This window comes from Pseudopodoces humilis, chromosome 1, assembly GCF_049639895.1.
Source record: "Pseudopodoces humilis isolate 2021_Gansu_Grassland_sample_001 chromosome 1, ASM4963989v1, whole genome shotgun sequence".
Classification (NCBI taxonomy): Eukaryota; Metazoa; Chordata; class Aves; order Passeriformes; family Paridae; genus Pseudopodoces; species Pseudopodoces humilis.
In genome coordinates, this window is record NC_142200.1 from 37,789,953 (window position 1) to 37,862,041 (window position 72,089).

Sequence of the window (72,089 nt, forward strand, 5' to 3'; positions counted from 1 at the left end):
AGATCCAGAGGCAGTTCTACTTATATAAAAGAAGGAATAATTCCATTTTCCACAATGGAATTAACCCTTCTCACAGTGCAAAAGAGGCCTCAGATTACCAAAAATGATGGGAAGAGAAGGGGCTGTGCTGAACTCAGTGGGAAGAGGAGGGAGCAGCCACTCTGCACAAGAGCGCACAATGTACCAGCCAGGGTTTGTGTGAGAAGTTAAACATTCTCTACCTTTCCAGTCAGTCTTGGGCCTGGAAGACAGTGCAGCAGCCTCTCATTTCATCTTTTAAAGTAAAATGTGAGAACTTGTGACTTCCTCTTCAGTATACCTAGAGAGAGAAAGCAAAGCTATGAAGAGCAAGTCCTGCATTTATGTGTTATCAGCACTACAGTCTGCAACAATTGCCTTCTAAAGGTTCATCTGCAAAAGGAGAGGCATCACTGTGGACAAGAGATAAATTCTTTGTGAAGTCCAACTTGGGGGGGCACCTGGAGGCTGAACTAGACCAGGACCCCAAATATTGCCTGGTCATTACTGATTTTAATCAGGTGTACAGAGGGTGTCATGTGATGAGGACTTTCAGACCAGGACATGCCCACACTCACAGCAGAAGTTAGCACCAGCTGGCATCAGTCTGACTGTGGAGCATGTGAACAAAGAAATTCATTCATGAGGAAACTCCAGGAAGGCACATGCCTGTGACAATGAGGCAAAGTGGGATGCAATGTCCTGAGGACTTGTCTCTGTTCTGTCTGAGCAGAAAGCAAAGGAGAGCTCACCACCATAGTGACAAAATGCTGGATCAGCAGATATTCACATCTTTTCCCATCTAGTATCTCCTTCTAAAGTGACCTGAGCAATGGATTGAGAGGAAGGGAAAAGATCCAGAGAGGCAGAGCAGCTGCTCCCAGTAAGGTAAGTGGGCTTGGAAAGGCAAATCCAACATTGGAAAGTAGTTCCAAGGCCTGATTGCCTCCCTTGTGTGAATTATAAAAGGAATAAAGAAGGGCTTGAAACAAATTGAAATACAGGTTACTATGCTTATGTATTTACTTAATCCATTCAAACATCCTGCATAAGATAGGTTATATCATTCTTCAGCAGAAAAAATGTGAACTATTGCATTTGGTCAACAGGAGAGAAAAAGGGATTTATATTGAGCTTTCCTGGGCCTCAAATTGCTGAGGTACTGAAAAATCTGAATACATCTCGAGAAAAGATGATAGCACATCTCTTGATCAATGAATAATTAATAAAATATTTCACTGAAGATTTAATACAGATCAAAAGTGTTTCATGCAGATCAAAAGGATTTAATATAGATCCTGGAGGTGTTTAAGGCCAGGGTGGATGTGGCCCTGAGCAACCTGATCTAGTGAGTGCCCATGGCAAGGAGGTTGAAACTGGGTGGTCTTTAAGGTCCCTTCCAACCCAAACAATTTTATGGCTCTGTGATTCTAAAAGTTTGCAATGTAGAAATTGGACAATTCAATGTAAGTATGCAATACAAACTGTATATGACCTTTCCAGAGTTATTAAAAAGAGAAACTGATAAACCTAACATGACAATGGCAATAGTTATATTGAATTTCAATAAATACCAGGTCACACAGTGTGTGTGGATGCTGAGTTTTACATGCCATTCATTCTGAAGATTTTCCCACATTGCACTATAGTGTACAATCAAGTGACAGATAATTCCATGTAACCACAAAGCCTCAGGGAACCACTGTTTTTGATTGCCAGTGTCCACATCCCCAGAACCAGGAGACTTTTCCATTACACAGCATCTGTGTTAAACATGAAGCTGTCTTCCCACTGCACTCAAAGGAGAATTTGCCCATAGTCTGTGGGGAGCTGGCTGACCTTTTTCTCCAGATGCCAAACTGCATTAATGGATTAAAAAACATACACAAGAGACATTCCTAAAAATACTTGTCAGTAAACAACAGCAGCCCAGCCACAGAGACGTTATGCAACTGAGAGTGCAAGCCCCGATACAGTTATTATCCTTATTAACAGGAGGCCAATAAGCTTAAGTGCCCCAAAAGCACCAAACAAAGTGGAAAGCTTTGTTAGCTAGCCTTGGTAATCCACACTTCCTGTGCATTCTTCCTTTTGTTCACACCTTAGTCAAACTGCCACGTTTCCTCTCTGCCCACACTAGTACAGACAAACCTTCTTTGTAGCACTCAAATATCTGAACTTTTCGGTAATTGCCAACCTGGACTCACAACCTCTGTTCTCACAGAGAGATCTCAGTTAATTCTTTTTAGGGACAATTTATGTCCAGACAAAGATTTATTTTTCACACTGGTTTTCCCTATTTTATTCAGCTTTCTCAGGGGAGTAGTCACAATATTTCCTACCCTCTGCAGAGCCAGTCCCTGTATTTATGAAACCCCTGGCAGAAGGTTTGCCATCAACATCATTTCATGCCTGATGTTTCCAGGTTAAACTGAATGAAGAACAAATATAGCTCAAATTCTCTTTCCCTACAGTTAGCCAGGATACATGACTTTTACTGGAGGATCATCCCACCTCCCTCCAAAACAGCGTGCTGCTTTAGACTCCATTAGGGTCCATCATCATTAATTGCTCTGCTCTCTCCTCTTCTGGGGGTGCAGGTCAAGAGTTTGACAAAGATTTGAGGCTCCATCAAAATTACTCCAAAGTCCTATTTGTGCATTCTCTTACAAAATGCTCCAATATCATCCCATGCATATTTAGCTACCAAAGCAGAAAAGACTGGAAATGACGCTAAAAGAAAGCGTCATTTCAGGGTTCTGAGTCACAGAAACCCTCTGGGAATAATTATACTATTTCTTGGCTGTGGCCAGTCCACCCAGGTCACTTATCCTAGCTGCAATGTCTAAACAGCAACTGTACCTGAAGAAACACATCATTTTAGCTCTAGAGAAATTTGTTCAAGTTCCTGCACAATCTCCCAGTGCAAAATCACCCACCATAAGCATGGAGACCAGCAAAGAGGAAAAGAGCAGGGAATGAATAAGAGCATTTAAGTAAAAAATCCTTCATGACAAGACAGTACAACTGGAGTAGATGGCCCAGAAAGGTTGTGGCAATTCAGTCCTGGAGAGTTTAAAAATTTGACTCAACCAGGTCATGGAGTACCTGAGCCTGCTTTCAGCAGGGGTCTGAACCAGACAGAATCCAGAGATCCCTTCCATCCCTCATTTTGCTGTGATTCTTTATTCTCATGTGCACTACTGTGCCTGGAATGGAGGCTACCTGCACAGAAGCAGATGTGCCACAGTAGGATCCAACAGGACTCTCACACTTGTCAGCCACTAAAAAACTGCTTCCAGTTATATACAAGCAGAGGATACCATGAGCAGCACGGGAAGACACTTGGATTCCTAAAAGGCTTCTGATTCCAGTCCCAAATAGAATGTAGCACTGAAGCTGTTGAATATAGAAACTTCCGCAATTTCTTGTAAACCTGAGGGAGGAGCTTTGAAATGAAATATTTCTAACTTCTCTCACAACAAAGAGGCAGTAAAGAGGCAGTTTTCTGTGATGTTCATGAGGGATACAGAGGGATGAATGGTTTTGTTACACTCAGGTGAGAGACATCTACTTCACATCCATGGGTTGTTTTTTTTTTTTTACATTCAATCACAGGACAGCTTTAAGTCTACAGCCATGACATGACAGCATGTCAGGTGTGATGCTCTCTTCTTGCCAGCACTGCCATCTTTTAACCAAACAAGTATTTTAATTACTTCTGGTGTTTCATTTCATTAGCAGCATATCTGTGTTCTCCTGGAGGCTTCCTCTCCTCCCTCTTTTATATAATCACTCCATAAACTATGACACAATGTTGAATAACACTATGCAATGCTGAATTCACACAAATCAGCAGAGGAATGTATAATTTATGGGGGTCATTATAATTTTGTAATTGTCAGGAGCCATCTTTTGTACTGAAAGTAAGCATTGCAACAACTTTCAGGATTAAAAATCTTTTAAGTGACTACACTGAAAACATTTCTAAAGACAATCAATTTGATAAAGAGCAGAACTAATGAAACAAATTTGTGGTTTCTCTTTCTGTGGATTCTGATGTCTGATAAAGGGTGAACCTCTCAGTACTTCTATCTACAAGGGGGCCTGTTCTCATAAGTCTAGTAGGAATTTAAGAGCTAAGCGGTTTCCAAGGTTTTGTTAAAGGGGTTGAAATTGAGCAAGTTCAAAACATGCACACATAATAAGACTACACAGATCTTATTTCCTTTAGAAATCTAGGTATAAAAAAAACAGGATATGAAAGTAAAACATACCTTTAGAAGAAAGGTGGAAAATTATGAGGAGAAACTCAACATCTTGATTCTGGGAAAAGAAAACATTATTTAAAAAGGGAAAAGTTTGTCCCCAGAGTAATTTCAACCACACCATGATAATGTGGTAGAAGAGAGGTATCTATCCATTGAAAGCTGGTATGTTTTAAGCTACACTTTCTCTAAGAGCCGGATAAGCAAACTGGGAAGAAGGGAATGGGGAATTGACATCACCCCCTGGAGTTTCCATTACCTGGAATGACTTTGTTGCATCCCACTTGTTTTTGCTTTGCTTTGAAACAATGAAAGCTCCTGAAGGCCTACTAAGAAATGCAGTCATCAGAGTATTTATTGTATGCCATTGAGTGTGCTTCAAAATAACAATAGCAAAAACTATCTCTCACCATGAAAGGCATTCATGAAATGCAAAAATAAATAAGACAGCACACTATCAGCAATTACAAATACACAAATGTGCCATGTCTCACTGATACAGTGAATCAATTGAAGTCATAGAAATTCTTGCTGATTTTGTCAATTTAGTGGTAGGTGGTAAAGCAAATGGAAAAAATAATTTGGGATGGGGTAATAGATACATTTATATAACTGTATATCTAGCATGTCATACGAAAATGTAACATTACACCTCTACTTTACTCTCCACAATAAATTAGAATTTCACTGTCTGAAGACAAGTTGTGATTTTTACAGAAATAAAAGTGTGAGTGGCACACAGAAAAAAAAGTTTATGTGAAGTAATATAGTTTTAAGGAACATGAATCAGGGCAATAGCTTATTTTTCTTGCCATTACTTTTACACATTAGTCACTGCCACAAGGTTTTCATCCCCACAAATTGCATCCCCCCAAATCAGTACACTGAATCACAGATCTTTCTGATTTTATTAACTGCCCCATAATCATTTGATTTTCTCCATTCAAGTAAAAAACTGTGATCCATCTGTTAAGTTATAGACCATAAGCTCCCATCTGTCATCCATGGACCAGTGGTAGTCCCCGGAGCACTCTGTCTGTCTGCAGAGAGTTGGCTGCTCTTCTGGTGCTGCCTTCTCCTCTTCTCCAGCTGTTAAATCACATTAAAAGATGGGTTAAAAAATGCAGACGTAAAACAAGTGAATAACATTTCTTTTCCCTGTAAACAATTGTTTTAGCTGCCAAAGGGATGTTATTTAATTGTGAATGCACAGGGAAGAACCTCAGAGACATCTGCCTTTCTCAGGGACAGCTTCATACACCCAGATCCCTGCCAGAATCTGCAGCAAGGGCTGTGAGGTGCTCCTCCTGAAACTCAGGGCCCACATTCAAGGGTCACACCACTAACTGGTTCACTGCTGATTGCTTCATATATCTACCACTTTAGGGAAGAAAGAGCTGGTTTCCCTTGAATAGGCTGGATCAGTTGCTTCCCCCTCAGCTGTTCATCTGGTCCTGCACCCGAAGCACCAGCCCAGACCACAGCTGAGCAGTCTTGTGACAGCTCTCCCATTTCCACAGTTTACAGCCTGGGGTACGAAACATCATTTTTTATTACTTCAATCTGTTAAACTGAGGTAATTCAGTAATTGCTACAGATTACATTTGTGGAGAAGAGGAACTAGAAGTGCATTTCAGTCATTCCAGTTCATTCTGACCCCAAGCATCAAGGTGATTTTGCCAAATACCTACTCCTCATTACGTCATTATGTAGCCATGGTATGGACACAGCAGCAGTGGTTTCTGTCCCCTCATCCCCTAACCCCACCTGCCCAAGGCTCCCAATCCCACCCACACCACAGCTGAACGTGGTCTCCATCCCCCTCACTCACAGCCCAGCATGTGAGTCACTGTGCCATCCGTTCTGGCTTGTTTTAAAATAGCTCAGGCCTTTGCATGCCCAGTCCCCAACAGATGATCTGACAGGGCAACTTCTTCAGCTATCACACCAAAATCTGACTGAGATCCTGAAAGAAATGATACAATCCCATTCTGTCTCACAGGTACTTGAACCCATCCTGTCCTTCAGCCAGCACCCTCCAGGCTCTGAACACAATATTGCCATTACAGATCAGGCTGGAAACCAAGGATGCAAGAACATCTTAACCAATCCATACTTAATTTCACCTAAGAGTAGCTGAGGGGAAGATGGGTGTGGCGGTGGGTCTGTTATCAGATTTTACTCATATTTAACTCTGACATTTCCCTTTTCAACGTGCACCAAAATACCTTAAAGAGTTCCTGTGCACTGTGCCAAAGAAATATAGGCAAGAGGCACTGGTAAAGGCAAGATTTAGGTGTTTGTGGAGTTGGTGCATGATATTTATTCTCCTCTGCACAAGAGACTGACACACACAGGTAACCACCTGCAGCTCGCTGCCTGCCTGAATCTATTTGGTACAGCAAATGTATTTCTGAATTTCTGTGGCCAACAGCGCACCACAGAGAAGTGTTGCTGACATCCAACATGACTTCAAACAGTCCAGCACCAATTTACTTCTGGGTGTGGTGGGAGCATCCTTACACAAACAGCTGGGATGGGGATTCAGTTCATACATGTGGATTGGCACAGAGCTCTGCTGACAGTCCTCACAGCAGCAACGTGTCTGAAAATGGGCTGATGTGGGAATACTCTGACACAAAGAAAATATCCCTTACTTAACTGATGCCAAAAGTGCTCTTTCAAACCTGACCATCTCATTCTTGGAACATATATGCGTCCACTTACTGCCTAGTAAAACCAGACCTACTGACTATATTTGAATTACAACGTTAGTGGAGATGAGCATGGTTGTAGGCATACACAGCAGTACCTTCTTGGGGTCCACTGTGCCAGGCTCAAGGTTCTTTGGTCACTTCAAATTCAGCATGTGTTCTAGCACTTTATCCAGCTTGATTCGGGATTTATAGGAGCCCAGAATATTTTGCACACTAAATATGTGCAATTGAGCAATTGACAGCCGCTGCCCCCAGTCTCTCTGAGTTATTCAGTTGGGAAAAAGAGCTGTGCTTTTCCTGGGCTTTATGCTTTGCTAGCATGGAATTAGCTTTTTGCCAGCCCCTAAAGCCCAAACCTGATCCCATCCAAACTTTGGGAAAGATGGATCTGGCTCCAAGCCCTGTATTTCAAGGCCATCTTTAATATAGAGGTAGCAAAGGGTTGGAGTTTTTTATGCCAATTCTCTGCTTTCTCATCAACTAATGGAACAAAAAGAAGGAAAAACTATCTGGATCCTAGGAATATCATCTTTGCTTTCTTTTGGAAATAGATGATGAACCAGTCAGGCTATGAATGATGAACAACTGTTTTAAATAGATAAGAAACAAATAGGCAAAGAGAAAATAAAGTTATTAAGAGGTAATACTGGGAAACTGAGTGACAGCTAATTATTTGAACTTCATTTAATTTAAAATTTAGCATTTCTTTTATGCTCACTCCTATAATTTTTTTCCCCTTTTGTTCACATTCACTTTCTGGGGAAAAAAAAAAAAAAAAAAAAAAAAATTAGAGTCAAAATACAGAATTTATCATCATCTAAAGCAAAAAATTCAATGACTCACAAAAAAAAAAATTAGTACCTTGCCACAGGTCTCAAGGATTACATGTAGGGGCTGTCATGGAGAAGCCAGCAGTGGCTGATACAGGAACAGTTCAGTGCAGTTGGTACATCCTGTCCTGTCTGCCTACTTTTGAGACTTGCTCTGGAGCATGGGCAGAGATAGCATCTGGCTTTCTACCCCATCAATACAGGCATCACTTCAGAAACTTTTGCTTGAAAATACAAATGTAAAGATAAAAAATCTCACTTTGATTTTTTTTTTTTGTTGTTAATTAATAAGAGGAAACATACCTGTGAGATATATCAGTTCATTTTGTTTTTCATTTCCCTGAGAATAAACAGGAAATTTGATTAACTGAGATTTTCTTAGCTTCATTGGCCTGGTTAGTGAGGTCCTCTTTTATTCATATTTATACATGGGAAGGGCTAAATGCTCCTCTGGATGGTCTTTCTGGACACAGGGGGAGAAGGAGGGGAGGACTGATTGTGCACCAAAATCCATGGAAGGAGCAGCAATGTACCTCTCATGTGGAAACTGCCTATTTGAAAACTGCTGACCTGCAGCTCCATGACTCTGTCATACACTGCTCCTAAAAGAGCTGACAACAAACCTTCACTCAGTTCTCTCTCCCCTACATTTGGAGACCCCAAAACCAACAGGTAGCTTCCATTCAAAAGTACAGAGCACCCTTTGCTCTAAATTTTATCACCTTGAGCAAAAAGAAATACTCATTCTCTCATCCTCCCCACTACCCTCACCTTACTCCAAAATGTTTGTCTGTTCAGGGATGAGTAGCTTACAACCTCCTACAATAAAGTATTCAGCAGTTTTCCTATGCATGGTTTCATTCTCTTGGCAGTTTTACAGCTGCTAATGCTACTGTGGATACCATCCTTTTAAATAATGCCTGAAACTATTGTCATTTTACCCTTAGAAAGTAGCAAGGTTATATAGTTCTACTGGCTCATACATGAACATGCCATTCTTTAACTGAAAAGGGTCATTATATTGTTTTAAATAGTTTTTCATCCCACCAACAAGTATAAAAAAAACCCTGCTTTTATACTAAATTAAGGCAAAAGGCTCCTGCAATAATATCTATGATTTTATGTGCAAAGGGCATATAAAGTGATAAAATAAGCATCACTTTAGTGCTGATACTTTTCATCAAAAGAATAATTCAATATGGAATGACATCAGCATTCTAACTACGATTTCTTCATTGGTTTCTGGCAAAACATCAAAGAAATGCTGTGAACGGATTTTTCATTCTATTTAGTTGAGGTACGCAAGAAACATCTTATAACCTTTCAGATAAGACATTAGTTAGTTGGAAATGTAGGACAGACATAGATAAACTTAACAATCATTGACCAGTGCCATGGAAAACAACTTTTCCTTTACAGAAATTCAGACTACTAATAATCTTTAAAAGGATTCAGCCAATCAGGTTGTAAGGTTTTATTGAAATTGACCCAAAAACTCAATACTTTTTAATTTATTTGAGGGGGATGCTGTTTTTTACTCATGCAGAGGAGATATTTTGCTAAATTTTATTTGATTTTTTTAACTGTGTAACTGTTCTCAAATTCAGCTAAATTCTACATGACTGTAGGCAAGTAGTCCCTGTTGTAATGCAGAAGAACACGGATAAAAGCAGGAGAGGAGGCCTTCAGGGAGCACTGTTGCAAATCAGGGCAAAAACATGTAGCTTGCCATGAGTTAAACTCTGTGAATTTATGTACTAAATTAATTCCAACACAGCCACAACTCTGCAGATAAGAATATAATATAGACCCTTTCTAGCTAAAAATTACTTCTTCCTAGCATCTCCTGAGAGTAACACTTACAAGAAAGTCCCCTTCATTGGAACAGCTTTACAGAGTTAGCTCGTGGAAAAACAAAGCAGGCTAAATATAACTTCATTTGCCTTATAGAAATTGTAGGAGTTGTGTCCTTTGGGGGACCTCTTACATTTACACCAAATTCTTTGGAAGTTAGAGCAAGAGAAAGAGAGATCCCATGTCCTCAGAGTGGAACTATAGAATAGAATTTAACCTGGATTTGAGCTTACATCTTTCTATAGTGAGAAAAATAAATGGACCACCACCATGTCCTTCAGAACACATCAAGTGGAATGGAGCACCAGTGTAAAGCATAACAGCTGCTGCTGACAAACAGCAGCAAAGAAATTCTGTTCAGAGGATAAAATAAATCTAAAAAAAAAAAAAAAAATGAGGGCAAGCAAGCTGATGTGAACAGACTGCTGTTCATTATTCTCTTGAGAAATATGTTCAGAGCATCATACCGCCAGAGATATTGAAGAATCAGTAATGCTTTGACATGTCTCTACATTATCCTGCTTACAAAACAAGCACTGTTCCTACTGCCAGTGAGGCTTGGAATTACATTTCCAATTATTCACTTTGCCTACCAGAGAACAATAAGGTAAAAGCTTATTTCTATAAAGCTTGTGCAGAACTAGTATCTAGTGTAAAACTAAGTCATGTAACTACGCAATTATTTGTGCTATGATGCTACATTGTCTATCAAGTACAGCTACAGTAATGCAAAGAAAACCAATGCATCTACTCTCTATAGTTACTTAATATAGCAAAAATCTAATCTGCACACTTTGGTATGCATTTTACTTTTACCCTAGAACGTCTTTGTAAAACAAGTGTACATCTGAGCTGATACGAAAAACAAGTTTGCATTAATTTGTGTTGGATAGATGTGTTCCAAAGAACCGAGCCAATGTATGGAGCAGGGGCACTGCTCATACACAGCGTGTCTGGAAGCAATGCAGGTGATGGTTAAAGTAGCATAGAGCAGAGGGAACGCTACTGAGCCTGAGTGATGCTTTCTTGTACACATAAAATGTGCTCAGCAGTCTTTAAAAATATCTCAGCCTAAAAGAAGATATGATGTCTTCAGCTTCTAAGCATATAAGTACTTCAAAAAGTGGATAAACAGTTGCACGAGGATATGCTGTTAGACACATGCACAGCTTTCCCCCTGGATGCCTAAAACAGCTATTGTATATCCTCCCAACGTTCACACACATGATTTCCTAAGGCAAATAGGAAAGCCAAAACTAATTAAAACATCCCTATTAATGTTACAGGAGGAAAGCTTTCCTATATGAATCCATGGTCCATCCACATCATGGACAAAACATAGTTCTGATCTCCTCATCTTTAAGAAACATAGAGAGCTGGAAAATTTTCAGAGCAGGGCAGGAAGGGGAATCAGGTTCAAGACCAGTTTCTCTGTGAGGAACTGCTTTGTAAACCAATGTGTTTCTATTTGGGAGAGGAAATATTGATGGAGACACAAAAGCAAGCTGCAAAATCATAGGTGATCTGGAAAGAGTGGATAGGATTCAACTGTTCACTGTCTCTTCTCATGTTAGAACTACAAATGAAGCTACTAGGAATCATTTTAATAAAGGATTTGGATTAGGGGAAGATGGTGGTCCATCACATATGGAGTAGCAGATCTGCAAAGCTCCCAGGAGATGAGCCTGTGGACACTGAAAACTGATGAAGTTGCCAGGGAAGCTGCTCACGTGAGAGGATTCTTTTGCTATGGGACACACAGCAACCAATCCAGCACTGGAGGTGCCCACACTGAAACAACTAAATGCTAAGAAAATATAAGAGGAAAGTATTACAAATTCTTGGCCTGCTCTTGCACTTTGCTAGACAGTGATGTAACTGAGTACTTATGGACACAGTGGGATACTGCATTCTGAACTAAATAGCTAGTTGGCCCAAGCCAGGATGGCTCATTTTATTAGGATGAGAGAATTAAAGTGGATTTTTCAACAGGAAAAAAATATTTTAAAAAAATTGATTTATGATCATGATTTCTTGTGCTTTGCTTTAATGAACAGAAAATACATCAGTATCTATTCAGACTCCTGCTCTTTGTTTAATTTTTTTCCATCAAAATGTCACCAGTACTCAGGTGGTTAAACACACTTCTAGTTCAGAAAACCAACATTTCACAACCACATCTTATCTACAGCTCCTATTGATTTCAAGAGCTCAGCAGTCCTGAAATTCTGACTATGGGATTGAGGAGGTAGGGAGGCAATCATGTTATTTTCTACAAATCTACTAGAAAAAGAACAATTATAAAGATTGTCACAAAACAAGAGTTATTTCATCATGAATCTCCACAAACTTCAAGTGCTTTCTGGCTACCCTCCTTCAAAGAGTATGTTGTGATCTTGCATTTTGAGAGCTGTTCTCAAAACCATTCTCCAGGATTGTTTCCTTTCTGTCAAAAGGGTGGCTAGGGAGCACACAGGACTCTGCCTGTCCCAGGCTATAAGACAGACACAGTGCTCAGATCATTGAAGTCCATTTCCTGAGAGGGTTTTGTGCAATATAAAGAAGCATTGATAAGCTTTCTGCATTTTTCAGCTCTCAATAAATGCTACAAAATTATTTTTTGTAGTATTTAAGTAGCAACTTCTTTCAATCTGACAATTGTGTAAAATGATTGTGTAGAATATTAACTACTTGGAATGAAATCGTTAATTGTCCTGTTAACGAGACAGCCATCAGCTACCTGGACATGGTGCCAGTGGATTGGCATAAAAAAGAGCTTTAAATGGGCTGGGGAGAAAGAAACAAGATAAATAGTCAGGCTCTGCTCTAATTGCTTCAGTGTTAAAATAACTGCAAAGGGAGATGAGCATGAGTCATTTTCTTTGGGGCCAAATTTTTCTAATTTTGAGTCACGTTGAGCAATACCATGCTGCATGTGTGGTTCTGCAGAAATCAATGTAATTCTCATCAAATATTATTCAGAGTTAATCAGAATACCTGCAACTGGCTTGTAGATTTTGAGAGTGAATTCTGAATCGAGCTTGGCATGAAGAAATAGATCCTGGCATGTCTTTTCTCTTTTTCGGTGGCATCTCCTGGCATCAGAGAGAGGTCATAGCTCATTCCCATATTTGTGCTTGCTTTCTAAACTTGCACACTATCTCCCAAATTTTCACACAATTTAGATCATCTTTCAGAAAGAGCAATCCCTCCTCCTGCCCTAAGAAAGAGGCTTTGACATGCTCGATTTTAAGATATTTTGGGAGAGGTGAAGTGTTGAAAGAGGAAGCTAACCACTTCTTAAGGGAAGCTTGGAATCTATAAACTGTCAAGCATGTGCAATTCCCAAGGATGTTAGAGGAGGAAAAAAATGAAACATTGGTTATTTGATTTATCATAAATATTTGTTGACATTCTTGTTCATGCTAGAGACAGGCAGACTATTTCTTCAGGTATGAGCTGAAATAATTGCAGATCCAATAGAAAACAAAGTATTTTTATTTACCAATAAAAAGTAGCTATCATTTGTCAATGTGACAAAATATTTATGTCAAAAAAGGTCCAGTTTCCTTCTTTAAGATAACAGCATTGATAAAGATCAGTGCTGGAATGATGTGTCCACCTCTGGGATCAATGTTCTTTAAAGTTATTAGGAAAACAGAGAGACTACAAGAGCTATTTGAGAATGGACAAAATCCTTTACTGTGACAGACCAGACAAGACAGACCTTAATAACTCATTTGAAAAAATACATTTAGAAAAGATCTGATTATACTGCACAAATACTGCCCTGGAAAGAAAACACCAGACAGGAAAGGCTATGTACTATGCAGAAGGAAGATTACAAGGCTCAGGAGCTGAATCCTAAGCAAAATTAATCTAAATTAAAAATTAGGCATCACTACTTAATTATATGGAAAGAGGTTAATTACTGGAAAAAAGCTTTGAAAATATCTGAAAATAATGGAATCCCCACTCACCTGCACAAGTACTGCTACTGAAATATCACAGTACTTAGGTGCAAAGTCATAGCCCAAAGGGCAAGCTCCCAGCTATTTTGCGGTGCTCACCTTTAGAATAAGAGAACAACAAAATAAAAAATTTAAAAACTTTTATCTTAATGTCCTTTCAATGAATTGATGCATCCCACTGATGGATCTTGATGGATGTACACAGGAATGGAAAGTACTTCAAATAGAATCTCAGTCTTTCTAAAACTCAGGGAACTGAAAGAGGAAATTTAAATAGACAGTTTTGATTCTGTGTGACAAGATGCAAAAGGAAATGGCATGGAAAGTCATTTCATAAATCCCAGATTTAACACTTGAGGTTTTTAATGAAGTTGTGTCCCATTTCATTTCAACAAGACAACTAATATGCACTATTTTCATGGAATTTATTGGAGGGAAGTGATTCAAGAAGATACTTATTAGATCTTATCATTGATTTATATGATGATTATTTGAAAATAATCATTTCTATGCTTGTGATCGTTTTAAATGTCATAAAAGGAACCTTTTCATTTAAAATTATTTTATTTAAAATTAATCCTTCATGATAGCTATGATAAGAGGATATTGGGTGTTTTTCTTTTATTGTTATCATACCTCATTTTAAAAAAATATCACTCTTCATCATCTGGCAACAAAAAATAGGATGTCTTTGCTTTTCAGGGCAGAAGAATGAGGGCTGGACTTAAAAGAGAAGCTAACATTTGTATTTGGTATTTCACAATGAAAAGGACTTATTGAGCACAGCTTTAGCCCCATTTATTTAGCAGCTGCAAAGGCTTTGTCTCTTTAAAAGTCAGCTAGTATGAACTCATTGGTACGTGGGATTCAAATAAAAACGTAAGAACTAAGTCCTTGGTTTAATAACTCTTTCATTAAAAAGTAATGTTAAATATCTTTATGTATATTGAATAACAATAATGATGGCAAAAAACATTAGCAGAACACAGGGACATGTGCACTGCTTCTTCAGGGAGAAGTATATGACAGACAGACACAGATTGCTCACACACAAGAGCACCACTTCACCCACAGACTGCATTTCGAGGGAGAAAGTAACTGCAATGTCTGCAACACTACACAGTGCAGAATTGGACTGGAATTTCTGGCATATTTGTCATAAACCACTAAAATCTATGAAAACTGAATAAAAGTTGGATGAAACCTAAATCCTTCATGAATTAGAGATGGTAAAGATGTTCCTCGGCCACAGAACTCCTCAAAAGCTTAATAATGACCATTCGAAATGCTTTAATCTCTGGGTGTTTCTGCACTTCCTTTGTGCCTGCAAGCTGCTGTGCGTAGATCAACATAGTTTGGCTACCATTTCCTTCAGAGCTTCCTACAAAGCTGTGGAGAGAATCCTCTGCCATTTCAGCACTCTGACTTACAGGAAGGTTCTCTGGTGATGGCTCAATAGTGGCTTTTTCCACTAAACAGCCTGAGCAAGTTGTGGCCTCCATAACTTTGTCAGTGGCCCATTTAGTCCAGCACTTTTCCATGCCAGCAGGACTGAAGAGCCGCTTTCTTTCCTACATCTTTCAATAAGACAGGCAATGCTATGTTGCAGACTTCCAGGACTGCACTTTATTTAAAGACTCACAAATGATGAACATAGATATTTATCCCTTTAAAGTCAACTTTAAAATAAGAATAATCAACATATTTCTGTGACTGAGATTTTTATTGTTAGGCAAGACTTAGCAAGATTATCTGCTGCCTAGATCTAGGATATTTCCCAAAGTTTGTTTCCACATTGACCAATTTACTATCCAAAATTTGCTTTTCAGTTTAAAGAGTACATACAATAGGCTGTGATGTGCAGTCTGAAATGGAGAAAAGCTATCCTTTGTGCAAGTAATCTTACCTTATCAAATGTGTCTTGCAATAAACCAAGATGCAGAGAGTGCTGAATGAGAAATAATTTAGCTCCGAGACAACCTTAGCCTGAGTGAGCCTTGCAAACTGCAGCTCCAAATTATTTATCAGATTTTAGAGTTTGTCTTGGATTTGACAAATGTAGACACATTAGGCAAAGGTCTAAATGCTATAACTGAAATCTGTAATCATATATATTTATTTTTTGCTTCATCTATTTTGCATCCTGCTGCCTCTCTGCTGCTTCTGCTCAAATGGAAAAGTTTAAAAATTGTGTTATGAAAACTTTATATTTTCTGTCTCCTGTCCCTAAGTAGTAAAGGACATCATTGTCTAATCAATGGAAATAAAATTTCATATCCATGATGCTACCAACATTTTCTTAAGCATATCTCTCTTTTATTCATAAACAATTCCAGTGACAGACAGTTAACATTTCCTGATCATAATCTGCCATTACCAACATTTTTCAAACTTGTTTACACAATTGCTTTTGAAACTTCAAGAAATTGAAATAAAATTTTTCCCTATCAACACAAAGCATGAGGAGTCATCTGTAAGAGAAGCAACAAAGCTGGAGCGTGACAGAGTAAAACTCAAGCAACTGAGGACTTTAAAATAAATGTTAATACCTATTTGAATATGAAGAATTGCTTTGCTTGTTTATATATATTTATATTAAATATGCAGCAGCAATTTAGCTGAATCAAAATTCAGCAGAATCAGTAAAATTCTTTTATTGTAGACAATAAAAGTCCTTGAAATCTGTGCACATCACCACTTAGAAATGTGGCCACACAAACTGTGTTCTGTCAGCAAAGGAAATCGGTGTCTATTCTATTATGTTGTCTGAGATGCAGCAATGTGAATGTTAAATGGGAAATGTCATTCAGGAGGACACAGAAATAGGAATCACAAAGTTCTGATCTTCTCACTACTCATGAAGGTACAAACCTGAGATAACAAAGAAATGTCAAATTTTTTGCAAATGTCACCCTTGAAAGGTTTAGTAATCTGTAGTCACTCTTCAGGTAAAGGTTTCAACTCCCCCATGTTTTTAAGGACATTAGAGAAAATTGACAAAGTAGCATCAGAAAAGTTCAAAGCATATAGGAACATGCAGGAAAAAATAATGCTATATGAAGAAAATTCTAAATAGTTCTAAAAAGTTGATTCAGAAGGAAACAATTCAGGTAACATAGCATCAATAGGAATTACATTCATCCCTAAACCACACAGACAGCAATGCCATTGCAAGAATGACATTGACTGCATTCAAAGGCTTTGAGATTCTTGGATGGGAGTAGTACAGACTTTAAAAAATTATCCAAATTATACTGAATTTTTAAATAAATATTTTTTTTTGTTCTGTTAAGTTTGCCTTTGCCAATAGTAACAGAGTTAACAAGTTTTTAAGACCTCTCTTCAATATATAGATATCTATGGGTTTATAGGTACATTCTTATTGAAATAAACTGTGCATCAAAGCATCAAATAAGAATTTAAGTGACCTTTCCTAAACATCCATACTGCACTGATATACTGTTCCCTGCTGAATAATTAAATCAACTGGCTGAAACTAAATCAAGTGATAGGGGTGCCACAACTTACCTTATATGCAGTTTAATTTGGGGGAAAAATCATTATCTTAAAAGGGTTTCCTGAAAAGTACATCAGATGTTAGATCAGTTTAATGTCAGCGCTCACCATCCTGCATCGCTCTCCTTCTTTTCTGGTGTTTTTTTCCTTATAATAAAGCAGTTATAAATCATTGTCTGCAATGGAATTAAATCAAATGATGCATAACAAGTAAAAAGATCAGTGCCATAAAAACTGGCAGACTGGAAAAATATTAACGTGAGTACATGACACATAGACAAGAAAAAGTAGTTTTGAACTTCATCAAGAATACAAAATGCAGCATCACTAGCTACATGAATTTGGACCAGCCAAGATATTGGCAGTAATTTCTAAAGGGTGACACTTTGTACTCCTCAGCCATGAAAGATTCCTCATGGGACTGGGACAACAGATCTTAATTGTTAGGCAGAGATTAAGTAAAGTTAGCCAATGAGATTGCTCTGAACAGGCAGGGACAGGTGGAGGAAAATCTCTTATTGTTTCATGGATTATTTTATTAAAGAGTGAGTTAAATGCTGATATTTGGGATCCACTCAAAATAGCCAGTAGATTACCTGTAACCCTTTCTTTACACTCAAGAAAAAAAAAAAAAAAGCAGAACAAAAAGGAGCAACCTGGAGAGTAAATATTAGCAGGAGTACTATTGCCATGAGTTTCTTTTCTGTACTGTAATTTCTATCTGTTTTAATATGTTGTTTGAGAAGCAATGATCCCTAAAAGTAGCAATTATTTAATACTTAGATCACTGCGCTTCAGATGCTATTCCCCCACAACTTCCGTATGTTCTGATTTGTAACTCAGGTAACTGCAAAAAAGACATTAATCACAACTCAAACAAAGTGAAGAGTTTCTTTTCATGAGATCAAAGAAGGAGTACATGATTAAAAACAAACCTCTGTTTTTAATCGGCGTCCTGGAACTGAATATCATACAGCCACATAAAAAATAGCCATAAACCTCTACAAAAGTTAAATGAAGAGTTTTACAGAATGACATTAATTCTGTCTTTGCAAAATGCATTAGAAGATACCAGATTCCGTTTGATTAAAATAAACCTTTTCAGATGAAAAGGTTTACAAGAATGTTCTCATCCTGTAAAAATACATGCATTGCTCACTTCTGTGTGTGCATAGTAGGCATTACTAGATTCTGCACACTCACAGTGATAACCTTGTGAGGAAACTCCAAGTTACAGCTTAATTAAACTCCTTACTGAAAACAGTACTGAAAGGTAAAGTCACCCACCTTTCTTTGAACTTCATATCACTCCATATTACTTATATTTAATTTAGCATTTTATTGCCATAAAGAAAAACTAATTAATCCATATCTGATTAATTTAAAATGTATTTATCCTTCAAAGAATTAAAACTTGCATCTCTCTTCATTATTCTCAGCCTGTTTTGTAGAGTATTTGGAATGACTCAGATTACAGTTTCCTTCTTTGAAGATATGCAGTTACTGTATTGTACTATGAAATATTCCCATAAATCATACCTAACACATAGATGTCAAATAAATTAACACCAAATCACCTTGCCTTTTGCTTTCATTTTTTCCTTATTAGCTTACCAACCATAGTAACCTATAAAGGGTCCCTAAATCATAAGTTTTCAATTAGAGTTCTGTTGCCTAACTTTTTGATGAAAAACTTTGCAGGTGTAAAATAGAAAGTGCACACTCCTGTGAATCCTAGCTGAGCAGGCAGGCAGCCTGTGGGAGAAAGGAAGGTGTGATCTGAACCCAAAACACTGAGACTCCGAAACAAGTGCAGTTCGTCCCAGTCAAACAGTCAAACCAGGCTCAAAGCACCAGCCTTGGATTTCAAACTTTGGTTTTCTCCACAAAGAGCACATTTTTATTAAAAGGGATTGGTAATTATTTTCTTGGACTCAAGTGCACATTTAGAATATGGAATCACTTCTCTCCTTAAAAGTACCTTTCAACAGCCCATGAAAAGGCTAACACAAATATGGATATCAGACTAAACCTCATAATGGAAGATTTTTTGCCATAAGATTAAGTAATTGGCAAGATTCAAAAGCATGATTGAGTCTTATATTTTCTCTTGTCTCTGTTTTCTATTGCTACAGCTATTTTATTTAATGAGAAGTATTCAAAAGAGATTTTCATCTGGTCACGACACACCATACCACACTCCCTGGAGACAGGAAGATCCACCTGGGACACCAGGCCATCAAACATCCAGAAAAGTTAAAGGACACTGCAGACAAGATAAAACAGAAATCACTGGAAGTGTATGTGTCTAACAGACATCCACAAAACTACATTTTGAGAGACTTGGAAATTACATAAATGAGGCATTTTCCCTGACATTTTTCTCCGTGAGATCTAACTTTGTTATATTGCACTGATTCATAGTTATGGTTTGCTGATTTATAGTTAGTTTGCTTCACAAGTCCTTTCACCAGGTTTACATGCATGCAAGTCATGTTGGGCATCCCACCTGCAACTCTTCTGAGTTCATTTATGATCTTAATGGAAGAACCACAAGCTCATCTGCTGAGTGCTGTCAGAGACTCCATGATTCTCCTAGCAAAAGCAGAAATGTACCATGAAGAAAAAAATTTGACATCTCACACATATTTAGAAGGCAACTGGCCTACATATTATGTCAGTGATAAAATCTGTTCCCTTGTCAGGAACCCCTCCATTTTCAGGTAATTCTATATGTTTCTGCACTGCCTAAACAAGTAAAATCATTGAGCTAGGGCTCAAAACAACAGTCAGCTCTTCCATCTATAACATACATCCAGTCTCCAAAGGGGAGCAAAGCACCTGTGAGACAATACACAGCTCTATCTCCAAGGGCTGAAGCCAGGAGCTGCACAGCCAGATTGGTGACAGTGGTCAACCTTGCCTAGAAGCTCCCTGACCTCTTTGTAAGCTTCCCACCTTGATCAGCTGACCAGCAGTACACTGCTGCATTTTTAGAGAGTAGTCCTCATTTCAGTAAATGCTTTATGTCTAGTTACAGTGTGCTATGACAAAACTCCACCTCATCCTGACGATGATACGGGTGAGGCAGAAAGGCAGTTACCAGGATGCTCTCAGAACCAGGAACAGTCTGCCTCAGGCACTGATCAGCACTGCTGCCTGCAGAGAAGTGGCAAATGCACAGCAGGAGAAAGATAATCAGCTTGAGGAATGCGTAGTGACATAAACTAGTCTAATCCCATAAAAACTTCACAACTGCGGTTTGCAGGAGTCATTGTCTATACTTAAAGGTGCTGATGCACTTGAGCAAGCTGAAGTACAACTTATTACTTCTTAAAATACATTAGTATTTCAACACTGTGAGAGTCACATTATTTTATATTCTACGTCTATTTTTTTCTGAGATCTTAGCACACACAAGTCTCTTTACCTTACATGAACACGTCAGCTGATTAAATCCTAAGGTACCACTGTAGACAAGGAATACTCCAAAGGAAGTTCAAATCCCTAAGCTAAAAGTCTGAAATACCTCATTTTTTAGTCCTGTCTTAGAGGTATAAATATTATACCTCATATTTGAATTAACACAATCAAATGTTATGAAATGGCATCAATTGCTTTTTCTAGCAAAATGCTTCAAAGCTAGTCATTATCAGGTCCTAACTGGTATCACTTACTTTACATTAGAGGGAAGAGGTGAATTTACCATTTTGAGGTGGCACAGAAAGCTTTTGTCAAGATAGACAGTGCTGATTAGCTGTGTGGAAATGTTATTGCTAGCATTTTTTTATTAAAAATATCCTTGTATTGAACCTCCACTTTAGCAGTGGTTGCCACTCTAATTTTTCAAGCTTTCACTCTGACAAAGAAAATCTAAATATCATAATAACAAGGACATATAACAATAAAAATGCAAGATACCACTTTGCAAGCTGGGAAAGGAGCTGACCACAAGGCAATCTTCTCTGATACATTTATGTAATCTCAAAATTACCAAAACAAGCACATCTGTTGTTTTCCTTTCTTGTGCACTGTCACTGCACCTACATTTTCACTCAACATGGTAACTCTTCTGCTTCCAGTGCCATTTGAGATCTTCCCAACTTCTCCTTAAATTCAAGCTTCAATCTTCAGATTAAACCTAGACCCCAGTCAAACTCAATGCTTCAAACTTTATGAAATACTTTCATGTGTTTGCTACAGCAAAAGCAATGAGGACACAGCTGGCTGAGGTTGATTTTTAGTTTTTGAAGTGTTCAATTATGCAGCAGGAGAAATGAAATTACTTTCAAGTATAAAGTAAGCATCTTGGAAGGAAAGGAAAATAATCTGAGAAGGGAAAGGTCAGAGTTCAGTTTCCAGGTTTCTTTATAGAAATTCAAAGCACAAAGAGGTACGAACAATGGCCAACAGAACAGGTCAAATATGTGTAAAATGAGGGAATGTGATGATAATGTTTCTTATTTCATTTTTAACTGCTCTTAGGATTCTTTTTATGTCAGCATCTTCTTCCCCTTCCTATCTAGATAACTCGAGAAATTGAACCTTTCCTTTCCTATGGAAGTTTCTGGAGCATAACTGGGGCCCCAGTTTGAGTAAAACAGCTGAAAATCATTTATCTTTGATATGGACCTTTGATACGGTGCTTCTGAGAACCCTGTATTTTTGTACCTTTCCCACTCCATTTTTTGCATGAACATCATCTGCTTATTATTTGCATATAATAAGCATATAATCCACGGGAATTGCAACTGTGACAGTAGCTTATCTAGAGTGGACTCTACCTTCAATGAGCAAAAAGTTGCTTTTGCAGCTGAGGAATTTAGCCCACTGTTAGACCAAGGTATGCTGGAAGAGCACAAGAGGCTCGATGCTGCTTGGACAGCCACGGCAGGCTGTGAGGCAGACAGACCCCCAGCACAAACAAGGGGGTTTCCAGCAGAGGTGTAACAAAATGATGTCCCTTATTGCTATCCCAATCACCTATGGAGGATCCCTCCAGCAGAAGAGGAGGACTACACACAGCCCTCTGCTGCTCCCTTTGTGGCCCGGAGACGGCAGGAGAGAGTTGGTGCTCAGGCCCTGGTGGGGGTGGAAAGGAGAGAGCTCAGTGATCATCTGAAAAACACTCCGTGTCGTGCTGCTGGAAACCACAGCAACCGCCAACACTGTTTTAAGCACCCAAAATATGGGAGTTCCAAGTCACCTCTGCATGCCCTGCAGCACCAAGCTGTGCCCCACGAGAAGGAAGGCAGCCAGCCTTTACCCTGCCTGCAGGTAACGCACCAGGCTCTCCTCACAGCTCCCGTCTGCAAAAACAACTCCTTTTGGATATTGTGCTAAAGTGTGAGCACAGCACTCCCCAACTGGGCAATAAAATACTAGCAATGAAAATATGAGGCTGGAACTGGAGTAAAAGCACCAAAATTCTGCTGCCTCTGTGTGAATAATGAGAAAATAATTGAAACTTGCATTCCAAATACATTGTTTAGTTTCTGGTTTTTTGCTTTTCTTAATATGACTGAAGTAATCAAAATCTCTCATTTACAATTTTCAGCTAATCCTTCCACATATGCACTAGACACTGCAATCCTTTTCATAGATAGAGTCTAATACTTCCTTTGTAATTCATGGACAAGTTTTCTTAATTGAAAAAATTAGGATAAATCACTCCACTTACATGGAGTAGTTATTATTTTAAATAATAATCACTGTATCTGGATTCCATCACAATTTATTCTGCTACCGAGAACCCTGTTTTCTTCTTATTTGATTGGGAATACCTCTCCAATGGCCTCTGTGGAAATGAGAGAAACAATGCTTTTATAACAAATACATTTAGGGTTTGTGTTTTTTATTACAGTTTTTTCTATTCACTCTGCAGCACATTCTATTTACTGTAGTTCAGGCCTGATCTCAGAAATCTTGGAGTGCACAAATTCATCTGTCTCTGAGAAACAGAGAAGCATGTAATAAAGTGAATCTCCATGTATTTCCATAGAACAGTATAAAATTCTTTGTTTCATGGTTAACTTGTCTGATACAATTCCAGCTAAATAAATGCACTAATAATTGCATTTGCTGCATTCTTATACTGAATGCGTGTCACACTCTTTATTTCCTCCAGATAAAGAAGAATGAAGCCTCCTCCCCCCTTACAAAGCTACATGGCATCAACCACTAGACAGGGACAGTAGCTGTCAGTGCTCTTTCTGTGAAAATATCACCAGATCTGTTCATGGTTTTGCCTTCTAAAAGAGGTGTAAATTGTTCAGAGGTAAAAAATATTATTAATAAGAGCCATCTTCATCTGAAACAGCAAGTTTAGCATTCCAGTTCTTCATATAAGATTGCCTTCAGCAGCTCTGAGCAGGAATGTATGCATCATTGAGATCTTCCTTAATTTTTTCATATCTTAAAATGATACACCTAGACATTTATTAAGGAATGTGCAGATATCTGGGAAGCACTGAAACATCTCTGTCCTGTAAAGGTACATTTTAGGTAATGCATATCAACTGTAATTGACTACCTCTCTCTATTACAGCTCTTCTCTGCTTACACTGGACATAATTTAATAAAGATATTTAAAAAGTAACAATGCATGTCTTGTATACACAGATCAATAACTCATGTCTTTTAATGGCTTTGATTATATTTGGTATAAGAGAGTTGACCTGCAATGCCTTTCTTCGCTCTGATACCAGTTATGTATTTTCCCATTAAAAATTTAGCCTGTTTAGGCTGAGCTAAATGGAACCCGACTGTTTGATCTTAAGAAATACTGTGACCTTTTACACTGAGCTGAAGAAAATAATCAACATGCTGCTCTACATCTCCTGTTCTTCATTCTATCATAAAGGCTTTGTGTTGTGAGGAGGATTGCTTGAGGTGCTAAAAGCATGTTTATTTCATATTTATATTAATTCATTTTCATTTAATGACTTCGTAGCAGCTTGATTAGCATGATGAGTATAATTTATAATGGAAAGCTGGTCCTGCAGAAAAGATATCAATGTGAATTCTAAGAGAGCTTTCATTTCTAACTCCGCTGCTCATTTTATGCTACACTTCAGAAGTTCATTTAGACTGTGTTCTTGATCAGTAAAATGAAGATGATTTCATCTTGGCTTCACCTCATTCTACCTTAAGTTTGGGAGCTAGATAAACGGAGTCCCTGGTGCTGTAAGCACTACTATTGTAAAGACTCTTTTCTTTTGGCTGGTATATTTTGATGGCAGATTAAAAAGCATTTGATGTCCGTGGTAATTCTGGTTTATACAAATGCTAAAGTTTTATGTCAATACCAGGACATTTTTATTGTAACATTAGTAGTAAACAACAAGCTATTGTCTTTACTGCTGTGAAAAGTGTTCTCTTTTTCTCTTTCTGCCTCCCTATTTCTTTGCTTCTCAGTTCACCATTGCAGAGCAAATATTACCCTCCATGCCTACAGTGAGTAATTTTCCTTATGTAGTTTTTGCTCTGTAGTATTTAGGCAAAATTTGCTAAATTCTCGCCTTGTTTCATCTTCTCTATGCAAAGAATACTTTCCCTACACAAAACTGAACTCAGACATGGAATTACAGAGCTTTCATCTGCTGACACTGGGAAAAGTGAGCTCTTCAAGAAATATCTTCTACATCACTCCTTTCTTGCATCACATCCTCTGTGAATATTAGCATCTTTCAGGAGGAAGGAAAGGATTCTATGTAGCAGGCAAGGGTAAAACAAGAGTCCAGCTGGAACCTTCTTCCCACTCTCCATCCTGCCAGACCCTGGGGACCCCTTACAACCTCCATAAGGATGTAGGATGAGGACTAATGATAGAGAGGAACCCACTAAAGATGCAAAGGACAGAGAGGGAGAAGCAGATGAACCAAAGAGTCAGGGATATCTTAGTACAGCAACAGCCACAGCTGGACTTCTGCCCAGTGCTGGCTGTACACAGATACCTCTGCTCTCTCTCTCACTTGCTGAAAATGCCCTTGCAGATGTGCATTTTGCACTAGGTCTCTTCCCATCTTATCCCTTTTTCCCACCATCAGCCAAAAGGTTTATGCACAGTAAAATAACCTTCTTCACTAGTTCACTTCTACACAGAATTTACAAGCCTTTTATTTGGTCCTTTTATATGCTTTAGTCTTGCTTCACCCTTTATATTTTCCTGGTATAATCTGTATTTTACCCAGAAGGATTATCCGCACCTCTGTACACAGTGAGACTCTGACACTGGCTGGTTTTCATCATGAACAGATTAAGCACAATGAGTGACATTAAACAGAGTACTGAAGGCTATGGCAGGCTGAGGAGCTGAGTGAGCTGGCTGAGCACAGATGCTTGTGTGCAGAATGATGAAAGCAGCACCCTCTCAGCCCAGGGACATGGGATGTATGCTGCTGGAGGAACACTATTGGGCTATCTGTCCTGTCACACCATGCTAACTGTTAGAGTGCAAGCCAATAAATGATGGCAGAGCTGAGAGTCAGTAAGTGACCCAGAGGACTACTCTGATGATGTACATCACAAAAAGCTCTGCTTGTACTGAGAAACTTTACAGCAACAGAGACATCAAATGTGTCACTTCTGGAGTTAGTCAGTGCTTCCCTAACCAACTCAGGAACAAACTTGAAAGCAATCCTGCTGATTCAGTGGCACAGCAATTTGCTCATTGTTCCAAATGCAGATCCCTCACATGCTAACATAAATATACCCACTGGGATGATTTTTAAAATGTCTACCTCTTCTCTTGAGGGTTCACTTACAAAGTTGACTGATACTACTGCATAAACAAAGAGCCTGATTCTCTTCTCACATGCACTGATTATAGGTAAGAGCAGCACCTTTGGATTGAATGGATGTATCTCTGAAAATCCACACATTCATTTGAGACTCCTTAACCTCAGTCTGATAGCTGATGTAAGGACAAGGTGGCAAAAAAAAATCAAGGTTTCCATACAGTAATAGTACTGGATTTCCTCTTGCTTCCAAAGGATAAAGATCTGGTTGTATCTCAGTGGCTGTGTGACATCAATGTACTGCAGCATCAGGAAAGGCAAATGAGACCTGGGGAGGTATAAATTGAGGTGTCTTCTTCCTCCAGGGAACATAATTACGCATTATTGTTCTAATGAAATTTCAGCTGACATACTGTGTTCTGTTCCCATCACTCATGCACAGAAATTATGAACTCCAACCATAGCAAATGCAGAGCAGAACATTCACATGACATCTTAGGACAGACTGATGAAGAGCACAGCTTGTTCACTTCAGCAAAATGAGGACTAAAGAGAATAACCCCATCCCAGAAACACACCAGGAGGAGGGAAAATGCTCTTTCAACTGAAGAACAATGCTGGAAGAAAATCAAGATAATATAGACCAGCTAGAAATAATTTGGGGCTGGAAGTAGAAGAAATGACAGTTGAAGAAATGCAGCTGAGCATGGCTGGGGCCCTCTACAAACAAGAGGTATTGGAGATCAGTGTCATTGCTTTATGCCTGTTCACCAAGACGTCAGTCAGAGCACAACAGTGAGCAGCCCTGACTGCTGTGCTTGAGAAGCTTATAGAAGTGCTCAGAGGTTTGCTTCTCTCTGGTTCTTTCCTATTTGTGTTCTCCTGGGCACCAAAATTGTGGCAACAATGCAAATCTGCTCATAGTTGTGAATTCTGATAGTTTCAAATTAAAACCCTTGTCTTCTTCCTTGGTCAAATAAAATCTGCTTCCCCCACGGTGTTTTACACCTGAGGCTCAGGAAGGGAGGCAGAAGATGTGCAGCAAGAGCTCTCAGCATCAGCAGTTTGGAGGGGGTTGGCAAAGCGGCAGAGAGGGAGGAAACAAAGAAGGAAAAAAGAATTGAAAACGAACAAAAAACCCAACCAAACAAAAAACCAACAAAAAAAAAAAGCCCATACCAAAAATTCCCAAACCCAGTCGCACTCTCCGGGTTGTGCGAGGCTCTTGCGGGAACCTGCGTCCGCTGCCCCGGGGAGTGGGGTTACCTCCGAGGGGACCCCTCCAGCCTCGGGGCGCCTTTCCCCGTCCCTCACGCCCACCCCCGCATGACTCAAGCGCTGTCTCATTCCCCGCCCGCCCCCGGTGAAAACTTCCCCCGGTAACTTTCCCGGGGCCGGTTCCCCGCTCCCCCCTCCCCGATGGCAGGGGCACACACACACACACACCCCCTCATCCCAAGCCCCGCTGGAGTCACGGACGGCGGGGCGGTGGTGCCGGGGGGGATGTCGTAGTCGCCGCGTCAGCGGGAGCCCGACGGCGATTGGGGGAGGCCGCCTTCTCCCCGCGGTCCCCAATTATAAAGTGCCGCCGCCGCCGCCCGCACACGCTCCGCAGCGGCGCGCCCGGCCCCGGCAGCGGGCTCGGCTCGGCGCCCCCCGAGCCGCCCTCGCCGGAGCTGCCAGCAGGCCCCGGCTGTGCCTGCCTCCCCCGGGGCTCCTCCGGAGGCTGCTCGGTCTCGCTATAAGTAATAGTGGCTCCCACGCCGAGGCTTCAACAGGGCGCAGCTTCTTCCTCGGCAACTCCCGGGAGCCCCGAGGGCAGCGTGTGTGTGTGAGTGAGTGAGGGAGCTGCTCTGCCCGCGATCGGGACAGAGGGAGGGCCGGGGCGGCTCTGCCGGGGCTGGTGCTCGGCGTCGGGGAGGTAGCTCGGGGCGTCCCGGTGGGAAACCCTTTCCCGGGAGGGCCCGGGATCCCGTCCGTGCCGCTCCGCGGTGCGTCTCTTCTCCCGCTGTGGTGCCGGCTTTTGCAGGCAGAGAGGGATAAAGTGTTTGGGGACGAACACTTTCACCAAACGGGATCTTCTGGGTGCTTCATCCTCCGGGTCCGCTCCTGTTCCGAAGGTCAGTTGCCTTGCCAAACGCCTGCTTAGTTCAAGCTCCCGCTTACCTGGCGAGCGCCATCACCCCGGCTCTGAAAAGCGTGAGCTTAGCGGAGTTGGTTTGAACCTTTTGGCGGCTGGGGGGAGCCCGTGGCGGGGGTGGGAGCGGGAGGAGGCGGCTGCCGGCTGACCTGTCCTTCTTGCAGCCCCATGGCGTTGCTCCTGAGACTCGGCTGCTCGCTGCTGGCCCTCAGCACCTGCCTGCTCCCGAGGGCGCGGGCCGACTGCGGCCGCGACTGCGCCGCCTGCGCCTACCGCCTGGGACCCCGCGCCGGCATCCACCCCCTGGTAAGCGGCACCGGGGCCGCCTCAGCCCCCGCAGACCCCGCACCGCCTCCCCCTAGCTCTGAAGGGAGGAAAGGGGGAACGGGGAAAAGCAGCGGAATAAGAAAAATAAATGGTGGGGGAAGTGGCGGGGGGTGGCTCGGAAGACACTTTTTGTGAAGGGGGGAGAGAGGGAGAAGCTGGTTTGGGCAGAGGGGGCGAGGAGCGGGCGGAGAGCGCTGATACAAACCCAGAGCGCCCCGAGGAGCCACCCAAGCCCGCCCGTGCCTCCCGCTGCCCGACGGCGAGCGGCGACCCCCGGGGATGGGGACAAAGGAACAGCCCCGCGGGGAACAAGGAAAAGGCAGAGTGAAAACGTAAGGAGGAAGAGAAATCCGACCGGAGAGGGCATCTCTGGGGAAGGAGGGGTCGCTGCCGGGTATTCCAGCGCCGACAGGACGGGGGGAAGCCGAGCAGAACGGGAGGGAGGGTCCCGACCGGGAGGGTCCCGACCCTTGTCCATGGTAAGATGAGCTCTCTCCGGGCAGGATGGCTGTCGAGCTGAAAAGATCTGCCTGAAATCTCTCTAAAAAAAAAGTGGGTTTAAAGCCTCTTTGAGTAACAGTACCTTCGCTGCTTCTCCTCTCTGCACGGTGATGCACAGCGTTAGGAATATGCCTGTGAAAGACTAAGGCTTCTAAGACAAATCGTGCTAAATCCGGAATGAAGAGCACTGGGGGGTGGGGATTATCTGTAAACTTCATGATGTAGAAACTATTTAAAAGAATAGTCACAGAGGCAACTCAGCTTGAAATTTAAAGATCGGGATGAGTGAAAGCCTGGGGTCCCTCAGCCCTTCCTGAAGAAGGTGAGAACTCTGGCTGCCAAGCACTTTGCCAGTGGCATCGGTTGTTCCTGACTTCAAATACACCCACATTGAGGCATCATGCTCTCGGCACATCTAAAATGATCTTAAAAGTTTTGTTGCTATCATGTCACTGGTTACTTGGGAGCATGCAAAAGGAAGAAACTGGGCTCTTTAGCCTTACACAGAGTTAGTAACTACTAGGTACTTCTACTTAATCCAAAAGCTCAAGACCTCTTAGCCATTGCAGGCTCAGAAAGGCAATATTCTTTAGACAGCTGGCAAAATAGTTCCCTCTACTTTGTTTTGTTTTGGTTTTGGTTTTTCCCTTTGCTAACACTAGCTTTCAACCATACCTTAGCTTTAATGTCAACTAGGGTAAAAAAAGTGGTATTTTGTCCTTACAGAGAGAGGCATTTGTGCTTTTTGGAGTATATGTTCTGCATGTCTGTATTGCCAGTCTCTCTTGCACACCTTCAGTAATCATTAAAGACTCAAAGTCTCATCCTGTAACAATGTTTGCTAGCTAACTAGGTGAAAAAGCAATGTAGCATACCTTGTATTTGTTAAACATGTATGAACAATTCTTGGAAACTATTGTTTCTAGGTATTAGTATCTAGTAATATAATAACTGAATTTATCACATTGTATTTGTAAGAGAGGAGTTGTACCTGGTCACTCACACTTAGGGATTGTGTTCTTCTGACAAGAGGAGGTTATTAAAACTAGCTGAGAAAGGGAGAGACCTATTCATGCTTTGATTTAGAGCAATTCCAAAGCCAGACTGAAGCTGAAATCTTAATCTCTTTACAGCATGACTGTAATATATAGTAATAAGCACATAGTGCCAGTTAAATTATTGTGTTGCAAAATATATAAATCCCTTTAATTTTCTTTTCTTTTCTGATCATACCAAAAATATCATATTTAAATTTCTCAGACTAAAGTGAGGCTCAAGAGACAGGCTGTGCAGTGGACAATGAGCTAGCTATCTGAGAGAGCTGTACTGGAGTTTAATTTCACACTTTAAAGTATGTTAGGATCCTTAGAGCATGTCATCTATAGTCAGAACGAGTGTTTCTCTTATTGAAAATATTGATGATTTTTCTTTACCTATTGTGGTATGAAAACCACGGGCAAGAAGAAAAAACACTGGAATCACTTTATTTTATAACTGAAGGGTATGTCTGCACAAGATGTAAATTCCCCTGACACAAGAGAGATAATCATAGCTAATATCTGTGTTTCTATCATCACAACGCAGGTTTTGAGATATGCATAAGGTACTGAAAGCTTTTTTGTTGTGGCCTGACAATTTTTCAACGCAGTCAGAAACATGGCTTAGGATTTTTTTCCTCTCTCTTTGATGGTCACTGCTTTCCAGCTAGCAAAAATGTAACTTTGAACCTGCCTAAGTGAGCCTGTATTTCTACATTTCTATTGGTACATGTTAGAATGATCTGTTCCACGAAGAGAAACTCATGGCAACACACAGCCTTTAAAGCTATACAGTGTATTGAAGATACTGAACAGTACAGTACAGCTGGCTTCTTTGCAATACCATGCTGTGCAACTCATTTTCTAAAATTTCTGAATGATACTTTTAATTATGAAGATTGAATATGCTTCTACACTTGAATTATGAAGTAAACCACAATTGTTTTTTAGCTTCCTGGTAGGAAATTAAAAAAAAAATAAACCATAACTCACACAAGTGTAAGGGAGACACAAGAACTGTACTTGTGGCTTCTTTGAAACAGAAACATAGGGGCAACCTTGACATAGAAGACCCAAAATTCATTTTATCTGGTAGTCTGCCTCTTAGAGTGGAGACTACCTTGTCCTTCAGAGAGGGATATGAAGAACTTCAAAACAGACAGGTACCAAATCAGCTGTTCCCAAAGAGCATTTCTTCCAAGCCAGTCACAAAGAGAGGCTCACTCATGCTCTTTTATAAAGAAGTAAATCTAAGATAAAGTCATCATGAGGTGATAGTTACTATCAAATCATTCTCAGTAAACCACATCCATTTTTCAGGCATGTACACTAGAATGTGAAGGAAAACTGCCCTCTGCCAAAGCCTGGGAGACCTGCAAGGAGTTCTTGCAACTGGCAAAGCTGGATGTCTCTGAGGATGGCAACATTGCTCCAGATGACAAGAAAGAGCTGGATGAGAACCATTTGCTTGCGAAGAAGTACGGAGGCTTCATGAAGAGATATGGGGGGTTCATGAAGAAAATGGATGAGCTCTATCGAGCGGAACCAGAGGATGAAGCTAACGGAGGAGAAACCCTGGCTAAGAGGTATGGAGGCTTTATGAAGAAAGACTCAGATGACGATGCCCTTGCCAACTCCTCTGATCTGCTGAAGGAGCTTCTAGGAACAGGGGATAACCCTGAAGCGGCGCACTATCGAGAGGTAAATGAAAACGACGGCGATGTCAGCAAAAGGTACGGAGGCTTCATGAGAAGCATAAAGCGCAGCCCTGAATTGGAAGATGAGGCCAAAGAGCTGCAAAAGAGATACGGTGGCTTCATGAGAAGAGTGGGCAGGCCAGAGTGGTGGCTGGATTACCAGAAACGATATGGTGGGTTTCTTAAGCGCTTTGCCGACTCCATTCTCCCTTCAGAAGAAGATGGGGAAACTTACTCCAAAGAAGTCCCAGAGATGGAAAAGAGATATGGTGGTTTTATGAGATTTTAATACCTTTTCCTTTATCCCTTTTGTCCTAAATGAGAAAGACTGCCTTATTTGTCATAACTTATTGTAACGTGTTGCTTGTACAGTTTTTTACTGTCCTTGGTTAATGATGCAAACTGCGATTTGTTGTTTCAGGTTCCGTGTTCTTTCAAGTCAATTAACTAATTTCTGGTTTAGTCAAGTTTCAGTCTGTATTGTAATTCCCATGCTAGAACTATTTTGATTACTGTATTCATTTTCTTTAAAGAGGAACTACATCTACAGTAGAGTTGCTTAACTGTACATACAATAAATTCTTCATCCTAACTGCAAAAATTCTGAAGTGCTATTTTTTCTCTCTGTTGTTTAATGAAATATCATCTCAATTTTTCTTTAAGCCATCATCAGAGTGATGCCAACTTTTTATTTCCATAATTACAGAATTTGTAGTGCACACACAACATTTGAAACATATTTTTGTCTTTAGTTTTCTGTTTCTTAGAACACCAGGATAATAAATAATTTAAATCAGTTAACAGAATAAATATTTAAAGCCTAAATTTATAATACATAGTGTTCAACAATTGATATTAAAAAAGAAAAATCACAAGTGTGTTTGACTTTAGGCACTAAAATAATTTCTTCAGTGTACAACACAGTGATATGTTTGATTAGTTACATCTTTGATATACATCCAATATAGGATTGTACACTTGGCCTTAAAACAGTAAACACTAATTTAAAAAGTGGTAAGATTCGTGCAAAATAAACATGACCCAAAACTGCATAAAAATACCTGATCTTGCAGGGCACCTGACAAATGTTTTTCCATGGAATAGTTTTGTGTTAGATTCCTCAGCTGCTACAAATCACCTTGGCATAACTGAAATATAGGAAACTGCTGGTCAGACTTCTCTGCTTCAAACAAAAGCAGTAAAAGTAAATCTGAGAGCAAGCAGAAAAGCCAACACTAACACTGTAAATCCTTAGCAATTTAACCAGGTGGCACTTACAGCAAAGGCCAGATCCCATCCCAGAGTAAAACTCCTACCATAATTCTGACTGTCCCCCTTTATTCCTAGTCTGTGGGTAGTTTTCCCTCACCTAGTAGTACTTACTCACTACTAGCAGTGTTTCCCTCACCTACCAGTAGTTACTGGTCACTTCCCACCTAAATTAACATGATGAAAATTGCCAAGACCACGGCACTGCCTAAAACACTCCATGACTCTGCATTCAGCATCCATATTTCAGTTTTGCACAGTACTACCTATTTACAAAAAGGGCAAATTAAAGGTCTGATTTTAATTTCAAGGCAATGTGATTGTCTAGGTACTTAGGACTTGTAAAAATTAAGACGTGTTTCAAAACAAACTTGAAGGCCTCATCACATACAATTAGTTATGATTTTAGGCTTGGCTCTTAGAGGATGGTATAGGTGGTCTGAAGTGGTCCAAATCCTGCTGAAGACTTGCTAAAATGTAAGGCATTCCTTTTCCTTCAATAAAAAACAGGGCACCTATTTTCCTCCTCCTCCTGTACAGAACTGATAATATAAAATCTTTTAATCCAGAAAATCCAGGTGCCTGGAGAAGCTCCATGGCCTCTTCAGTGTTCAGTTGTGTTCCCTATCACCTTTCTATAGGTTCCACCAGCCACAGGAAAAGTCTTCCCATTCTTTCCTCCATTGCACTTGCCCATAGTGGCTGGAGAGCAACACTTCACCTGAGTGGTTTCATCCACAAGAACCTTGGGTTGTGCACACTAGGGCTGCTCTGGAGCACAAACTCACATGTGGGATGCAGCTATCAGCAACAGGTTTGCTTTAAACATACACTCCAGGAAGAACTAAAATGACATCCTTAGTATTCCACTTCAACATTTAGTCACTTCTTTTCCCTAAAAAGTTACTCACCTGTAATTTAGCCAAGGAGGGACCCTTGCAGGCCTTCAAACTAAAACAAGCATTGGTGTACCTGATGATGTAAACAGTTTACCAGTTGTTTTTACCCATCCTTCACAGATAACAAAACCTTGGTAATTTAACAAGGAATAAAACTCCCAGATCTCAAGAGATCTAGTATGTATATTGAAGAATGAAGTATTTTGATCAACTAAACCTTTAAACTTATATCAATGTGACACCTTTTCTACCATCTTTGTTGCATTTTGAGCCCTAAAATCAAGAGCCAAACAAAGTTAGGTGATAAAATGTGGTTATGATTTTAATGAAGGTCCCTCCAGCTGCACAACATGCAGAAATTCTCACTGAAAATGTTCCAAAGATGCACACATGATATAGGACATGTAGGCTTTAATAAGTTTAGCAAATTAGCATAATTGACAAGAGTCCCCAGTTAGAAATACAGGTGATGAAGTAATTCCCCCTCTCGGATCAAGGCCCACCTTCGTTGCTAATTGTTTATGGGAAAGTGTCTTGGGGAGGTGCCTTGACCTTCAGTTCCTTAGAAAGCAAGATTAGAAGGTCCTCAGGATTTGTCTAGTAGGAAAAATACTGAAGTTAGGTAACTGTATTACTATATAATAACAGTCTACAGAGCTATGAATATATATGAACAATATATAAAAGGAAAAATCATTTGGAATCATCTTCCATGGCATACTCCTGGAAAAGCTGGCAAGCCACATCTTGGTGCACTCTTCACTGGGTTAAGAACTCTCTGGTTGGCCAGACCCAGAGAGTGGTGGTGGTGGTGCATCCAGTTGGCATCCAATCATTAGTGGTGTTCCCCAGGGATCAGTATTCTTTAGTATCTTCAGTGATGATCTGGAGGAGGGGATTGAATCTGCCATCAGCAAATTCACAGACAACACCAAGTTGGTCATTAGTGTCAATCTGCTGGAGGGTAGGAGGGCTCTGCAGAGAGACCTGGACAGGCTGGACAGATGGGCAGAATTGAATAGTATGAAGTCCAATAGTATAAGTCCAAGTGCCAAGTCCTGCATTTTGGCCACAACAACCCCCTGCACTGCCACAGGCTGGGGACGGTGTGGCTGGACAGTGCCCAGGCAGAAAGGGATCTGAGGGTACTGGACATGAGCCAGCAGTGTGCCCTGGTGGTCAAGGAGGCCAATGGCCCCTGGTCTGTGTAAGGAGTAGTGTAGCCAGCAGGAGAAGGGCAGTGATTGTCCCTCTGTACTCGGCACTGGTGAGACCACCCCTTGAGTCCTGTGCCCAGTTCTGGGCCTCTCAGCTCAGGAAGGACTTGGAGGTGCTGGGGTGTGTCCAGAGAAGTGCAACCAAGGGTTGGTAAAGGGTCTGGAGTACAAGTCTGATGAGCATCTGAGGGAGCTGGGGTTGTTTAACCTGAAGAAAAGGAGTCTCAGGGTAAGCTTTATTGCTCTCTACAGCTCCCTAAAAGGAGGTTGTAGCCAAGTGGGGTTCAGCCGCTTCTCCAAGGCAGCCAGGAACAGGAGACAAGAATATAGTCTTAAGGAACTAAGGGGAGGTTTAGGTTGGATGTTAGGAAGAATGTCTTCACAGAAAGGGCAATTAGACATTAGAATGGGCTGCCCAGGAATATGGGGGTGCCACCCTCCCTGGAGGTGTTTAAGGGAAGACTGCATGTGTCACTCTGTGCTGTGGTCTAGTTGAACATGGTGGTGTTGGGTCACAGGTTGGACTCCATGATCTCAGAAGTCTCTTCCACCCTAATTGATTCAGTGATTCTGTGAATTTACATAGCAAAACAAAAGCACTTGGTAAAAACATCTGACTGGGATACATGCATGCAACCCAAAACTGGAGTAAGGCCATACAAAGTGGCGTAAGTTTCTTCCAGGGCTGAGCAGGTAGGAGGCAATGTACATGGAAGGGAGATATGACTTTGATTCTCCAAATGAAATAGTAAAACTGAATAGCCCCCATTCCTTCCATTATAATTGAAAATATCTCCAGTCACACACTTTCTTGCTCTAACACTTACAATTTAAAAGGTGTGAAATTAGAATAAGATCTAATTTCTTCTGTAAATATGGAACTTCTTATTTTATGACTTTCAGTTATGCCATCATTCAGGTGCTCTTTAAAGTGTTCTAACATTTCCAGAAATTAACATTTCAAATTAAATCAGCTCAAAATGTGCCGGTGAATCAATCAAGGTTTCCTGAATCACAAATCAAAAATAAGGTTGAAGATAGGATCTACTGAGCTGGGAGATGAAAAAAGGCCTCTCCCTCTCAGCCCAAGTTCTGAAAGACCCCACTAATTTTCCTCTTACAATACATTCCTAGAACTATCACTTCATCAGAAGATTATTGAAATAGCTCTATTGCTTTATAAATAAAAGAAGAAAGGAGGAAAGCCTGATGTCTAGAAATAAAATTAATTGCAAAAGTATTCTGAAGAAAGAAATGTCATTCTGAGACCAAAACCAGGATTCTACATTTCCTTTTACTGGCTTTTATCATTGTTCCAGAATAGAATCATTGGTCTGAATACTAAGTATAAGAAAAATAAATTAATATTAACAATGTATGCTGGAGGGGACCAGACCAGTCTAAGAGAGAAATGCCTCTGCATTAGGAACAAAAGGGAAAAAAGATAGTCTAATTGAGGTTAGACAAGGATGAGTTGGGCTTTTAAATAGAAACTCATTACAGGAAGGAAAAACAAAATAAAAAAGTATTTCCTGAAGTAAATGGAGTTCACATACAGGAGACAGAAGTTGATGAATACAGTGATTTCTGAATACCAAACTGCTTGCAGCTGACACTCTACCTGAAAACCTAATCTTAAATCTTGGGATAATGAGCAAAGGCCATAGATCTATTTCCACATTTCAGCTGAACTTGGCATATTCTTTGAGCTGAAATATGCAGAGCATAACTTTGAATTTCCTGTTTGTTTATTTCTGGTAAATTAAAATATCATATAATATATAATAAATATAAATAACTACAAGGTTATTATTACAATCATTACTTTGTAATTATTTCCAAATAGTTATAATAATTTACTTTATAATTGTTTATAACTATATCATAAATACAATATAATACATAATTATAACATCTAATGTTGTTAGCTGATTCAGATAATGTTTCCCAAGATAGAATCTTTAGAACAGAAACATGCTCTAATTTAATATACTGAAATAAGTATTATTATACTGTGTTCAACAGAGACTCTAAATATGCACTGGCTCATCTTAATTCTGAAGGGAACTCAATTAAGAAGAACCTAAATTTTCATTTTATGGTGGATAAGGGTCTCTGTCATTAAGAGTGGTTTTGGAGGCCAACATGTAAAGCAAAATAACAAATTCATAGCAGAGCCCTGTAATTTATGTATACATCTCAGTGCCTCAGAAAGTTTTCCTTATAGTTTTCTTCTTCAAGCACTACAGCGATCAGCTGGACACAAAAAAAAAAAATTCCTTTTTATATCAACAAGACCATGATAAAATTTTCAACTTAAAAAGGCAAATGAATTGTAAAATTTTCTCACTCTAGGTTGTTGTGAGAATGAAGAAATTCCTGGAACAGGTTAGCTGGCCCTGAAACCTGTGACACTCCAAGGAGCACACTGTATTTCTGGTCTTTTAAAGCAGTAAAGAGGGATCTTAAAAATCACACAGAGACCACTGTAACCACTTCCCTATCAGAGTCATAATGCTTCCACCCTTCTCTTCAGTTCCCAGCAAGATAAGAGATTCAGCCATCACCAATGAGACTCCTCTACATGGCTAAACTTTGTAGTTTGGTCTCTTTCTCCAACAGCAGACACTTTGGCAGTGCACAGACTTGATCTCTTCCACTCCCCTTGAAATCCAGTCTCCACTCACAGCCTCAGATTTAATTTTACCACCCACCACACTGAGGTTTCCTTTCTGACTTAAACCATAAAAGACTACTTTAATTGGAGAGTTACTGAGACCTCCAGTTCCAGCTGCTAGCTGTGGAGGTTAGGTGGCTGCTCTTAGAGTTTTTACTTTTAGCATTTTGATCATAATTCTTTGCTTCCTGCAGTATTAAAAATAGTTCTATGTGTCAACAGGAATACACTGGCTGTATCAAACCTGTATCACCTGTATTTCATTCTATCATAACTATATTGCAGTTGCACTATTACACTATTCCATCCACCTGAGAAGGATAGGGAGTTACCATGAGCATAGTTGTAAGCAAGGAGCAGGGCAGCAAAGCCAGCTGTAAACCATTAATCTGGGCATTCAATTACTAATCCCATCAGCCTCATTTAAAGCATTTAAACTGACAGTTGCATATCCAATTAACTGTTGCTATAGAAAATGAAAATGCTTAGAGGTATTTGACAGACAAATCTTTACTGGCCCAGCAGGGATTTAGACTGAATTTGTTTAATTAGATTGTGACTTTACCTAAATTGATCATTTACTGTAATCTTTGCTGAAACCAGGGAATGAAATCTCTCAAGGTTAAATAGGTGTCACAAAAGCACATCACTCTGCTAAAAGATTAGTTAAAATTCTGTGCTGTGCTGCTTCCTCAAGAAGGATGGCATTTCCTTATGCACAGATCATGAGTACTAAATCTTTTCATAGCTGTCCATGTCTGTCAGGACATACATGACCTTTGCCTCTTGCCTCTCTGGCATTACTCTCTTTATCAACACAGTCTTCCCCAGCCCACGTGGCTGATTACCAGGGACCCTGTATTTTCCTACTTTTTAAATTTTTGCACTGTTTAAATATATGCACTGACTTGTACACCAGTTGCAGTGAGACGTGCGTGCGTTTGTCTGGTCTGAGTTTCTCACAATTCTAATCCATATAAAATTACAGGATACCAGATTAGGAAAACCACTCCTACAGTCCCATGAGAATCTGCATCTTAACTTTTAGACTTAATGCCCTGCAAAATATTCTAAAGCACTTATTCAGGCAATGTTTTTTTTCATGAGCAGGTTGCAGTGGCAGCAACAGCACAAATGATAGGCAATTTTCTCTCATAAAGGCAGCTGAAGATCAGCCACACAAGCCTCTCTCAGTACATATAAACCAGTGTTTTTCAATCATGACCTGCAGTATAAATGAGTTTTACAGTGGGACTTTCACATTTCTCTACCTTTTCATCTCTGCAAATAACTAGCTGACAAGGGCTGAAATTTCAACTGCATCACATTTCTCTGCCTAGAAAAATATTATGTGGAAGTATACCTTTTTTACTTTAATTTTTGTTAATACAGCATAGCTGTCATGCTATGACAGCAATTGACACAGTTAATGTGACAAAGTCATTCTCAGAACATGATTAACTGATTCTTTGCCTGTCAGCCAGAAGAAAAGCTGTCAGCTTCCATCTGAACAGACACAGTGGAAATTAATCAAAGAACTTCTACGGGAGTCGTTGCATGCTTAAACTTTGCTAACCAAGCTGTTTGTTGAGCAGCAGACTGAAGACAGGGGATATGTTTCACTCCCAGGTATACATCATACTGAATTCCTCTGTAGTAACTGAGACAAAAAGCCTGAAACAAGATTCTCAGGGTAGATGAGGTTCAGAAGTAGTATCTTCTCCCTGTAGATTTTTCAGAGATCTTTTAGGCTCCAGGAGTTTCACCATCACTGCATAAAACAAATCTGCTCCCAGCATTGTGACCATTCAGAACATGTGGTGCCTGCAAATGCCTTTCAAATTCACCAACGTCACTGTCCCAGCATCAAACCTTGTGGGCTCTCGAGAGGCTGAGGTCACTGGTGAAGCCTGACCGAAATGGTGACAGCACAACAGCAAAGCTGCTCTACATTCTTTGTGTTAATGTGAATACCATCGTCATTCAGTTTCTCAGTATCCTAATGAGAAGAGCAATTAAATTTCTAAATGACCTTAACCTGAGGCAAAATAAACAGGCATAGCAGTGATAAATTCTTAGACAAAATCCTTTTCGAAATAATATCCCTCACTACTGAAGACATCCCCTCCAGTTCTTGCACTCCTTTGAGGTCTTTTGTGGTTTGCTGTCACTGTTGGTGTACTCCAGCTCTTTTGGTCTCCTGGTTGCACTTCTTCCTGGTTAGAGATTTTCAAACTATTTGATTATTCAAGTTCAGCAGGTGCATTGAGTCACACCTTGAGGAAGCTTCAGCTACTATAAAACAGCAGATTGTCAGCCTAAGTGCCCAGACATCCATCAGTACATTCCCTTTGTCTTCTGCTCTGTATTGTTGGAGTTCAAATTCCCTAATCCAACACAGTCCCTGATCTCAGAAAATGGTCTCAGAAAAGGGATACTTCCTGAGCAGGAATATCCTCTTTCTTTCCCCTTACTACAGTTTCCCCATCACTAGTATTACTGCTCCATCACCATTAGGCTCTACACTCTGCACAGTGACTGTTGTTTATTCAGGCTAAAAGAGATCGGGTAACCCATTTTCATAGTCCTCAGTTCTACCATCACTTAAATAAGAACTCATTTTTTTCAGTATACAAGAAAAATGTAAATTGAGTACATTCAAGTGCCATTATACCTACATGTAAATAAACAACCCGTCCTAGTAAAATAGTCTAAATACTCATCATTCAAGTTGAAAAGAGTTAAAGAGGGTTATTTTAGCCTATCAATTAATTGGAAGGAAGGGAATACCGTTTGACAGGAAGAACTGGTCAGACTACATACTAAATGACTTTGTATGTCTGACTAACTTAAGACATCATTCTCCTCCCTGGCTTCTTTTGGGGAATATGATATTTCATTCTGGGAAGCAAAGCCAGTTTTCTACATACAACAAACAATGTTATGGTTTTGTCCTCTCCTCATTTGTCTAAAAATGTCTACAAGGCATCTATTTTTCCCACTGTAAAGAGCACAGTCAACAGCAGCTTTTTCCCAAATGTTTCACATTTTCAGAGATTTGAGTTTCTGCAGCTTAAATTCTGAAGTGTCTTTAGACACAATGATGACAGGCTCTGTGCACTCTTCCTAGGGAATATAACATCAGCTGTGCATTTTCTCTGGAAGGAAGCAGCTGACAAGCACTGGTGCCCTGCAGCTGGTGCCCTTACACCAGATATGAGTGTAATCTCACAGATACCACACCTAGATACTGCTAGGTCACAAACCTGGAGCTGGTGAGCCACATACTCCAGGCACCTTCTCAGTCACAGACTGGAGCTGCCCTTTGACTGACATGGCAATTAAAGAACATTAAGCATCTGCAGGGTTAGATGTGGATGCAAATAAGCAGCATCTTTGAAGATGGATGCAGCATGCACAGGCCTGCAGAGGGATCCCTGCACATGTCCACAGCTCTAGAGTTGCAGTGTCTCTGTAGGCTCACTGTAGGATGGCTTAAATTCATTTGCTAAGGATTTTCATAGAATTCACAGAATCATGAGGTTTGAAGAGACCTTCAAGATCGAGTCCAACCCAGCTCTAACATCTCAACTAAGCCATGGCACTGAGTGCCACATCCATCTTTGTTTAAACACATCCAGAGATGGTGACTCCACCACCTCCCTGGGCAGACAATTCCAGTACTTTATCACTCTTGCCATAAAAAAACTTTTTCCTAACATCCAACCCATATTTCCCTTGGCACAGCTTAAGACTGTGTCCTCTCGTTCTGTCAGCTGCCACCAGGAGAAAGAGACCAACCCTCACCTCCCTACACCCACCTTTCAAGGAGTTTCAGAGCGTGATAAGGTCACCTCTGAGTTTCCTTTTCTCCAGGCTCAACAACTCCAGCTCCCTCAGTCATTCCTCACAGGGTTTGTGTTCCAAGCCCTTCACCAGTCTCGTTGCCTCCTCTGGATGCACTCAAGTATCTCAACATCCTTCCCAAACTGAGGGGCCCAGAACTGAACACAGCACTCCAGGGGCAGCCTCACCAGTGCAGGGTGAAAAATGACCCTGAGTACAGGGAAAAAATGCCCTCCCTGCTCCTGCTGGCCACACTATTCCTGATACAGGCCAGGATGGCATTGGCCTTCTTGGCCACCAGGGCACACAGTCAGCTGTCACCAGTACCCCCAGGTCCCTTTCTGCCTGGGACTGTCCAGCCACACCGTCTCCAGCCTGTGGAACTGCAGGGGGTTGTTATGGCCGAAATGCAGGACTTGGCACTTGGACTTACTAAACTTCATCCTATTGGACTTTGCCCATCCATCCAACCATTCCAGGTCTCTCTGCAGAGCCCTCCTACCTTCCAACAGATCAACACACGCTCCCAGCTTAGTGTCATCTGCAAATTTACTAATGAAGGACTCAATACACTCATCCATGTCATCAATAAAGATATTGAACAGGACTGGCCCCAGCACAGACCCCTGAGGGACACCACTGGTGGCTGGCTGCCAGCTGGATGCAGCACCATTCACCACCACTCTCTGGGCCCAGCCATCCAGCCAGTTCCTAACCCAGCACAGAGTGCTCCTGTCCAAGCCATGGGCTGCAGCTTTTCCAGGGAATGCTGTAGGAGACTGTGTCAAAGGCCTTGCTGAAGTTCAGGTACACAACATTCACAGCTTTTCCTGCATCCACCAGGCAGGTCACCTGGTCATAAAAGGAGATCAGGTTGGTCAAACAAAATTCACCCCTCCTAATCCCCTGCTGGCTGGGTCTGATACCCTGGGCATCCTGTAAGTTCTGCGTGATGGCACTCAGTATAAGCTGCTCCATTAACTTACCGGGTACTGAGGTCAGGCTGACTGGTCTATAATTACCAGGATCCTCCTTCCCACCCTTTTTGTGAATGGGTGTCACACTGGCCAGCTTCCAGTCATCTGGAACCTCACCAGTGAGCCAGGACTGTTGGTAAATGATGGAGAGCGGCTTCACAAACTCATCTGCCAGCTCCCTCATCACCCTGGGATGGATCCCATCTGGTCCCATAGATTTATGAACATCCAAGTGTCTCAGCAGTTCTCTGACTGTGTCCCCATTGGTAATGGGGGAACCATTCTGCTCCCTGACACCATCTACCAACCCACAAGGACAGTTGTCCTGAAGGCAAGTAGTCTTCCTACTAAAAACTGGGGAAAGAAGGCATTAAACACCTCTACCTTCTCCTCATCTGCAGTTATTAAGTTCCCTCTCACATCTAATAAAGAACAAAGGTTGGTCTTACCCTTCCTTTTACCATTAATATATTTGTAAAAACATTTTTATTATCCTTTTTAGAAATCACCATTTTAAGTTCAAACTGAGCTTTGGCATCCCTAATTGTTTTCCTACATGCTCTAGCAGCCCCCTTAAATACTTCCTGAGAGACCCAACCCTCCTTGCAAAGATGATACATCCTCTTTTTATTCCTAAGTTCCTTCAAAACCTTGTTGCCCATCCAGGCTGGACATTTGCCTCGTCAACTTGTCTTTAGGCACAGTCTGTTCCTGTGCCACTCAAGATCTCTGTTTTGAAGCGTGTCCACCTTTCCTGAAGTCCTTTGTTTTTAAGGGCTGCTTCCCAAGGAACTCTCTGAATTAGTGTCCTAAATAGGCCAAAGTCTGCTCTCCAGAAGTCCAATGTAGAAGACTTATTGATGTTCCTCCTCATTTCACCAAATATTGAGATTCTATAATTTCATGATCTCTGTCTCCCAAGCAGTCTATGGCCACCATATCTCCCACCAGCCCATCTTTATTTGCAAAAAATAGATCTAACATAGTCCCTCCCCTGGTGGGCTCACCCACCAGCTGAAACAAAAAGTTGTCCTCCACACACTCTAAGAACTTCCTGGACTGTCTCTTTTCTGCTGTATTAAGTTCCCAACAGATGTCTGGCAGGTGGAAGTTGCCTACAAGAGCAAGGGCTGATGATCCTTAAACATTCTTCAGCTGTTTATAGAATAAATTGTCCACCTCTTCTTCCTGGTTGGGTGGATGATAACAGACTCCCAGTAGGATGTCAGCCTTGTTGGCCTTCCCCTTAATTCTTACCCATAGTTGTTAGTTTCAATGCCCACAGCATCAAAAGCCTCCCTAATATAAAGGGCCACCCCGCCACTTCTTCCCCCTTTCCTGTCTCTTCTGAAGAGCTTGCAGCCATCCAGTGTGGTGCTCCAGCCATGTGAATCATCCCACCACATTTCTGTGATGGTGACTACATCACAGCTTTGCTGTAGCACCATGGCCTCCAGCTCCTCTTGTTTGTTACCCATGCTGTGTGCATTGGTACACATGCACCCCAGCTGGGCTGCTGATCTCACCCCTAACTCAGGCTGTCTACCCTTGGGCCTGCTTCCAGACAACCCATGTGCATCCCCTTCCCCCTTCAAACCTAGTTTAAAGCCCTCTCAATGAGTTCTGCCAGTTCATGAGCTAAAAACCTGCTGCCCTTAACAGAGAGATGGAGCCCATCTGGTTCAAACAGGCCAGGTGCCATAAAAGTTGCCCCATGATCAAAGAACCCAAAATCCTGCTGATGACACCAACCCTTGAGCCACATGTTGATAATGTGAGCTCTCCTATTCCTATCACTGTTTTTCTCAGACACTAAAGGGATTGAGGAAAAGACCACCTGTGCCCCTGCCCTATCAACCACTTGATCCAATACCCTCAAGTCCCTTTTAATTGGCCTGACACTCCTCTTTTTAATCTCATTGCTGCCAGCCTGGAGTATCAGTAGCCCTCAGAGGGCTGAGTCAGCCAGTTTTCTTTACAGTTTTGAAAGTTCTAGCATGCCTGTAGATACAAACCCTCCCATAGCTACAATGGCCTATAGTTATCCCCTGAATCATGCCTCAGCAGTATTACAACACCAATTTCATACAGCAGCTACTAATTTTTATTTCAGTGGAGGTTGAATTAGTTTGGCTGTGTGATGAAGTATATTGAGCCAATTAAAAGGAAAAAAATAAAAAATCCAACCATAGGAAAGGAGGCCTTCAGTGCTCCATACTATTCCTTGGAAAGCAAGCAACTCATGCTTTGATTCAGGATACAAGATCCAAGTTTTGTGAGCTGGAACTCCTTTTCTTCTTCATTTACAGGATATACAGCCAGTTCCTGCATATCCCTGATCAGCTTCGTCTTTAAGTAGGATGAAAAGTTCACTGCAGAGTGCATTGCTTAATGGGTGCTCCAGTGTAGTCCTGAGTTTTGGCCAAATCTGTTAGAAAGGATATGCACAGATCCAAGGAATATGTTAGATTTGTGCTGAGGATTTTTTTTTCCTTCTGATGAATTAATAAGACTATAACTTTGATTTCATTTAACACAAGACATATCTATCTGGTGAGATGTCAGGCTGATGTCTTTGACCTCTATGGATCAGAGGCATGTTTTGACACAGGAAACAACTGGAGCTTTTCCTGCCATTAAAATTATTAAAACTGGAGAGTTAAGGTTGTCGTAGGCACTGTGTAGTAAGGGATTCCTACTTGTCATCTTGTATTCAGTATTGGATTACTCTTAAAAGTCAATCACATTACTTCGTTCACTATCACAGGCAGACATTATATGCTTCTTTCTGCGTCCTTATAAACAGACATTTTATTTTTATGCTATCAATTCACTAACTTCAACAAATACTAGTGACCTAGAGAAAGGCTTTTTTCCTCACTAGTCTTTGCCAGAGCTAAACAGCTCACCTTTTGAGGAATTATGTATATTTGGGAGTTTTTTGTTCCTCCAAATTAATGAATGCATATTGCCACATAATTTAAACACTCTGCAAAAATTACTTTTGTCAGAAAATGTTAAAATATCATTTGTCTGTACTTACTGAAGAATTTGTTTGTCACATCTGTTTGCAACATGTGAATGGTTTATATTAAGTTTTAAAATTACAAACCTAAGTAATTCAGCTGCCCAGTAAGATAATTATTTATCAAGCATTTTAATAAAGCAATCCTATTCTACTAAATCCATTTTTTTCTTTTTTGCAGTGGAGTTTTAAGTTTTACATGCTGATAATACAGGAATGACTTATTAATATATTGGTAAATACTCAGTAACCATTTATTAAAAGCTGTGGGATAATAATAATTACCAGTAATTAATAACATATATTTAAAGCACCTATTGCAGCTCAACAGCGAAAATACCTTTCAATACCATTCATCTCAGCATCTTGCAAGTAAACATCTTCTCATTTTTAGTAACAAAATGTATTGGTCAATGTATAATCCACCAGAAATATTCAACAGGTCCAGCTGGCTTGAGGACAAGAGTAATTCTCTAACCCTAATCTTTACCATCAATCAAAAGGCCAATAAAATTAATTATACTTACAATTACCATGCATGGCTGTTAGCAGTTGTGACAATTTCATGTATCAAACATGCATATACTGAGATACTGTCAACTTTATCACATTTAAAATTGCAAGTATGCCAGAGGATACACACCATGAGGAAACTGCAGCCAAATCCCCCACTGCATGGGTAGATTTTAGCATGGGTGTTTGACTGATTCTTATGCACTTAAAAAAAGGATAGTGAATTATTTTAACATACCTGTGTGGTAGACTTGGTAGACTTGATGGCCTTAATTTGACATGCCTCTGTGATGGTTTTGGCTAGAGCAGTTTTCTTCACAGTGGCTGATTTGGGGCTCAGTTTTGGAGTTTTGTGCTGAACACAGGGTTGATAATGTAGAGACGCTTTTGTTGTTGCTGAGCAGGACTCACACAGAGCCGAGGCCTTCTCTGCTTCTCCTGCTGCCACAAGTGCATGGGAAGCTGTGAGGAGACACAGCCAAGACAGGTGACTCCAACTGACCAAGAAGATGTTCCAGACCATGTGGAATCATGTCCAGTATACAATGTGGGGGGAAGAAGGAGGAAGGGGGCCTTAGGAGTGATGGCATTTGTTTTCCTGAGTAACCATTACACGTGATGGAGCCCTGCTCTCCTGGAGGTGGCTAACACCTGCCTGCCCATGGGAAGCAGTGAATTAATTCCTTCTTTTGCTTTGCTGGTGTGCACAGCTTTTGCTTTCCGTATTAAACTGTCTTTATCTCACGAGTTTTCTAGTTTTTTTCCCTTGCAGTTCTCTCCCTGATCCCACTGGTGGGGAGAGATCAAACAGCTGCATGGGGCTTGGTTGAGGTCTGGAGTTAAACCACAGCAGCCTCTTATGATGTCTCCTAATTTCTCATAAAATGGAGTACATACCAAGTGTACAGAGGTGAATAAACATGCTGGTGAGCTGCCATTTTTAGGCATTCTTGGCTGTGTGGTTACCCCTGCTTTGATATTGTTAGTGATGAACTTTTAGATTGATCTATTTGTGCATCTTCCCTGTTTCCTATGTTTAATAGATTTTTTTATGATTAAAACAAATGCCAGACATGTGAAGGTTTGTTACTGGAAAGTCAATAATAAAAATATCACTCACAGAACTGTTACCGTGGCTTCTCTAGCTGCAGCAGTTATTTTGATTTTATTTCTTTTCAGCACAGTCACATGTGGACAGTTTAATTGATGTGTTCTTATTATCACTTAGGAAAAGGAGCTTCTGGTACAAATTCAAAGTTAATTGCAGAGAAAGGTAAGTTTGGGGCTAGAGACCAGTTACAGTGCATACATCAGTCAGGAGAATAAGTTTCTGTTTGCCAACAAGATTCAATGTTTTAAAACACTGGGACAAAACTGAGAAAAAAGCCACACAAATACTTAATTTCAAAATGCTAAACAGTTCTCTAAAGGAATCATCAAATCTAGCTGGCAGTGAGTGAAATGCAAGCTATCCTAATTCACTCTGTTCCCCAAGACCTTTGTCACTTTCCACATCCACTCTTTACCTCAAGATAGCAATGAGGTGTAACATTCCACTACCACAAAGAAGCATCTAATTTAATAGATATAAATAGTATCTAATTTAATTAATATAAATTATTAATCATTGTTGTAATTTTCATCACTTATAGAATGGTAGCTGGCTGCTCCTTAGGTCAGTTCAGCATAAGAACCAGGAAGTCATGTGTTTTCATACTTGCATAAGCACGTGCTTTGGAAACAGGCTCCACCTGTTAACTTACAGCTTACAAAGTTCTGGTTGCAACACCATTCCTCACCAATGTTGTCCACCTTAAAAACGTCATCATAATAAACAAGCATCTTCCCTGGTTTGTTTCATAACCAGGAATTCATTTCTGAATAATTTCAGTTTCCCCTCACCATAATCTGCTGCTTTTGCTGTGAAATTACTGATTGCAGCATGGGACACTTGGAGTTAGGTTACCCACCTATTTTGCATTTCTTGGCATCTTGTTTGGAGCCACAGCTCACTGAGGCTTTGAGATCTGCCTTCATCCTCAGTGGGGGTATTTCAGCTTCCCCTTTGCTGGCACCAAAATAGAATATTCAACAGTTAACTGTGCATGGAAACATACCCCTTCCATACAAATCTTTACACTGACAGTGTACAGTTTCCCACCGTATTTCTTGCTGAAAATTACATCAAATTTTGTGAGCTATCATTTTATCTCAGCTCAACAGAAAAACATCTTATGAACCCCATAAACTGTAGTCTGGATGGTGTATATAATACAAATGTGTATATCAGAGCACACTGTGAATTTATTCCGGTTTTTTTTCCTTTTATGACTTGCCAATAAACAAGACCTCTAATGTAACTCATTTGAAACGCAAAGTACACCAAATAAGTAGCGTTCTCTTCATTGCCTTTTTACATAAACAGTGTGTGGAAGACTTCATGGTGATTGAGATGAGCTGGTGTCACAGGAGAAGCACATTCTTACGGACCTAAATATGTGTGTGGCTTTTTATTCAAAAATATTTATAGTACAGTGGTGTAGGACTGCAGTTTTAGAGTTGGATAACGCATGTATGGGAAACTGAGGACTCACAAAAGTAATTTTAAAGGTGTGAAATGATAATCAGGGGATTCACTGATTTAGGGGGCACGCTTACAATCATCATCTACCTTTTTGCTCCCAGCCCGGCAAGCTGGACAACAGTAATTTACTATATGAATTAGGAAGTGTTTAACTTCGTAGCTCCAGCGAAGTAGCAGCAGAGGGAGGAGAGAGCACTTGCTGTCCGAGCCCTGGGCCGGCTGGGATGGAGCGGCCAGGCGGGATGGAGCCGGCGGTGCTACCCCGCTGGCCGGGCCGGCCGGGCACGGGAGGGCCCCCGACGTGGCAGCAGCAGGAGCAGCGGGATGTCCCGGCGTGGTAGAGGGAGCTGCCGCCCTACAGGTGCCCTCGGGAAGCCAGCCAGGCTTGGCACCCTGTGCCGCAGCGCCATCCCGCACCCGCCCAGCCGGGAAGCGCCGCCTGCCCGGGCCCGCACCCCGCACCGCCCCGGGCCGCCCCCGCACGGAGCCGAGCCCCGGGGCGGGCCGGGCAGGGCCGGGCCAGCCTGGGCCAGGCGGGCAGGCGTGCGGGACACTCGGGAGCCGGCGGTGAGTGCGGGGGGACAGGGCGCAGGGAGAGCGAAGATTGCTGGGGCCAAGGGGCCGCAGCCGCGGGGGTACGGGACGGGACGGGACGGGACCGGGACGGTCCAGTCCGATCCGATCCGCCGGGACGGCGCGGGAGCTTCTTCTGCTGAGCCTTCTCCTGTCCCGTCCCAAACACTGTAAAGGGAGTGTTGCTGCCTAATGCAGAATGAAAACCAAGGCTCGTAAGTTTTCACAGGCTTTTCCCTGTGGCTGGTCAGTTGCTGGCAAATGGGAATGCGTGGTGTGATTTCGGCCGCACGGCTCTGGAAAATACGCGCGGTGTGGGAGCGTTCCCATTGCCCGGCTGCCCAAACAGGTCGCGTTGCCAGCTAAGGAGGACACCTTCCTTCCTAAGGTTAATACCGCACCAGTGTGTTCAGTACTTTTTTTGTTCAGCTAGCATCAGCTGGCTGTGAAAACAAAGTGCTCTACCTGCCTAAAATGTATGTTACTAAAATGTTTTTAAAAACAGAGATGGAAGCTGAGGAACTCGGGATGAAACAGGTCCGTAGGATCTAGAGGAAGACATTTGCTTTAATCCCACTAGTAAGGCAGCTTCCACAAAACAAATATTTAATAATTAATTTAATAATTTAATAATTAATTAATAATTTAATATTTTGTACCTGCACAGAACACTGCAAAAGAACTTGCTGTTTGAAGGTCAACCTCTCCTTTTCTTCAGTCAGTATCCCACTCCTGTAACGTGTTGTGTTTCTGGGTTTGCACAACAGAAGAGTGGTGCTTGGACACAAGAAACCATGTTCAACTTCAGATGCATCCGGAAGTTACTACAGTATGTGAAATTTTATTTTTTTTTACTTATGGAGAACATGTTCTCTATATCTCCTCTACGCAAAAAATGTTTTGCTGGTGAAATAGTACTTATTACTGGCTCTGCAAATGGAATTGGAAAGCGGGTTGCCTTAAAATTGGCTCCCTTGGGAGTAACCTTGGTTCTTTGGGACATCGATGATGAAGGCAACAAAGAAACAAGCAGATTAGCCCAACAAAATGGAGCCAACCGGGTGTTCACCTACCACTGTGACTGCAGCAGTAGGGAGGATGTCTATGAACAGGCAGACAAAGTAAGATGTGTATTTTTGCTTCTTTTTGATAGAATATCCTATTGAATTTATTGTTTTTTTTAGAAATCATACTATTTCATGGAGGGAAATAATCATGTAGAACAATGTCTTTCTCCTTTTGAATAGTTTCTAGATGGAATTTAAACTATGGTTGCAACAAAGTAACTGGTTTTAATCAGGTCTGTTGAGATTTATCCATTTCTACTCTTCACTGTGAGATGGGAGTGTTTGGATTAAGAGTATGGTAAAACATGCAGCAGAGATTATCTCCATATATTAACCTATTTAGGCTTTATAATTTCTTTAAGATATCAATAAATTATTTAAAAATAAAAGAACAATCAGTGGATATTGTAAAAGGAGGATTATTTCCTTTGCCTATTTGTTTAGGAAACTGTAGCTCTCTAAGGGTGATGCAGGATGTAATGTTTTCAGATGTGTCATTAGGATGTGGCTGGTCTCCAGTCAAACTGATGATCCTTTTTTGATCAATACAGGCGGAAAATAAGGTAAAGAAGAGCTCCATTTTCAATAGAATTCTTCTGCTGTGCTGACTCACTTTGTAAACCATTACATCATCATCATCATCATTATTATTATTATTATTATTATTATTATTATTATTATTATTATTATTCAGAAATTGGATACTAAATTAACATAATTAATTTTTACTTTTCCTTCAACTGTCTGAAAATGCTTCCCAGTTGAACTTCACTTATAATCCAGTTATCCACTGCAACTTCATCCAACTGTAAACTTCTGTTAAATTCTCAGATTCTCAATGTATGTGCTTACATACATGACTCTCACGTCACATCTTTGACATTCTGTGTCTGAAGGCATAATCAGAGAAATTAGCTAAATTATTTTATGATATGAGTGTTGATAGATTGTTTCAGAATAGACTTGAAATATGACATTGATTTTCAATGAGTTCTAGGTGGAAAGGTGGGGACATGGGTGGGCTTGCCTCTTTGTTTTGTGGTTGTTGTTTTTTATTTTAACCAAATCAGATTAAGTCTTTCTGAGCAAGGTTATGAAAGTTTGAAACGCCTTTTTTCCTCAAGAAATGTTCTTGAGGAAAAGTACTTCTAAAAGGTAAGTTGGATTCAGCGTCTGTAAGTATTTGGAGCTGCAATTCTCATGCTTGCAAATCAGCAAGGGTTTCTTCTACACATACTTGCAAGTAGTACATGGGCCACAGCTCAATCACACTGTAGAGAAAAAATAAAAAAACATTTTGAAATTATTTGTTTGCTCTTATTTCAGCAGAGTCTCAAAAAGTTTGTTTTGTGCCCCCAGTAATTTTTGATCTCCAAACACATTAACCAAATCAGGCACAGGACTTCAGCCTGTGGAATTTGCTGTGCACAAATCTGCAAACACTATTCTGAAGTGCACAAACTGACCTGCCAACAGCACCTTAAAGAGCAGTTCAAAATTTTAAAATTGCTGTTAAGGTGTCAAATTAATGTTAACAACATATTCACAGATATTTGCATGTATTGTTCGGTCCTGACAGAGACAGAAATTTTCTTAGATGAAGAGTTTTTCAACTCTGAGCCTCCTCTACTCATAGAAACCTGCAAATTTCTGATTGGCAATATGAAAAGTCTTGAGGTTGGACACAGAAGAGAAAACAAATTGTTTTATTCGGTATACTCACTGCCAAAAAAGCATAAGTATTTTCCCATAATGTAAGTTTTGTTTTTAGGAAACAAAAGAGTCCATTGAAGTCTCTAAAGAAGAGGTTTTAGAGCAAACTGGTAAAATGAACAACTAATTTTCAGGTACAAGCAGTGTCCACCTGGGAATTCTGAAGGACATGGATCTGGTGGGCTAGAAATGCAGAATGTGTGTTTTGCTATAAAAGATGATCAAGGAACAAAGCATAGTAAATATGCCAGTCCTAAAGAGCACTTGAGAGGACACAAACACACTATGAACCTGTCTTACAGAAAACTAGTATAAATTATGTTCACAGAAGAATTAGCAAACACCTAAAAAATACATAATGTAGAATAATCAGCTTGACTTTTTTCTAAATAGAAACCAAGCTTCACACATATTTTGTAGTAGTGAGTAAACAGGACAACTGATGCCATGGAAAATAAAATGCTGCTGTTGGTGAAGATAAGGTGTCATGTTAAAAAGAGGATCATCATATGGACTGACACAGCAGTTAAAAGAGTAGGGAGAGAAAGTACAGATGTGTTCCTCAAAGGAAGAATTGAGCATTCCTGCCATACTGAACAGCGTCTAGATTTGCATTCATTTATGCAGGTGGAAAGGTGCAAGTATCTGAGCCCTGCTTGTCAATGAGAAGGCCTAAGCCTGACACAGCTGGAGAAATATCAAACAAATCTTCACTGTATGCTAAGGTTCCCTGAGAGAGCCAAAGGAAGGTCAGATATTGAGGCACCAGATCCGATCACCTGTTTCCAAATTGCCAGACAGCAGCACATGTGGAATTTTAATGTTTTTGTAGTCATAATATAATTTTGAGACCCCAGATAATCATCCACCTTTAGCAGAGAAATCTGAGACTGATTCTTCATACTATAAGTAAATCTTGGCCATCTGCTTTGATATAAATCAAATCATGGCACAAAATCTTTTGAAAACAAACCCAAATGGAGCTAATGATGATTTTATCTGTGTATTTTATGGTAGATGCTATTGTGCTCAGAGGATTTGTATCCCCCATTTATCTGAGCTGAATTCTTTCCAGTTCAGTAGAAGTTATATGGAAAGGGGGTTGAGCAGGCTTAGCAGAGGAATGCAGGTTCTCACAATACCAAAAATTGGGGACTGGAAATGTTCTGATTGCAGTTAAATTGTGCTCATGGTGCACACTAAAGCTGCATAATGTTTACCTTTGGTTTTTTGTGGAAGTCGAAAGTATTCTGGAGTTCAGGGAGCAATTACAGAAACTTGGGGAGGAGGGAAGGGGGGAGAATCACTGGGATATATTAAAAACGATGATATAGATATTTTATACCCCTCAAAAGAGGGGTATATTGCAGCATGTGAAAAGTTGAGTATGTGGGAGACCTTAGAGGCCAGTTCCTTTTTTCATTGCTTTCCACCATGAGACAAGGGCTGAGCGGCTTAGATGGACCTTTGATCTGATGCAATACAACAGTTCTTGCATACTTACATTTTCATAAATATTGATTATTGCAAATATTATTAAACATTTTCATAAATGAAGCACAAGAGGCAAGGATACCTTCTAAAGCTTTCTGTTTCTCTTTTTTTTTTTTCCTTTAATTCAGGTTAGAAAAGAAGTTGGGGATGTTACTATTCTAATCAACAATGTTGGCATAATGATCGGGAAAAAGTTCTGTGAGTTTACAGATGAAGAATTTGAAAAGACACTCAGAATCAACTTCTTTTCTCAAGTCTGGGTAAAGTTTTTGTGGGTTTTTTACTCCTGAGTGACCAAAAGGTACAGACAAGTATTTAGGTGTGAAAACCACAATGGTGGCATTTACCTTAAAAACTCATCTTGGAATAGGTATGTGAAGGACCTTGATTGGAGAAATATGTTTTCATTATCATCCTGTGATTGGAGACAGTCTCCCCAGTATGTCTCAATAGTGTTAACATGAACCTGCCTGGGCACTCTGGTAAATCGAAGTTTGTGCAGCTGTATCAGGAAATCTGCCCTACCTGTAACAGCTGTGGTTGAAGGGAGTGCTGACATGATGGCATGTGACTTCCCTGCTCCTGATGTTTCCTGGCATCTGAAGCCTTTGCCTAAGAGACTTGAAGCATTCAGGGAGACACAACCATGGTTAACTGGAAGACTTTGAAGTGTTACATTTAGAGTTGGACTCAATGATTTTAAAGGTCTCTTCCAGCCTAAATGATTGCGTGATTTTATGCTGCACATGTTGGTCTTCAGGCTGTGCTTTCATTCCTGGTCACCATCTGATAGAAGTACATAGAAAACTAATCTAGCTAGTAAGAATTTATTTTGGGTTTTTTCTACCTCTGAAGGAATTTGCAGTTATTTGAGGTCTCAGTAGATTTAGGAGGGGTTATTTTTGTGAGAGAGTGTTACTATTGTCCCCTCTTTGCACTTATTGTTAATATGCCTGAGTGAACAGCCTGCATCGGGGAAAAATAGAGCACTGCAACTCCTTTGTTAAAAGGCAGTACTCAATGGAAAATCACTGAAGAATAGAAGTTCTCTTAGTATTCCCTAGCCACACTACATCATTCTTCCACATACTTGAGGAAAACAGACTGGGAGAGGTGTTCCCCCTGACAGGTCTGAAGAAACCCAGGGCAGGAGGATAGTGATGCACTAGGCACTCACATCTGGAGTGTAATAGGATTCCTCAGCTATTGAAAAAAAATTGTTACTGTTCTTGTCTCTTTTTCTTATCTCCCCCTTTGTAAAACACTAACATTCTTCCCAGTTAGTATAACCCACAGTGGGGTCCTGGAGTGCTGGAATTGTCAGGCAGTTCGGCTTGTAACAAAAAGGGCCCACAGACAGCTGAACTCTCTTTAATGTGTTGACTTCTAGCTCCCTCTTGTGTACCAAACCTTTAGCAATAGACAAATTGTGAGGAACCAGGAAAGAAAAGAAAATACAAACTTTGCCGTTTTTAATAGGATGGTTTTAATGCTGTTAGATCTTCAGACAAAGGATTCTGTCTGAATGATCCTTCTTCATTCAAGGAAATATTGTCTCTCATTTAAAAATTGTGACAGAGATTAAATGTCATTTGGGCTTCTTGTATGTTGAAGAACCATAAAGCAAGTCAGGTTGTATTGCCAAATTTTGGAATGAAACAATTTTGTTATGCCTATTTATAAAGGGGATTTTTAAATAAATATATTTATATCCTTTTAGACTTGCAAGGCCTTTCTTCCAGCCATGGTGGCCTGTAACCGTGGACACCTGGTTAGCACATCCAGTGCAGCTGGATTAATGGGATTCTACAGGTTGTCAGGTAATTATTGTCAACTGCCATTACAAATCAGGTCTACACACTAACCACTTTTCTTGGACACCTCAAAAATGCTTGGCTTCAGCAGCTTGTACTGACAAGAACCCAAAGGTGAGGGTGTACCGGAGGGTGACAGTGTCGCGTGCCTGAGAGGCACAGCGAGCTCCCTGCAGATTTTACTGTCTGGTTACAGACTCTCTTTTCTCCACATCAGAAGGACAATTCAGCTCGTACACGTGCAGTGGGAGGGAGCCCTGTATACAAGTTGCCAAATGCTTTCTCATGACAGCTTTTTCTGTTTCCTGAGACACACAAGGGTTATAACTGGAGCTACACATTCTGTTGGAATACGCTTTTTCAAGTGCAGAAGGCATTTTGGCAGAATTTTTAATAAAATTGAATGAAGTGTGGTTTAAGCTATTTAAAGTTCAGTATTCTCAGCTGTTTCCCTCAGGAGAGCAATCTGCTAGTCTAGCCTATTTCATCAGTCTGGGTCTGCTGCCCTGTCTCTCCTCAAGCCTCTCTTACATGTTGATGGTATCTCTGAGGTCACCTATGAGAACTTGAACTTCAGTGTAATAAGGATCTCCTGTTTCTTTTGCTGATTGATGGTGTTACTGTAGTGTTTATTTGACACCTGTTACCTGGGGGTTACCTTGATATATTATTATATACTATATTACCTTGATATATTACCTTGATATTATCAATATTTGGTATTGATAATATAAGTCATATTCAGCTTTCATTATATACTGTAAAGCTTATGGGAGTGGGCCTTCCCATCCATGCTTTATAACCTCTTACACCCTAGATATATATTTTTAGGCTGCATGGTTCCATCTTTCACTAAGAGTGAACTCCTGAAGAGTAGCAAACTACTTCTGATGCCTATTGTCTTTGGAGTGTTTTAGCAAAATTTGGTTTCATTGTATCTAACAACTATTTTCACACACATTCGAAAAAGTTTTAGGAAATTACATGTAAGGCACTGTATTAAATTAGTTTCTAACAACTGGAAAACTGTAGAATAATTTGTGTGGGAAGCAATCTCTGAAGGCCCCTTGCTCCATATCCCCAGATTAAAACAGGCCCAGTTTTGATTATCTCCAAGGATGGTGTTCCATACATTCATCAGACAATAACTGTATCTGGAAATGTACAGAAAATGCTGAATAAGCTCATTTGCCTATATAGTGCACAGAAAAAAAATAACCTCCTCTGAAAAGGATTCATTTTCTCCTTAGGCAACTGTGCATCATTCATGGGAAGAGCCATTAATCTCCAGAGTTAGGATCACCAATATGCTTTAAATACTAATTATAATACTGCCAATGATAGAACTAAATAATATTGTGGCTTAAATTGTATTACAAAGAATTCAGTTCTGTACATAGATTTTACTGTGCTTTTAAAATTTTGGATATTTATTTTTTCTCCACTTTCTAGATTATTGTGCAAGTAAGAGTGCAGTCGTTGGAATGATGGAAGCCATAAATTCAGAACTGTATCATGAAGGAAAATGTGGCATTAAAACCACAATCATTTGTCCTTATTTTATTAGTACTAGGTTAAGCAAAGGCTTCAAAAGCGCGTAAGTAAAGCTTAGATTTGTACTATTCCATATATAAAAAATAATTGCCACTCACCTGGTATATAATATTCAGTTTTTTGTTGATTGATTTGATTTTCAATTCAGTGTTTTTGCCCTATTGGCACAGAGAACAGTCTTTTGACATAAAGAAATCCAAGTCTTGCATACAGTCAATAACAAGAACTGTGTAATAACCTCGCAGTCAAGGAACAGCAAGGGGATACTCAGCAGTATTTAAGGGTTAAGGGAACCTTATTTGTCAGGAGAGTGCTGATGTTCTCCGCCCCAAGTAATTTTGGCAGTGTAATTACAGTTATGGCTGTCAGGATACCCATGACCTGTGCCCCACTGTCTGTACTGTAATTAACTGTGCCCCACTGTCTGTACTGGCAGGTGCTGTACCTCTGAGTGAGAACAGCTGTGGTGATGGTATCTGCTGGGTGGCCCTGTGGCTGCAGTGATGGGAGAGGCTGCAAGCACTGAATGAGCCATTGCAGGAGCGCAGTCCCAGTGATCTTGGGTTTCTCAGTGCTCTGCTCCTGCTTGCACCATTCATCACTGTGCAGAAGCGCATGTATGCAGAGCAGAGCCCTTCTCCTGGCTGGTGACAAACCTGGTCCTGGTCTATTTATTGAGCTGTCACCTCAGCTTTTACAGCAGAAAAGGACTGCTGGAGAGCAATGATGCATAGAACAGCACATAGTATGGCTAAGCTTGGAAGTTTCCAAAGCTGCAATCAGTGTGGGCATCAACTTCATCGTGGTCAGCTTACAAAAAAGTCATTCAATTCACAACATCATCAAAGTGTTTTCAATTTATTTTGATGATAGAAGGAACTAAAAGGTTTGGAGATTCCTCTTCAAGACTACTTGAAGGGAAGGGAGAAAATGCATAAATTATCTCATTATGTATGTGTATTTATCTCAAAAGTAAAGTTTTATAATTCCATAACCCATTTTTCTTATTTTACAGAAAACCCTGTTTGCTTCCTGTTTATGATCCAGAGTATGCAGCCAGCAGGATTGTGGATGCAATTAAAAAGGAAAAATTTAATCTGATCATGCCTCCAGCTGTATACTTACTTGGTCTCAGAATGTAAGCACGTGATTTGTCTTCTAGCATTACCTTCTTTCCTTTGCCATATGCCTGTAAAATCAGCAGGAAAGTTTAGTTGAAACAGTCCTTTAGTTAATATTCCTGCAGTCAATCCAGTTATATGTACCCAATTTTAAAGAAACAGTGGGTTTGATTTTTTTTAATAATCTAGATGAAAAACTCTGGCCTCTTCTGTCTCTAAGAAATATTTTAAGATGCAGTTGGGTATAGAAAGTTCAAAAATTTTCCTGAGATGGTACACTGGGAGCAATGCCTGGTCTAGCACTGTCTGCTTCCAGTCCCTGCCACCACTGCAGACTGGGCTTTTACAAAAGGTCTTGGTCTGTCATTTGTTTTCCTGATTTATAACACTGAAGTGCCAAATGTGTTACTGCCAGATATTAAAAGTATTGAGCACATATAATGGTTTTTTTCATATCTTTATATTTATAGAGTACCTTTTTCTAAAAAACAAGAAAAATAGACTAATTCAATGTTTGTCTCATCAGATTCATTCCTAGAAAAATAGTGTTATTCCTCGAGTCTTACATTAAGTTCCCTGAGAGCATGGAAGAAGCCTTCGGTCAGAAAAAAAAGGATTGAAACAAAAAGTATTCTGAAGACCTCAAGTGCCATCTAATTGAACATTTTCAGTAAAAAATCATTTTAAATCATATTCATTCCTTGACAAATAAATTACTTCATTTATGCTATTTTACATTGGTCAGCATGCCATTGAATTCTTCTGTCTTTTAAGTCTTTATTGGCAATTTTCTGAGAAACTTTTGAAAAATCGCTAAAATTTAATATTAATTAGGTATTGAGTGACCAAGTAACAACTTTGCATGGACTGTACTGTTTTCAGACTGAAACTTCAATGAGGTATCCTGTTAGTGTGGAACACAATTCTGTTGTAAAGCATGGGATAACGAAGACAGGAGGAATACCTCATGTATTTTTAGAAATTACAGTGAAATTCTCCTTGCAGTAGAAGAGAAGTCACACACGTGTTCTTCAACTGTCTTCAAATGAAATTATAACCTAAATGTCCTAAAGAACAAAAAATGTCCTCAATAGCAGAAGTTTGAAGATTAGTTACACAAAATATGTGCTGGTACTTAATTATAAAAATCAATCCTCATGTAAATTTTCAGAAAACACTAACATAAAATGTTCATAATTGGCTAAATTTAAAAACAAATAAATAAACTACACAGAAGAATAGTGAATCTACAAAGCCTAGTTTATAAAACCCTAAGGAATTACAGAGAACATTTAACAGTCATCTACTGACCACGTTTGCCATCATAATTCAATTGTACTTAACTAAACTCATACTTAAAAGCTCCCAGGTACACATAGTTATGAGAGTACACACTACTGAAAACCCTGTTTCCAAATTATGCATTCAATAAATTATTTCATGTACCAGTAGATATTACAGGGAAACTTTTCTCTGAGAGAAGGAAAAAGCTATCTGAAGTTTGGCTCTTTGGAAAGTAAGGTTTATTGATTTACATTGTTTAAAACTCTCTAGGTGATGAGTAATCAAATATTATTTTCTTCTTATTAATGAGACAGCAAAGTCTAAATTGCTTCCTGCAAATACCAATCATTTTCTCAATTGCAGGCAAATATGCTGAGTATTGGGACTCCGTTGTTCTGCATGAATGTTACAATTTGGCTCTAGATCTATGATCATTTTTAAATATGATTACAAGAGTCAATGTAAATTGACATGACATTATGTTTGTGACTATATTGTGGGCCTGAACATCTTAATGCATAATTGCTGGTGCTGCAGAGCTTAAGAACGTGCTCATGAAGTGAGAAAAACGTATTTAAGAATGATTTGTGAAACGAGACTCATACCTGAAGTAGTGTCACATGCTAGTGATATTAATATATGGTGGACTGTCCATCATTTAAATGTTAAAGGTTTCAGGATGAAATATTTGCAGGCAAGGAGCTCAGTGTAAGGGTTCACTTTTCAGGATGCCTTTCTTGTTTTCATTTTTTTTTAACTAAAATATATCAACTTTACCAACTACATCTGCAGTTGTAAGTTCACTGACCATATAGGCTAGGCAGGACATGCTTAGGTTAACAATGTAAAGGAAATAATACCCTATTTTCTAAACTATATTTCACCAGTTTTGCACAACCACCCTGCAAAACCTTATTCTGTATTGCTGCAACCTCAGCCAAGGGTGCTTTTGGCTCCATATTCTTTTCAGGCTAATCTGCTTGTCTCAAGAAGGAATTTGTAAAGCTTATACTTTCTAAGTCTCACAGTGATCTGCTAGATCTTCTTATCAATCCTAAAAATCAGGATTACTGATAACTCGCTCTTTTCCATGAAAATACCAAGAAAACAGTTTCAGGGTTTGGGTCTGGTTGTTCTTGGTGGTGTTTGGTGGGGATTAGCTTCTCTGTCTTGTGCAGAAATGTGATAGATCCAGTAATACAATTCTAAAACTCTAAGCCAAAACCTTCCTATTAAAGCTCAGAAGATGCACTTGGATGGTGTTCCTGTTTTTTAATAGAAAATTATCTTCATATTTTGAAATATAGTATGCCACTTAAGAAGTATCTCAGAGTTATCAACAACTCCTGAGAATCGTGTATCATCTTTCTTTGAGGCTTTCATCTTATTTGTAATTCCTCCATGACAAAAACATTTTTACAGAAGAAATTCTGTTAATACAGAAGCTGCAAATGAGACTGGAATACAGTTTATCTTAATTTTTTCTCTTTTTTTCTCACTCCTTGTTCTCTGCAAAACTGATGAAGAAAGGCCCGTGTTGCTGTACAAATAGTGAGATAATCTGGGATGTCAGTTTCTTGCTCTTGCTTTATGCCCACTGGTACAGGATAGCTCTTCAGAGCACATTTTTCATATAAAGGAAGTTGTAGTACTGAGTATATTATGAAGAACATTAATCATATTCAAACTATAAGCATTTTGAGAAAGAAACATTTGAATTATTCTGGGTCACTTTATAATCTAAATCTTTGAATAAACCTTAGAGGCAATGATACGTAACTTTGATTTCTCATTAATTTAATTCTTTTACATTACTTAGTACCTCTTTTACTTCAGAGTTCAATGTTTCCATCCAAACTCATTATGTGTTCCCTGTAAGTCATTATTAGAGTTTTTCATAGATGCTCAAGTTCTTCATTTATATACTAAGCACGTAATAAAATTCCAGAGACACTGAGATGCAACTCGCAGCAAATCATAGAAACAACTGGACTTTCCCAGAAATTCTGATAGCCTTTTCTGCTTTATCACCTGAACTGGCATCGCTCCATTAAATTTGAAAACATTCCCATTAAAATCTCTGTCTTTCTAATGGCCTGATCACCCTCTATTATTTCAGAAGGATGGTTATTATAGAAGACACTCTAAGAATACTCAAAGCTAATTTGAGGCTAGTTTCGTACATTAAAATGAAAAATGTATTTCCAAATCCTGCAATATTTGAAGTCTTTTTCATGAGTAACTTGTATTTTCTCAGCCTCTCTCTGGAAAGATGTTTAGTTCACAGTTTCCACAGGTTATGGGACAACTGAAGAGGGATAGATTTGGAGCTGGAAGTCAGGAAATTCCCTTTTTCTCTGTCACTACCTTTGTCTTTGACCTTACTTGTACCCTGAGAAACACAAAAAATAGTGAAAGCTGCATGAACTCTGTATAAGTGTACTGTCCCTGTCATTCATAACTACCTGTCCTGGGAAAAGGAGGCTTCATGCTTATACAATTTTTCATGGTAACGAGAAAACTAATTTCCATCTCTTTAATTTTAAACCTAGAGAAATGTTATTACTTTCTACATTGCCTCATGATTTTCAGTATTTCATATAATTTCATGAGGAAGAAAGATCTGAATCAATCCAGAGAGCCCAGTTATCAACAGATCAAAATTCTACATTGTTTACTATTATGGATTTTTCTAGTTTCTTTCTGCAATCAAGACAATGCCTCTGTTCAATGCTTCAGATTCTTCAGGATGCTACAGACTGCTGATAAAGAATATGTATTTTAAAAAATAATTAATACAACTCTAATTGCCTTCTACCATTGCACAGAACTGTTGCTGAAGCCAAGTTAAAGGTAAGGTGGCCTTCCCCTTCATTAACTAATCTCAGCTGGCAGCAGTGCCTGAGGCAGCAGTGATTTAAAGAGTCACGAGGCATTGCTCAATGCTTTCATAAATTTCATAATGCTTTCATAAAGTCCACTCTTCTGCAGTGTTCATTGATCAAGTGCTGTGTGTTGGTGGGAGGGGCATTCTAGCAGTTGCTCTGTTGCTTCCTCCACTACTTCCTTCTCAGAAATGTAGTTAACAAATGAAATATTAATAGTTACCATTTTTACCGTACAGTAGTTGCCACTTTTGAGTGCATTTGCACACTTAAAGATAATTTCTTTTGTGCAACTGAATGGGTTTGAGTAGAGCTGGCCTCAAGAGTGTTGTCTGTCTGCCTGGGATGGTATGCTAGGAGGTAACAGGAAATAAAGAATTTGATACTCCTACAGAACAGGAAAAGAAGACAGAGAGTGTGATAGTCCTGAAAAGATCTTTGAAAGCTACTTAGAGTGTGACAGCAAATAAATTAAACATAGGAAGTCAGTCTAGACCTGATGTTTACTTTGTTGTCTAAAGCCCTTCATTATCTATAGCTTGGATTTCCCTGGAAGCTGAAGGACTATCAGTGCCTCGACTGCTAAACTGGCAAATCTGAGAGTCCCCACAGAAATTAAGAGAAGACCCATGATTCTAACCATGTCTGAAAAAGCAGGAGATGAGAGACCACTTTGTGGGACCATGCAGGAACGGAAATTAGAAGGAAATTGTTCCTGTTCAATATTTAAGCCATGTTACATAGGACTCCGCTTGCCTTATACTCATCTGTTTACCACCTGGTAAACTGGCAGTGTTTATTTAATATACATAATTCTTTAATGTATAATTTCACAGTAGCTGATTTCCTGTTTTGCAAAGGTTTTACAATGACTTTCTAATTAATTATTTCTTTCCATTTGCATTTTTACAATCTGCTTTCCAAGGAAGGAACATACTTCTACACAAAAGTCAGAAGCCACTGCAATAACTAAAGCAAGAATAAGAAAAACAAATGCCACTTCTTTTATATAAGGAACAACTTTGTTATAAATCAGCAGAGGCAACACACAGAATTCCTACATAAGGAACAACCTCCATAATTTGAGAATCGTGGTGCATGTCACAATGGAAAACTTAAATTATTTCAACCACACATAATAGCACTGTTGGAATAAATTTTTGTCACGCGTGCTCTGAAAATGAAAGGTGTTTCCATCTTGGAGATGGCATCATTTCTAGTGATGTTGATGATGAAAACTAGTTTTAGTGGTTTGTACTCCACCACACACAAAATACCTTTAAAAATAACTCCTTCAATACTATTGCAACACAGATGCATTCAGATCCTCCTTAACATAACCTGATAAAACATCTGAAAGGGAAGTGCAGAAGGCTGCCATTAGAAGAATTTGATAATGCTACACTTGCAGCATTGTGTTGCTCTTGAACTATTCCTATTAATAGGAAATGCCATCTTTCTGGGAAAATATTTAAAATAAGCATTTAACATCAGGTGGTACTGCATGCAAAAGAATTAAACATGCAAAAGATTGTGCATGTTTAATTCTTATGCGCACGAGCCTTCTTTTTGTCCTATGTTTATGTTTCCAGCTTTTTGCTTCAGGTTTCTTTGCTTTCTTGTTAGAAAATTATCTTTAGTATTTTTCATGTGCAGCTTTAAAATTGTCTCAGAGACAGTTTAGTCACTGGTAATCTTCTTTGAAGCTTTTGTATAATTCTTGTCACAGAATCACAAGATTGGAAAAGACCTTCAAGATCATTGAGTCCAACCCAGCTCTAACATCTCAACTAAGCCATGGCACTGAGTGCCACATCCATCTTTGTTTAAACGCATCCAGGGATGGTGACTCCACCACCTCCCTGGGCAGACAATTCCAGTACTTTATCACTCTTGCTGTAAAAAACTTTTTCCTAACATCCAACCCATATTTCCCTTGGCACAGCTTAAGACTGTGTCCTCTCATTCTGTCAGCTGCTGTCAGGAGAAAGAGAGCAACCCCCACCTGACTACACTCACTTTTCAGGGAGTTTCTGAGCGTGATAAGGTCACCTCTGAGTTTCCTTTTCTCCAGGCTCAACAACTCCAGCTCCCCCAGTCATTCCTCACAGGGTTTGTGTTCCAAGCCCTTCACCAGTCTCGTTGCCTCTTCTGGATGAGCTCCAGTGTCTCAACATCCTTCCCAAACTGAGAGGCCCAGAACTGGACACAGCACTCCAGGTATGGCCTCACCAGTGCTGAGTACAGGGAAAAAATGCCCTCCCTGCTCCTGCTGGCCACACTATTCCTGATACAAGCCAGGGGCCATTGGCCTTCTTGGCCACCAGGACACACTGCTGGCTCATGTTCAGCTACTGTCACCAGCACCCCCAGGTCCCTTTCTGCCTGGGCACTGTCCAGCCACACCGTCCCCAGCCTGTAATGCTGCAGGGGGTTATTATGGCAAAAATGTAACCATTCCATTTAAGCAAAAACTGTTCCCATAAGCCTGATAAATGTCTAGCTGAGTGCTGGTCCACAGCTTAACTTTTCCCATCCTGAAAAAAGGAACCAAGGAAAGATTAGGTGACCCAGAAAAAGGAAAAGTGTGTACAAAGTTGGTTGTCACCATTCTTAGCACAAATGGGACAGGCTTGTGCTTGGAAGCAAGGACAATTTCTCTGAAAAATACTGCTTCACAATAGTAAGAAAGGCAGAAAAGCCATCTTTCCTGACAATAAAATCCTCTGATAGAACTAAAAATACAGAGGGAATTGGTCCTTTTTTTTTAACCAATCATTGTGAAACAGATTTGATTAATAAATTTTGAACGTATTTACAGCATTTTTCTAGATTTCCTCTTTTTCCTCACAGAAAAACCACAGAATAAACAATGCTAAGTAAATCTATTTGAATTTTTCCTAATTTTCACTTCTCAATAACATGATGGCATTTATTTTGCTTACACATGAACACTTTCCTTTTAATCACCAACTATCATATGTCCCTCCAGAGCCTAAACAGCACAATGACTGCTCCAGATGGTGTTAGTTTGAATTCAAAGTATATTCCATAGAATCACAGCACACTTTCAAGTGAAGATTGAACTGTCCAGCACTTGCTTATTTAAGCTAAAATGTATTTGCTTGCCTGAATGATCCTGCAGCAGTAAGTAAATGACCTGCCTCATTTAATTTGAGTTATCTGGAGGTGACGTGGCAGACCCAAACTACTTATTTCACTGCCTGATTGCTTTCTGAGAGCAGCAATTTATTTTCACCAGCAGATGAGGAAGTCTGGATGGATTTCCTATCCTGACATGTCCACTTAATTGTTTAAAAATGGGGTAAAAGAACTTCAACATATATTCTTAGTGATATCAGCTCAAATATCCTTGGACATTTAATATGTATCACAAAACAGACAGGAAGGATATAGCTAATTTATATCCAAGTTTAAACATATTAAAAATACTGTATATACAATGATTACATTTAATGCCAAAACATCACCATGCTGTTGATATGTTGAATTATTCCTTCTTTCTTCACTTCATTGATTTGCAATTACTTATAACTAATACATTTTTCCTGATTGGGCAGGCTGGAAATAATGGATTCTGAGTTGAGGGCAGCAGACAATTGAAACACCAGATGTCTTCCCTATGGCTATTGAATTTGCAATAGGTGTTCAAACTGGTATTTTGGGTAAAAAAACTTCTGGTAAAATCTGGCTCACATCACTCATTCCCCATGGAGATGGTGGTTTTTCACTTTAGAGGATATTATCCTCAAAAATGCTGCTGAGGTTAGGAATGAGTACTTCCCATTTCTAAAACAACTTTGGTGAATGTGGTCTTGGCTAAAAGGTTTGCCTGCCCTTTCTTATTCACAGCTTCAGAAAGGAAACCATGTCCTGAAGTGCACTGATGTAGACTTTTTTTTTTTTTATCTCTTTATTATCATGCAAATTTCCAGGGTGCCTTAAGATTTTATGTTAATTAGAAATGTTGGTTTTCACTTATGAAAACTAAGCTGCTATAAACCAGAAAATTAAGGCCCTTGTACAGGTAAACAAGGTAGGCTTAATATGGAAGGACAACTAGGAAGAGTGAAGAATTGATTTCCAGAGTACAGGTGGGCTGTTTGGGAAACTCCAGAGAAACCTGCACTGTCTCCTTTGCTCCTTTCATGTGTTTGTTACTGATCTGGAAGAGAGCATGAAGCAGTGAAGTCTTTATATTAAGAACACTTGAATTATTTATTTCACTCACTTCTTCATTTGGCACCTTTGTGTCCCAGGCATCCCTAGAGAAGGTGTAATTGCTAGCTACCCGCTAAACCTCAGTTTCACTTCATCCCCAAATGAAAACTGGTCAACATTTTCAGCTCAGCTCACGGAAGGCATGACTCTGTGGGGATGGTGAACTGTACCATGGCCAGAATACAGGATAAAAGAGAAATCAAGTTACCCATTATAAGTCTGAAGGAGAGTTACATGAGCAAGGGGGAAAGGTGTCATAGTCCCCGTGAGCCTGGCTCTTGGACATCAGCTTTACATACCAGCAGGTACACTAAACTTCAGATAATATCTTGGCACGATGGCATTCCATCACACACATATGGATTCCTTTATGTTGGAAAAGATCTATGAGATCGTTGAGTCCAACTGTTAACCCAGCACTGCTGAGTCCACCATTAAACCATGTCCCCAAGGGCCACATGTACATGTCTTTAAATAACTCCAGCGACGGTGATTCTACCCCTTCTCTGGGATGCCTGATCCAGTGCTTGACTACTTATTCAGAGAAAATTTGTTTCTTAATATCCAGTCTAAACCTCTGCTGGTACAATTTGTGGCCCTCTTCCAATTTCCTCTTGTCCCTGCTTTATCTCCTCATACAGCACAGTTCCCGCTGAATTTTCCTTCAGCTCATCAGCTGCTCCCGAAATCACGGAGGGCAGGAGAGACCACGGAGTCCTGCACGGAAATATACCTGCCCTAAACCTTCTCCATCCTCCCCTTCCTTGTGGGGACGGGACGCCCCAGCCCGGGTGTCCGCCCATGTCCCGCTCCTCGCCGGGCCGGCAGCGGATCGCAGGCGGCACCGGGCACTGCGGGGCTCCCGGCATCCCCCGCACCCCCGGGCATCCCCGGCACCCCCCGACACCCCCGGGCATCCCCGGCACCCCCCGACACCCCCGGGCATCCCCGGCACCCCCCGACACCCCCTGGCATCCTCGGCACCCCGGCATCCCCCGTCCCCGCCTGCTGCAGGGTCCGACCTGTCCTGTGCGCCTCCGCGCCCGGGCTGCCTCGCCAGCCCTCCCTGCTTTCAGCATCGGGGGTCGCTTTCCATTACCGTAATAATATTTATAATATTAATTGTTAATAATTATTTCTATTACTCGTGGTATATTCATGGCTATTTAATTCTCTTCAACTGGCATCTTCCACAGCAGGAATTTCACCTATTGATGAAGCACCATATAGGCACTTCATTTTTATTTTGTTTGTTTGTTTGTTTTTCTCCCCGAATATATTTGATATCAATTATTTGAAAAGAAGAAGAAAAACCTTCGAGGGTCACCAAACCACAGGTGCACAGCCCTGGGCGGCAGCACTGATTCCCTGGGGAATCTCTCTCCCGTGAGAGCAGAAGCGGGCAGGCGGGACAAAGGCTCGGCTGCCGCGGTCGCCGCCCCGATAGGAACCCGATGGAGAGGGAGGAGCATCGGCAGCTCCGTCCTACATCTTTAAGAGGCTATTTCACAGACTCTTCACTTGCTCCTCGAATCCTGTCTGCAAAACTTGAAAGGCAGAAGGGTACTTGTGCTTAGTTCTTTACCTTTTTCCATTTGGTGACGATTTATATTTCCCGCTCACATTGCGGTGTGTGATTTACTGCGAGAGCATTCACCACTGCAGAAGACTGAGGGGTGAGTCCCTCTTTTCACTCCCTTCCTCTATCCCCGGCCTTCACAAACCCCAGAATGAGAAGTTCGCCTTTCAATTCAATAGAATTATACATCAAGAAAGACACATGAAGGAAACAGGTTCCCATAACGCTGTTATAAAAGCGCAAGGTCCTAAATCCAGCTGATGTTGCCAGACTGTACTGTGCCATATAAGCTTTGTGCCCTCTGAATAGCAATATCTGTATATTGAAAGCAATATTCTGCCGTGAACATTCCAAAGTTAAGAGAAATTGTCATAATTTTAAACTGCAAGTAGTTTTTTGCCTTTCCTTTAGAGAACTGTTCCATGTCTGAGAAAATCCATATACACCTTCTAAAACATCTTGTAGTCATTCATATGCCAGGGGCACTTCTTTATGGTTTTTGACAAGAGAATCTATAATACCTTAATAATTGAAAGCCTGGCAACTAGAAAAGACAGGGCACGAGAGTGAAATTCATGCACCGAATTTTTATGGAAGTACAGCAAGGTATTTAAAAAGAGATGTACAGAAGACTGCTGTACAAAAGACTAGACATGAGACAGAGCCAAATTTGGAAACCCTTGGTAACATGAAATAACACAAGCCAATGATGTTGCCCAATGTTTGTGGGGAAAGACAAGGATGAACACTGAAAAATGCCTAAGAGTTGGGGATGGAGAGCCATAGCTCCCAGCACATGGGGTACACTGAGAATAGTGAAGATACAGTTATGAGCATGGAATAGCAATAGTGTCCTCCAGGCCCTGATAAAAAGGCAAGTAAATCACTGGTCTAATTTTACAATAAAAAGTCATGTATTTGCAGGTTACTGCAGGAGACAGTTGCCCTCATTCACATTCCAGCGAAGATTTACTTTGGCATTACATGGCCGAGATGTCATGTAATGATGTCCTTAATGGAGGTTTTTCACTTGCTGTAAACATGAGAACATCCAGGACGAAGAACAATGTCAAAAAAGAGTGATGTCCCTGTCACATAGGTCTGGCATTCAGGGAGACCTAGTCCTCCTTCTCATGAAGCAGATGAAGTTCCCTGTGGAGAACAGGTACTCAGCAAGTATCCTCAGAAACAGACAAAAAAAATTGTCCTCGTGCAGACAAACAGTGTGAAAAACTTTGTAAAACCCACAAGATCTCTCACTTGCTGGCTCTGCAAAACCTGCACATCATGTGGATATATTTTACTGGCACATCCAAATCAGAGTGACCATGCAGATAATCTATAGCTCTCTGAGGCACAGACACCCGCTGCATGGCTACACACACTTGGGATAAAATCTTTCTATGCTCCCAATATGCTTCTCTTTGAAAAATAAATGTTTTCTCCCCATCAAGTTTAGATTTGATTTGAACACCCCATAAAATAACATTGTAATTCTACATGCTTTTCCTGCAGTTTCCATAGGAAAGCACAAGTATTTCACAGTGTGTTACAGCTCCTGAAGTGTAACAGAGCACAAGAAAGAAAAAATTACTTTCCCAGAAATGCTGGCATCCCTTTTAGTTACCTAGACAGATTATATATCCCAAGAAATGTCGATAAGGTTTGTCCCAGCAGCACAGCTCATCAGCCATAAACTTCGGCTTTTAACACATTTTATTTAATGAATTTGCTAAGAATTGTAACCAGAATCGCTGGCACATGAAAAGACCAAGGAAAGGAGACTTTGAGAAGGCAGGTAAGTAGTCTGAAGTACCACGGAGATTTTGAGCCCACTTTGTGCATGTGAGTGTGCAAATTAGGTCTGCCTTCCCAAAAAAGGGCCCATATCGCTGCAGGAAACTGCAGTCGCCTTCAGCTGGCCCAGATTAGGCATGCATTTACAGGCACAGAATCCTGAATATTTATACATAGCATGAGTTAGTAAACATTTGAACAAACCAGTTACTGTGGGAAAAAGTCCTATAAATTTCACCAGGCTCTGGAAGAAGTGTTATTTATTCATTGTTAAAATCTCACAATGTCTGCAGCTGTTCTTACAGATTTTATTGAGAGGTAACTCTGTGAGACTGGAGAATTGATACTGAAATAATTTGCTTTAAAATAAGAAAAGCCGAAAGTGAAACTTTACACATTTTTTTAAATCCCTATTCATTATTTTATCAGGTGCACATTTTCATTTTCTACTTAGACACAGGGTACACTCTAAGAAAGATTAGGCTTGAAGTTCAAGTGGAAAAACTCAAGCACATTCTTACTTAAGCACTTAAGGATGTGTCTTTCCTCTTTACGGTCTCTTTCTTCTCTTTGCCAAATATCGATTAGCAAATATCCGTTACTACAAACCTGGTAAAACCGTGCAAAAAAATAGACTGCCATGCTCATGGTCATTTCAATTTGAGTCACAAAGAAAATGTGTTTTCGAATTTTATGCTTTAGATGAATTGAATTCCTATAGACACACATGCTTCAGATATATTTTTCCAGTCCTATGCATGTATATATTTAGTCCAAGAATTTCCATTAGTCTAAAGCAGAATGCTCTGGCAAAATGCCCTCTGCAGGAGAAATCAACAATTCCCAGTTTCTGAAGCCTCTATTACTGACTGTTCTCTCAGCTACAGAGGACAATTTAAGTAAGGGTCCCTCTTCATCTTCAGCCTGAGCAGGTCAGCCAAATCATGAAGAACAGTATTGGAAATATAAATGCAAAATGGTATTCCCATAATAGTTCAAGTGTTGCAATAACTATATATAAACATAAATTTTGTGAATTTAATGGGAGGCAGGGTTGTAGCTATAATGAGGTGTTTTCAGATATCATTATTGGGAGAAACATAGAATATTTTCAGGCTAACTAAAACCTGAAAGTATTTCTAACTAGAAATGTCTCCTTAGTTTGGCATCTCCAAAACTCCAATGTGATGCTCACATTGTTCATTTACCTCATAATCTTTCACTGAGTGAGATTACTCAGTTTATTGACGGCTTGTGTGATAAAAAAGAAATTATGAAAAAATGGCTCTGAGGATCAAAAATGCCTGCAATTTATCAATTTCTATTACTGCATTTAGCCCATGTTCTTGGCCATATGGGTTCTTCTACTTTTGTTGCCTCTTGAGCAACCTTGCAAATACAACATTAACAAAAAAAACCCAGACACTTAAATAAATACCATGGGCCATGACTTAACCACATTCATTTTAGATTGGTTTATTGGGGATGAGGAAGAAGAAGGTGACTTTTACAATATCTTGGGCTAAAAGGAAGTCTGTATTTGCCACCTCACTTTTGCACCAAGGAAAATAACATTTCTTTCTAATTACTTTGCAATTTTCAACTGGCTAAATGGTATCATTGTTCAGAAAAGGAAACTAGACAGCCTTAAAATATTGCTACTAGTGAATAAAACTTCTTCTTTAGTCACTTGCAGAATTAATAAATTATATATGTTTAATCTTTCTCTAGGTCATATTTTCTGTATGACAATGAAGACTTTTGAGGATGTTATCCTTAATATTTGTCTAAACAAAAAGATGCTGTGAAAATTGCTCTTTATTCTTTCACACATATAGTTCTGCTCATTATTTTTTAAAAAGCATGTAACACATTGAGTTTCAAAATAAATCTATCTAGACAATCATCTCTGTCTTATAAAGTGGTAAAAGAACAGAAGTTAGTATATATTTACACGTTGCAGGTAAAGCAGGAAAGGAAGTACTTTCAATACAAGATTATTTTTCATTAATATCTGCGTAAACTCTATAAACTGCTTTATTCATCAGGAAATAATTGAGAATTTGATGTTTGCAATTTCTAACCTTCAACTTGATGACATATGAGGCTGTGAAGAGCATTAGATAACTGCCTTCAAACAATAGGCCAGGAAAACATTTGAGTACATGCAAGATTATAAGTAAACAAGGAATTAATTAATTTTTTTTAAAGGAGCAGGTTTTTTATTATGGAGCAGATCTAATTTCTTTCCTCTCTAAAAACTGGTTTTCTCAGTAGATTTAAGTAATAAAACAAATTTTTAAAAAATGCATCCTCAAAAATACATTATTACCTTGAAGTTTCCT

The 72,089-nt window shown here is 40.1% G+C and overlaps 2 protein-coding genes across 5 annotated transcripts; both read left to right on the forward strand.

Annotated features, from left to right (window-relative positions):
* Window positions 1-27,533: 27,533 nt before the first annotated feature.
* On the forward strand, window positions 27,534-32,215 carry PENK (proenkephalin). 4 transcript variants are annotated; one of them, XM_088058503.1, is made up of 4 exons: window positions 27,534-27,747; window positions 27,942-28,032; window positions 28,217-28,358; window positions 31,238-32,215. In XM_088058503.1, exons 3-4 carry the CDS (start codon window positions 28,221-28,223, stop codon window positions 31,901-31,903), a joined length of 804 nt encoding a protein of 267 aa, XP_087914629.1. In that variant the 5' UTR covers window positions 27,534-27,747; window positions 27,942-28,032; window positions 28,217-28,220; the 3' UTR covers window positions 31,904-32,215. The 4 variants fall into 4 exon arrangements, with proteins under 4 accessions (XP_087914629.1, XP_087914632.1, XP_087914622.1 ...); XM_088058506.1 differs by lacking the exon at window positions 27,942-28,032; XM_088058496.1 differs by lacking the exon at window positions 27,942-28,032 and having other exon boundaries at window positions 27,534-27,743.
* Window positions 32,216-49,136: 16,921 nt separating this feature from the next.
* SDR16C5 (short chain dehydrogenase/reductase family 16C member 5) lies at window positions 49,137-58,688 on the forward strand. The gene is made up of 7 exons (XM_005517142.2): window positions 49,137-49,188; window positions 49,862-50,315; window positions 53,597-53,728; window positions 55,189-55,288; window positions 56,735-56,879; window positions 57,852-57,974; window positions 58,484-58,688. The coding sequence occupies exons 2-7, from the start codon at window positions 49,989-49,991 to the stop codon at window positions 58,575-58,577; spliced, it is 921 nt and encodes a 306-aa protein (XP_005517199.2). The 5' UTR covers window positions 49,137-49,188; window positions 49,862-49,988; the 3' UTR covers window positions 58,578-58,688.
* Window positions 58,689-72,089: the final 13,401 nt, after the last annotated feature.

Coding starts and splice junctions, on each gene's coding strand:
- PENK (XM_088058503.1), top strand. CDS start 28,221: ATGGCGTTGCTCCTGAGACTCGGCTGCTCGCTGCTGGCCCTCAGCACC. Junction 28,359..31,237: donor GCGCCGGCATCCACCCCCTG/GTAAGCGGCACC, acceptor TCCATTTTTCAG/GCATGTACACTAGAATGTGA.
- SDR16C5 (XM_005517142.2), top strand. CDS start 49,989: ATGTTCAACTTCAGATGCATCCGGAAGTTACTACAGTATGTGAAATTT. Junction 53,729..55,188: donor ACTTCTTTTCTCAAGTCTGG/GTAAAGTTTTTG, acceptor ATATCCTTTTAG/ACTTGCAAGGCCTTTCTTCC. Junction 56,880..57,851: donor AGCAAAGGCTTCAAAAGCGC/GTAAGTAAAGCT, acceptor CTTATTTTACAG/AAAACCCTGTTTGCTTCCTG.